Source organism: Oncorhynchus tshawytscha, linkage group LG25 (genome assembly GCF_018296145.1).
Source record: "Oncorhynchus tshawytscha isolate Ot180627B linkage group LG25, Otsh_v2.0, whole genome shotgun sequence".
Classification (NCBI taxonomy): domain Eukaryota; kingdom Metazoa; phylum Chordata; class Actinopteri; order Salmoniformes; family Salmonidae; genus Oncorhynchus; species Oncorhynchus tshawytscha.
Window position 1 is genome coordinate 8,983,355 of NC_056453.1, and position 55,539 is coordinate 9,038,893.

General features: G+C 43.9%; 1 protein-coding gene across 1 annotated transcript; it reads left to right on the forward strand.

The window, feature by feature from the left end:
- The first annotated feature begins 22,431 nt into the window (after positions 1–22,431).
- Positions 22,432–44,628, forward strand: LOC112224126 (elongation of very long chain fatty acids protein 6). Its single transcript, XM_024387447.2, has 4 exons — positions 22,432–22,803; positions 25,717–25,848; positions 38,536–38,687; positions 40,770–44,628. The coding sequence occupies exons 1-4, from the start codon at positions 22,712–22,714 to the stop codon at positions 41,195–41,197; spliced, it is 804 nt and encodes a 267-aa protein (XP_024243215.1). The 5' UTR covers positions 22,432–22,711; the 3' UTR covers positions 41,198–44,628.
- Positions 44,629–55,539: the final 10,911 nt, after the last annotated feature.

Genomic DNA, 55,539 nt, shown 5'->3' on the forward strand with positions numbered 1-55,539 from the left:
CCACAAGAGCATTAGTGAAGTCGGGCACTGATGTTGAGCGGTTAGGCCTGGCTCACAGTCGGCATTCCAATTCATCCCAAAGGTGTTCGATGGGATTGAGGTCAGGGCTCTGTGCAGGCCAGTCACGTTCGTTCACACCGATCTGGACAAATTTCTATATGGACCTTGCTTTGTGCACGGGGGCATTGTCATGTAGAAATAAGAAAGGGCCTTACCCAAACTGTTGCCACAAAGTTGGAAGCACAGAATCATCTAGAATGTCATTTTATGATGTAGTGTAAAGAGTTCCATTCACTGGAAGTAAAGGGGTCTAGCCCGAACCATGAAAAACAGCCCCAGACCTTTATTCCTCCTCCACCAACTTTACAGTTGTCCGTGTGCTCGATGTTATACACCTGTCAGCAAACGGTTGTGCTGGAATAGCCGAATCCACTCATTTGAAGGGGTGTCCACATACCTTTGGTCATGTAGTGTATCTCAAAGGGTTTGAGATACAGAACTATGCAGTCATATCGTGTTGCATCAGGAGTCACAGTTGAGAGATCTAGCTGTGAAGTCTAAAAGCATTCTCAGACACTCAGATCAGCACAGGAAGAAAGTATAGCACACTTTCAGTCTTTTTAAATATTAAAGAGCATCGCTGGTAGCTTTAAATAAAAGAGCGAACCTATCTTTTTCTATGCATTTCCATCCTGTGTGAAAACGCATATACACTTCACTCAGGATGGAAAGTCTGTTATTTGGTGTGACAATCTCTAATGTGTACCAAATGACTCAACAGCACAGAGACGATCAATTAAAATAACAACTTATTGCTCTTCTTCTATAAAAGACTGATTCTCCTGTCTGCTTGTATGCTAGGGTTCACAGTCTGGACTAAAGGCTCAGCAGACAAAGACAGACACATTAACTGTCTGGTTAGAGATAGACAGATATGGACGGACGGATGGGCAAGTAGGCAGGCAGAACTGTCTTTCTGACAGGACGAGCCACCAGCAGCAGACACTGATAACTCGAGAGCACAGAGGATTTACGAGCCCTGATAAACAATAGACGGGTGAAGAGAAGAAGCTGTAACTTTCTCTCCTCTAACAGTCTTGGCCAATCCCAAAACATGGCATTCTGTAAACACAGCCATCCTCTCAGAACAAACCTTTAGCGTGATGACACCGGGACTGCCAGTGAAAACCTTTGCCCGCAGTCAAGTGAAACTGCTGGCCACCTCTCTACCCATGACCTCCAACGGAAACTGTGGAGCTGACAGGTAATTTATACAAATGTACCCTGGCCTGTCGTCTCATCTGTAGCCCTACTCCTGTGTCACTGTCTGCAGCCATGCGTTCCCCTGCACACTGTTAAATATGGGGGATATTTGGTGGCAAAAATAATGATAGTCAACAAATTGTGTCCTCTCAGAAGACAGGAAATGGAATTTGAAAACGTATGCTTAAGCTTACTATTTATGAATAAGTAGCTTGCAGGATTTGAAGACATTTACCTCTGCTGGTTTTGCTTCCAAGATTCTCATCTTGCGTAACAGATTAGTGTCGCCTGTCTTCGCAACAGACAACAGCATATGGATAAACATGCACAATCACACGGCTTCACTCATAGCAGGGCATCCTCATAACAGACATCAGAATTTTAGAGCGACCTATTGACTATCACAACAAGCTATCTCTGCAGAATGCACCACTGAAGCCAGCTTTTACCTTTGAGCAGTGTCAGCACTGCTGAAGGCAGATGCATGCAGAGGGGTTTAAAAGCATTGAAGCTTAAGCAGCCTCGCTATAGCCCACCGTAAAAGCAAACCATAGTCACTACTAATCATGTACAGTGTTCCATTTCAAACAAATAGTGTTAAGGCCAATCAAATTATAGGATTATCTTGATTGCTTCCACCGTTGGGGCAATTTGGCTCGTTGTCCACAGTCCACTTTACAAAGACAAACAATGTCACTGCTGTTTTGGGGGAACTAAAATAATATCATAATAAGACATGTGACAAGTTAGTAGTGCCCAAACACTTTAATGTGAATGGGGCTAGTTCTTCTCTCTCACGTTCTATCTAAAAATGTTCTAGAGAAGTACTATTTGCCTAACCTTTTTATTTGATATCAATCTCTTCATTCGAAGACTCAATCATGGACACTTACTGACAGTTGTGGCTGCTTTGTGTGATGTATTGTTGTCTCTACCATCTTGGCCTTTGTGCTGTTGGCTGTGCCCAATAATATTTGTGCTGCTATCATGTTGTTTTGCTACCATGTTGTTGTGATGTTGTGTTGCTACCATGCTGTGTTGTCATGTGTTGCTGCCTTGCTTGTGTTGTTGTCTTATAGGTCTCTCTTTATGTAGTGTTGTGTGGTCTCTCTTGTTGTGATGTGTGTTTTGTTCTATATTTATATTGTATTTTTTTTTTAATCCCAGTCCCCGTCCCCGCAGGAGACCTTTTGCCTTTTGGTAGGCTGTCATTGTAAATGATCATTTGTTCTTAACTGACTTGCCTAGTTAAATAAAGGTTAAATAAATAAAAAATAACCTTGTATGATCAAAAATTTATTGAAGTAATAAAAAACAATATTTGTTATAAATGGTTTGATGGTTTATAACAAATATTGTTTTTTATTAATTCAATCCATTTTGGACATCAATGCCTTAATTGGCATTGGAAGTAGACATGTAGGGTGACATACATTTATTAAGCACGACTCTCCAAAGGACATTTTGACTACCAAATAACAGACTACGAAATATATTACTGGCAATGAAATAGCACTTAACAAACATCTCACACATGCCAAGAATGCAAGCTAAAACACTTAGACTCTCTCTCTGACTCTCTCAGGCCAAAACACAGCTCTAAACAAAGTAGCAGAGGAGGCATTTCGGCTCTAACAATAACAGAGTGCCTCTTTAACAGGTTTTATTTTCATTAATCACACAAGGAATCCAGGCTACTGCAAAGCCCTCCATCTGCAGCAAAGCCAAGACAGCTCCACAGATTGTGCTAGTTCTGTAGCAGCCCCTAATTATAGCAGCAGGAACGTGAAATGCTTGACATAATCACAAATGTAAACTGCCCTCTTTAGTGCCAACAACACCACCCCAAATCCTACAATGTGATATTGCTTGTTTGGCTTAACCATATTGTCCATGGCTTTGATTGCATTTTGATTGTATTTGTATGCATTTTGTATTTTTTATTTTACCTTTATTTAACTAGGCAAGTCAGTTAAGAACAAATTCTTATTTTCAATGACGGCCTAGGAACTGTGGGTTAACTGCCTGTTCAGGGGCAGAACGACAGATTTGTACCTTGTCAGCTCGGGGGTTTGAACTTGCAACCTTCCGGTTACTAGTCCAACGCTCTAACCACTAGGCTACCCTGCCGCCCCGTATGTAACTGTAAATTGAAGGACTGTCTGAAGATTAGCCTAAAGATAGGCTAAAACGATCCAAATCAACAACAACAACAATATTGACCTGCTCAATATCTCTTGTTTAAAATTAGCAGCACAGTCAGGAACCTCTTTATGGGATGAATTTGACTGTACAATCTATGAGCTCCTTAGCCATCCAATGATTTCAAATGGAAAAACACAAAAGCACAAAATGATGAAAAAGACAAGCATAGGGGTTAGTGAGAGGGAGTGAGAAACAGTGTGTGTGTGTGTGTGTGTGTGTGTGTGTGTGTGTGTGTGTGTGTGTGTGTGTGTGTGTGTGTGTGTGTGTGTGTGTGTGTGTGTGTGTGTGTGTGTGTGTGTGTGTGTGTGTGTGTGTGTGTGTGTGTGTGTGTGTGTGTGTGTGTGTGTGTGTGTGTGCGCGCGAGCGAGCGAGCGTGTGTATGGAAGGAAACAAAACAAAAACGTGGGAGGAAGACAAAAGAATCTCTCAAGCTTGATCAGTCACCTGAAAACAGTATGCTGTTTTCTTAGCCTGGCTAACAATGCGAGATAAAGAGGTCAGCAGACAATCACAAACACTGTTACACCAAGAATCAATTAGGTTCCTTCGGACATGGTTAGTGCTGCATACCACTTTATCCTGTCTCTGAAACATAACATGTTATCAGGGCATTATGTTGGGTTCCTGGGCATTATGTTAGATGCAATCTGTTATGGATCTTATTTCACAGCTATTATGTTGCTTGCAAATCAAAGCCCCAATACACAATAGACAAATCATTCTAAGATATACAGTGCTACCGCACAATTTAGTCGTTATCCTGGGCCTTACACTAGACATCTTTTCTAATTAATGATCAATTTGTGATCAATTACCAGATCCTATCAGACACCAGATTGTCTACAAAATGTTTTTAAGGCATTCATAATGAGGTGCAACCATCCAACTTAAGTTTTTGCAGATAGTTCTCAGTGATAACATGAGAAGATTCTTGTGCATCTGAAATCTATGAATACTTAACTGCTGTGGTGTTTCTACGGAAATGCAATGGTAAGCAGAACTGCAAAGGTGATGAAGGAGGTATCTTTGTGTGGGTGTGTGTGTGCGTGCTCTGTCAGTTCTGTATCTGTAGATATGTCTGTGTGTACAATCTTAGAAAAAAGGATTCCAAAAGGGTTCTTCAGCTGTCCACATAGGAGAACCCTTTTTGGCTCCAGGTAGAACTATTTTTGGTTGCAGGTAGAACTATTTTGGGTACCATGTTAGACCCTCTGTGTAAAGGGTCCTACTATGAGGACAGCCGAAGAACCCTTTTAGGTTCTAGATAGCAAATCATTTTCTAAGAATGTATGGGGTGGGGAGGACAGTAGCATTGGGAATACAGTGATACAATATCGCTACCTTTGTCATCCCATCACAGAGCTAATAGCCAGAGAGAGGAGCCTGGTTGAAGACTCTGGGGAAAGCAAGCACTTCATAAAGTGCAACAAATGAAGACAGACACTTTCGGCTGGCCTTAGTAATAGGGGAGAGGGTTACTATTTTCCAAGGAGGCATTTGACAGGGTGCCTGGAATGGTCATGTATCCTTCTCCCCTAAGGCAGCTGTAAAAGCGAGCAGTCTCTACAGTATAATTCATCATCATTAGCATATATATCATCATACATTATGGGAAATGTTGTATCTGTACTAGGCCTCTCCTTACAAGAAAAAAACATATGTTCAATTTTTGCTTAAATTTCATGTGAAAACCATATTTTCACATGTTTTACATTTTGAGTTCACATGTTAACACCACCTTTTCACATGTGAGGAGAATAACATGTTTTCACCTTACACGTGATTGCAGTTTCACATGTGAAAGTTGCAGTTTTACATGTTAAAAACATTCACGTGAGAATTGGACATGCAGTTTCACATGTGAAAAACTCATGTCTAAATTTCACATGTGGAATTGCAAGTTCAGATGTGAAAATCAATCCTGTTAAAAAAATGTTTTTGCAGTTTCACATGTAAGAAAACTTCACACTGTCACGACTTCCACCGAAGGTAGTTCCTCTCCCTGTTCGGGCGGCGGTCGGCGTCACCGGCCTACTGGCCATCACCAATTTATTTTGTGATGTAGCTCAGTGAGGTTGTGCCCAATATTTTTTGTTTCACGCATTTAATTAGAGTGTTATTTAGGAGCTTGTTTGTTCCTCCTTGCGTGAGTAACGGGTGTGTCTGTTGTCGAGGGCGTTTGACTTTTGGATTGTGCCATACCTGTATTTGGTGGACTTGCCTATTAAAAGTATGCATCTCAGACATTTCTGCTCTCTTTCGCCTGACTCCTTCACCTACCTCCTAACGTAACATTGTCACACACACATTACAATCTCAATTTCACATGTAAAGTTGCAAGTTCACATGTGAAAAACAATAACATGTAAAAATCTAATTTGCAGTTTCATATGTGATAATTTTTCCACATGTGAAAGTGAAAATCTAATTTGCAGTTTCACATGTAAGAAAACTAAGAAAACAAAAAACGGTGATATCATGGATGGTCAGTCCTTGATCCATAGAATAGTCGATGGATTTGAGAGTGGTTGCATTTCTCTAACGTCATCTCTTAGCGTTTTACCGAAACTATGGGAAAACACTTTGTTAAAGTTTCAATTAAGAATTCACGCTTTAAACAACTGAGTATCAGTGTTATTATATAGTGCAATCCTCTAGTGAGTAAGTGCCATTAATATCAAGCAAAACTTCTGAAGTCGAGAACAACACTCTTAGTATTGCAAACAATTTTTTTTAAAGGTGAGTGCAAATGAATTGTAAATTAATGCAAAGAAATTGTTTTCCAGGTGACACAGTTAAATAAAATATCTCCCTCTTTCCTGCAATTATCCCCTATTTTGGTTGTTACCCAGGCCTTTGCTTTCACTGCCTTTTTTCCAGTTGAAAGTTTTGGCACATTCATTCCAACAACATAGCAACCCGGTATCCCACTGCTAGTTTCCCTCTGAAGCTAAGGAGGGTCGTTCCCTGAATTGGAGACCATATATAGCATGAAGTGGTAAAAATGTATGTGTGGGGAACAAAAACTAGAACTGAACATGTGAAACTTCACACGTGTCTGTAAACCAACCACATGTTCAACAAAAATGTTTTTCTCACTTTCATTTTTCAGGTGAGTTGTCGATGTTGTTTTATTGTAAGGGTCTCTTTATGTTTAGTTATACCAAGACCTCATCTGATGTAGAACTAATTCAACATTCAATGTAGGCTATTAGTAATGGTATGTATGTTGACAATAGCAACATGACAATCTCATAAACTCACTGCCACTCACTGTGGCAATTGCTGAAAATGCAGTTAAATGTTACAGAGGTATTCCTCACTAAATTAAACAATGAAGTGTTTTTACACAGATTGAATAGAAAACACTTTCAGTAAATATATTATGCTCTAAAATAGAATAGAATTTTGAGTAGATGTAGCCTTTATTCTATTACTTTTCGTCAGTATTCAGGTGTATTTTTATTTTATTTATTTAAGGCATACAGTGCATTCGGAAAGTATTCAGACCCTTTTACGACATTTTGATACGTTACAGCCTTATTTTATAATTGATTATTATTATTATTATTTTTACCCCGTTTTCTCCACAATTTTGTGGTATCCAATTGTTTAGTAGCTACTATCTTGTCTCATCGCTACAACTCCCGTACGGGCTCGGGAGAGACGAAGGTTGAAAGTCATGCGTCCTCCGATGCACAACCCAACCAAGCCGCACTGCTTCTTAACACAGCGCGCATCCAAACCGGAACCTAGCCGCACCAATGTGTCGGAGGAATGGAACAGCGGTAACACCCACAGAGAAATGCGCCACTGTCGGGACACTGACTATTTCCCCTCCCATTCAGTCAAAGTTCACAGCAAATGCTCCATTCCACTTTCTACTGAATGAGGACATCTAGTGGAAGGTGTAGGAAGTGCTTCCAGATCCATATCTTGTTGGGAAAGGAGGGGGGCGATGACGTCAAAGTTGTCCCAACTTTCAGAATTTCACTTCTTGTTTGGAAGATTGCCTGCCCTATGTGTTCTGTTATACTCACAGACATAATTCAAACCGTTTTAGAAACGTCAGAGTGTTTTCTATCCAATAGTAATAATAATATGCATATATTAGCAATCTAGGACAGAGTTTGATGCAGTTCACTATGGGCACGCAATTCATCCAAAGTGAAAATACTGCCCCCTTATCCTCAACAAGTTTAAACCGTACTGCAAAAATTGCACCTACAGAGTGCATCAAACATGATTTAAACATGGAAAAGTGTTGATTTCTGAATTTCAATGTTTCAACTTGCTGAAAATTGTCCACGGTGTTCCAACCAGCTAGTTTAAACAGTACTGCAAAAATTGCACCTACAGAGTACATCAAACGTGATTTAAACTCCGAAAAGTGTTTAGTTCTGAATTTCAATGTTTCAACTTGCTGAAAATTGTCCACGGTGTTCCTACCAGCTAGTTTAAACAGTACTGCAAAAATTGCACCTACAGAGTACATCAAACGTGATTTAAACTTTGAAAAGTTAGTTCTGTATTTCAATGTTGCAACTTGCTGAAAATTGTCCACAGTGTTCCTATCAGCTAGAATAAACAGTTCTGGGGAAAAAAATACTTACGGAGTGCGTCAAACATGATTTAGACCTTGTTTACGGAAAAGTGTTTATTTCTGTATTTCAATGTTGCAACTTGCTGAAAATTGTCCACAGTGTTCCTATCATCTAGTTTAAACAGTTCTGCAAATTTTTTACCTACAGAGTACATCAAACGTGATTTAAACATGGAAAAGTGTTTATTTCTGTATTTCAATGTTGCAACTTGTTGAAAATTGTCCACAGTGTTCCTATCAGTTAGTTTAAGCCATTTTGCCACAACGTTGGAAGTATGCTTGGGGTCATTGTCCATTTGGAAGACCCATTTGCGACCCAGCTTTAACTTCCTGACTGATATCTTGAGATGTTGCTTCAATATATCCACATAACTTCCCTCCCTCATGACGCCATCTTTTTTGTGAAGTGCACCAGTCCCTCCTGCAGCAAAGCACACCCACAACATGATGCTGCCACCCCCATGCTTCACGGTTGGGATGGTGTTCTTCGGCTTGCAAACCTCCCCCTTTCAAGTTATGTCGATATAGGACTCGTTTTACTGTGGATATAGATACTTTTGTACCTGTTTCCTCCAGCATCTTCACAAGGTCCTTTACTGTTGTTCTGGGATTGATTTGCACATTTCACACCAAAGTACGTTCATCTCTAGGAGACAGAACGTGTCTCCTTTCTGAGCGGTATGACGGCTGCGTGGTCCCAAGGTGTTTATACTTGCGTACTATTGTTTGTACAGATGAACTTGGTACCTTCGGGAATTTGGAAATTGCTCCCAAGGATGAACCACATCCCATGATGTCAAGCAAATAGGCACTGAGTTTGAAGGTAGGCCTTGAAATACATCCACAGGCACACCTCCAATTGACTCAAATTATGTCAATTAGCCTATCAGAAGCTTCTAAAGCCATGACATCATTTTCTGGAATTTTCCAAGCTGTTTAAAGGCACAGTCAACTTAGTGTATATTAACTTCTGACCCACTGCAATTGTGATACATAGATTATTTAACTTGTCTGTAAACAATTGTTGGTGTAGTAGATGTCCTAACCGACTTACCAAAACTATAGTTTGTTAACAAGAAATGTGTGGAGTGTTTGAAAAACAAGTTTTAATGACTCCAACCTAAGTGATGTAAACTTTCTGACTTCAACTGTAAATATTCAGATCCTTGGCTATGAGACTCAAAATTGTGCTCAGGTGCATCCTGTTTCTATTGATCATACTTGAGATGTTTATACAACTTGATTGGAGTCCACCTGTGGTAAGTTCAATTGATTGGACATGATTTGGAAAGGCACACACCTGTCTATATAAGGTCCCACAGATGACAGTGCATGTCAGAGCAAAAGCCAAGCCACCAGGTTGAAGGAATTGTCAGTAGAGCTCAGAGACAGGACTGTGTTAAGGCACAGATCTGGGGAAGGGTACCAAAACATTTCTGCAGAATTGAAGGTCCCGAAGAACACAGTGGCCTCCATCATTCTTCAATGGAAGTGGTTTGGAACCACCAATAAACTTCCTAGAGCTGGACGCCCGGCCAAACTGAGTAATTGGGAGAGAAGGGAGGTCAGGGAGGTGACAGAGCTCCAGAATTCCTCTGTGGAGATGGGAGTACCTTCCTAAAGGACAACCATCTCTGCAGCACTCCACCAATCAGGACTTTATGGTAGAGTCGCCAGACGGAAGCCACCACTCAGTAAAAGATATATATGATTGCCCTCTTGGAGATTGCCAAAAGGCACCTAAAGACTCTCAGACCATGAGAAACAAGATTCTCTGGTCTGATGAAAACAAGATTGAACTCTTTGGCCTGAATGACAGAAACCTGGCACCATCCTTGCGGTGAAGCATGGTGGTAGCAGCATCATGCTGTGGGGATGTTTTTCAGTGGCAGGGACTGGAAGACTAGTCAGGATCAAGGGAAAGATTAACAGAGAAAAGTACAGAGAGATCCTTGATGAAAACCTGCTCCAGTGCGCTCTGGAATCAGACTGGGGGTGAAGGTTCCCCTTCCAACAGGATAACGACCTTAAGCACACAGCCAAGACAATGCAGGAGTGGCTTTTGTACAAGTGTCTGAATGTCCTTGAGTGGCCCAGCCAGAGCCCGGACTTGAACCCAATCGAACATCTCTGGAGAGACCTGAAAATAGCTGTGCAGTGGCGCTCCCCATCCAACCTGACAGAGCTTGAGAATATCTCCAGAGAAGAATGGGAGAAACTTCCCAAATACAGGTGTGCCAAGCTTGTAGTGTCATACCAAGAAGACTCAAGGCTGTAATCGCTGCCAAAGGTGCTTCAACAAAGTACTGAATAAAGGGTCTGAATACTTATGTAAATGTTATATTTCCGTTTTTTATTTCTAATACATTTTCAAAATCTTCTAAAAACCTGTTTTTTGCTTTGTCATTATGGGGTATTGTGTGTAAATGAATTCGCATTTAAAAAACAACATTTTTATAATAAGGCTGCAAAGTAACAAAATGTGAAGAAATTCAAGGGGCCTGAATGCTTTCCGAATGCACGATATGGTTTGTTAAACCTTGAAATCAATGGTTTTTGTTTGGCATACATTTTTAACGTGAAAAATCAGAGTCTCAGTGCTATTCCGTTTCCATGGAATTGCCCACATCCTGATAAAAATCTTAATTTACAATCTCCTCATGTAGCTCACAATCCATATGACCCAGTATTCGATCAGACACAACTTTTCCACTTACGAGCAAAACTTAATTTGCCAATGTGTACTACCAAAATATGCAATGCGGTACAAAATAATAGATACATTACAGCAACATCGACGACACTTTTAGAGGTTGTACATCCTAAAGGTACACCACGAAAACATGGTACAATGTCCTGATATTAGTCATTGATATGTCGGAGAAGAAGGCTACTTTTGCCATTTGATATCATTGAACCTATAACAAACGACATGCAGAGGAACGTGACATCCTGTTGATTAATCACATGCGAATGTTTAAAACGTGTCACTTACCGGAACATTATGTAGGTTAAACGTTGCAGAAGGACAGCAAGGTTTCGGTGAGTTGGTCTGACCGCATGTTACTATATAGCATAGCCCACGGAATAAGAGATGCGTTGTCTATTACACCGGCGTACCGCAGGCAACACGCTGTTATTGGCACTGCAGTCCGCAGCTTCGAGTTCCATCAAGTATGGAGGTCGTCAAATTGAAATAGACATTACGTGATGTAGATACACAAAGGCGACGGTAGCCTATGTAGTGCTGAAACGGACAGCTCCTTACGTTGTTTCCTATGGGTTTTTATGGGAACGAAATATGCCGGTGGAGCGTCTACTGCAACATAACAGTAGGATATTCTATCGTTCCAGACATCACAACACACTAGAGCATGCTCACACCATCTCACACCCTCCCTGCCGGTTCGAGCATGCTCAGTCACTGCAGCCCAGACTCATTAGTTTGCATGCAGGTATGACAAGTTATTCAGTTGTTGTGGGGAGGGATACGTGAGCACGGCTAGACTACAGTATGATGTCATTGGATGGCAATGCTGTTAACAAAGACTTGTCTGGCACTAAGAGACTGAGGATATTCTGGGAGTCACAGGTGTTGTCCAGACCACTGATAAGGGGAGTACAGATGACATGATTTTGCTTATAGGTGTTACTCATAATTTCTATACATTAACACAGCATAGCCTACACCTGGATGAAAATCTGAGATAAGCAAAATACAGTATATCTATGGATTTCGTGCTTAGGAAAAGTCCGGAGTTGATAATGAACACACTATGGAAAGTTCCTGGTGCGAGTGGAACCCCCTCATAGATGTAGCAGTGCAGGGAAGAGCAGGCTATGATTTATGTGAGGTGCAGTATACATAAGGGGTTTCATTGGAAAACTCAACAGAAAGGTAAGATACTGTATTCATTCCCAGGCTCCTGACACAAACACAAACATAAACACACATTTTAAATACTTTATTTTAACCCACAAATCACATTACAGTCGAGAAGGATATGGATATCTGGAAACTTATGGATATAGAAAGCACATTCTTCTCCATACAGCTATCCTGCCCGTGACCGCTGACACGGAGCAGTACCTTACGAGCTGGCTTGCCTTTGTCCTATGCAGGCCTGCAATCTCAAGGCCACGTATTGTCAGCACATGTACATGACGGCTCCCAAAATTCAGCACCACAAGTTTGCGCTGATAACCAAGCCTGTTTAGGCGTGACACAAGGGGCTGGTATGTAGGTCTTCTCCATGTCGGAGTCAAAAGAGCAACATACTTCCAAAATGAACACCTCCCTTCAGCTTTCCCCCCACAACAACAATAAATGGCTTATTTGGTATTCAAGAAAAAACATCCTCATCAATATCAAACCAGCCTCCTCTGACAAGAGAATGTTTTTCAATATGCACTGATGGTGGTACTGCCTGTCTCACCTCTCTCTCTCTCTCCCTCTCTCTCTCTCACACACACACACACACACACCTTGATACAGGTATTTTTGAAATTATAGCCATGACAGGCAACTAGAAAGCAGATAACCACTGCACAGAATGCTGCTCCACTGGATTCCCTGATGTAATGAGTGAAAATGTGTTGCACTGAACAATTGACTCTTTTATACTGCAAACTATAAAGTAAAAATAGATCTAAATTATTTCAGTGGAGTTTAAGATAAGGCATTGGTATAACATTTGTACTTATTGAAATACATTTCACTGAAAGATTGACAGTAGTATAACCACCAAGTTCAAATCAAATCAAAGTTTATTTGTCATGTGCGCCGAATACAACAGGTTTAGACCTTACAGTGAAATTCTTACTTAAAAGCCCTATGAGAACTAAGAACAGATATAGCCCTTGGCCATAACCAACAGTGCAATTTTTAAGTAAAAAATAGGTATTAGGTAAACAATAGATAACGAAATAAAAATAATAATATCAACAGTCAAATGACAGTGAAAATAACAGCTAGTGAGGCCATGCCCTTGTCTGTACATTCTGCCCTGAATCTATCCTACCCCGCCCAGAAATCTGCTCCTTTTATTCTCTGTTCCCAACGCACTAGACGACCAGTTCTTATAGCCTTTAGCCGTACATTTATCCTACTCCTCCTCTGTTCCTCTAGTGATATAGAGGTTAACCCAGCCCCTGTGTGTCCCCAGACACTCTCATTTGTTGACTTCTGTAACCGTAAAAGCCTTCGTTTCATGCATGTTAACATCAGAAGCCTCCTCCCTAAGTTTGCTTTACTCACTGCTTTAGCACACTCCGCCAACCCTGATGTCCTAGCCGGGTGTGAATCCTGTCTTAGTAAGACCACCAAAAAATCTGAAATGTCCATCCCCAACTACAATATTTTCCATCAAGATTAAACTGCTAAAGGGGGTGGATGTGCAATCTACTGCAGAGATAGCCTGCAGAGTTCTGTCAAATCAAATTTTATTTGTCACATACACATGGTTAGCAGATGTTAATGCGAGTGTAGCGAAATGCTTGTACTATCCAAACAGTTCAAGCTTCTACTTTTAACAATCCATCTCTCCAGAAATAAGTCTCTCTCTGTTGTCGCTTGTTATAGACCCCCCTCAGCTCCCAGCTGTGCCCTGGACGCCATATGTGAATTGATTGCCCCCCATCTATCGTCAGAGTTTGTACTGTTAGGTGACCTAAACTGGGATATGCTTAACACCCCGGCCGTCCTACAATCTAAACTTGATGCCCTCAATCTCACACAAATTATCAAGGAACCTACCAGGTACAATCCTGAATCCGTAAACATGGGCACCCTCATAGATATCATCCTAACTAACTTGCCCTCCAAATACACCTCTACTGTTTTCAACCAGGATCTCAGCGATCACTGCCTCATTGCCTACGCCCGTTATGGGTCCGCGGTCAAACGACCACCCCTCATCACTGTCAAACACTCCCTAAAACAATTCTGCGAGCAGGCCTTTGTAATCGACCTGGCCCGGGTATCCTGGAAGGATATTGAACTCATCCCGTCAGTAGAGGATGCCTGGTCGTACTTTAAAAGGGTTTTCCTCACCAACTTAAATAAGCATGCCCCTTTCAAAAAATGTAGAACTAAGAACAGATATAGCCCTTGGTTCACTCCAAACTTGACTGCTCTTGACCAGCACAAAAACATCTTGTGGCGTGCACTAGCATCAAATAGTCCCCGCGATATGCAACTTTTCAAGGAAGTCAGGAACCAATATACAGAGCCAGTTAGGAAAGCAAAGGCTAGCTTTTTCAAACAGAAATTTGCATCCTGCAGCACTAATTCCAAAAAGTTTTGGGACACTTTAAAGTCCATGGAGAATAAGAGCACCTCCTCCCAGCTGCCCACTGCACCGAGGCTAGGAAACACTGTCACCACCGATACATCCACGATAATCGAGAATTTCAATAAGCATTTCTCTAAGGCTGGCCATGCTTTCCACCTGGCTACCCCAACCCTGGCCAACAGCTATGCACCCCCGTCAGCAACTGGCCTAAGCTCCCCCCGCTTCTCCTTCACCCAAATCCAGACAGCTGATGTTCTGAAAGAGCTGCAAAATCTGGATCCCTACAAATCAGCTGGGCTAGACAATCTGGACCCTCTCTTCCTAAAATTATCCACCGCCATTGTTGCAACCCCTGTTAATGGTATGTTCGACCTCTCTTTCGTATCGTCTGAGATTCCTAAAGACTGGAAAGCGGTTGCGGTCATCGCCCTCTTCAAAGGGGGAGACACTCTAGACCCAAACTGTTACAGACCTATATCCATTCTGTCCTGCCTTCCTAAAGTCTTTGAAAGCCAAGTTAACAAACATATCACCGACCCTTTCAAATCCCACCATACCTTCTCCGCTATGCAATCTGGTTTCAGAGCTGGTCACGGGTGCACCTCAGCCACGCTCAAGGTCCTAAACGACATCATAACCACCATCAATAAAAGACAGTACTATGCAGCCGTCTTCATCGACCTGGCCAAGGCTTTCGACTCTTGTCAATCACAGTATTCTTATCGGCAGCATAAACAGCCTTATTTTCTCTAATGACTGCCTTGCCTGGTTCACTAACTACTTATCAGATAGAGTTCAGTGTGTCAAATCAGAGGACCTGTTATCTGGACATCTGGCAGTCTCTATGGGGGTGCCACAGGGTTCAATTCTCGGGCCGACTCTTTTCTCTGTGTATATCAATGATGTCGCTCTTGCTGCTGGTGATTCTTTGATCCACCTCTACGCAGACGACACCATTCTGTATACATCTGGCCCTTCTTTGGACACTGTGTTAACAAACCTCCAAACAAGCTTCAATGCCATACAACTCTCCTTCCGTGGCCTCCAACTGCTCTTGACTTGGAATATGTGGACAACTATAAATGCCTAGGTGTCTGGCGAGACTGTGAACTCTCCTTCCAGACTCACATTAAGCATCTCCAATCCAAAATTAAATCTAGAATCGGCTTTCTATTTCACAACAAAGCCTCCTTCACTCATGCTGCCAAACATACCCTCGTAAAACTGACTATCCTACCGATCCCTGACTTCGTCGATGCCATTTACAAAATAGCCTCCAACACACTACTCAGCAAATTGGATGCAGTCTATCCCAGTGTCATCTGTTTTGTCACCAAAGCCCCATATACTACCCACCACTGTGACCTGTATGCTCTCATTGGCTGGTCCTCGCTACATATTCGTAGCCAAACCCACTGGCTCCAGGTCATCTATAAGTCTTTGCTCGGTAAAGCTCCGCCTTATCTCAGCTCACTGGTCACAATAGCAACACCCACCCGTAGCATGTGCTCCAGCAGGTATATTTCACTGGTCATCCCTAAAGCAAACACCTCTTTGGCCGCCTTTCTTTCCAGTTATCTGCTGCCAGTGACTGGAATGAATTGCAAAAATCACTGAAGTTGGAGACTTATATCTCCTTCACTAACTTTAATCATCAGCTGTCATGGCAGCTTACCGATCACTGCAGCTGTACACAGCTCATCTGTAATTAGCCCATCCAACTACCTACCTCATCCCCATATTTGTTTTTGTTTTTCTGCTCTTTTGCACAACAGTATTTCTACTTGCACATCCTCATCTGCACATCTATCACTCCAGTGTTAATTGCTATATTGTAATTACTTCGCCACTATGGCCTATTTATTGCCTTGACCTCCGTACTTCCTTTTCACACAATGTATACAGATTTTTCTATTGCGTTATTGACTGTACGTTTGTTTGTCCCATTTGTAACTCTCTGTTGTTGTTTTTTCGCACTGCTTTGCTTTATCTTGGCCAGGTCGCATTTGTAAATTAGAACTTGTTGTCAACTGGCCTACCTGGTTAAATAAAGGTAAAATGTAAAACATATACAGGTGGTACCGGTACAGAGTCACTGTTTAGTTGGGCTAATTGAGGTAATATGTACATGAATGTATAGTTAAAGTGACTATGTATAGATGATAAACAGAGAGTAGCAGCAGCGTAAAAGAGGGGTTGGCGGGGGGATAGGTTCTTTAGTTCCTTTCAGTCTCCTGAAGGGGAATAGGTTTTGTCGTGCCCTCTTCGCGACTGTCTTGGTGTGTTTGGACCATTCTAGTTTGTTGGTGACACCAAGGTACTTTGAAGCGCTCAACCTGCTCCACTACAGCCCTGTCGATGAGAATGGGGGCGTGCTCGGTCCTCCTTTTCCTGTAGTCCACAATCATCTCCTTTGTCTTGATTACGTTGAGGGATAGGTTGTTATTCTGGCACCACCCGGCCAGGTCTCTGACCTCCTCCCATATAGGCTGTCTCGTCGTTGTCGGTGATCAGGCCAGAGGGAGGTGTTTAGTCCCAGGATCCTTAGCTTAGTGATGAGCTTTGAGGGCACTATGGTGTTGAACGCTGAGCTGTAGTTAATGAATAGCATTCTCACGTACAGTATGTGTTCCTTTTGTCCAGGTGGTAAAGGGCAGTGTTGAGTGCAATAGAGATTGCATCATCTGTGGATCTGTTTGAGCGGTATGCAAATTGGTGTGGGTCTAGGGTTTCTGGGATAATGGTGTTAATGTGGGCCGTTACCAGCCACTAAGGACGTGAGTGCTACGGGTCTGTAGTCAGGTTAGGCAGGTTACCTTAGTGCTCTTGGGCACAGGGACTATGGTGGTCAGCTTGAAGCATGTTGGTATTACAGACTCAATCAGGGATATGTTGAAAATGTCGGTGAAGACACCTGCCAATTGGTCTGCACATGCCCGGAGCACACGTCCTGGTAATCCGTCTGGACCAGCTGTCTTGTGAATGTTGAACTGTGTAAAGGTCGTACTCACATCGGCTATGGAGGGCATGCTCACACAGTCGTCCGGAACAGCTGATGCTCTCGTGCATGCCTCAGTGTTGCTTGCCTCTGTGCTAGGAACAGTGCTGTAGATTAGCATCTGCTTCGTCTGACCACTTTTTTTATAGACCAATCACTGGTTCTTCCTGCCCGCCTCTGGGTGAGCGGTTTCCTGTTTGCTTATTACCTTATACAGCTGACTCTGTGTTACTGAGGTGTTAGTGCCAGCATCCGTCTGTGTTGGTAAATAAACAGCCACAAAAATCATGGATGAAAACTCTCTTGGCAAATAGTGTGGTCTACAGCTTATCATGAGATATTCTACTTCAGGCGAGCAAAATCTAGAGACTTCTATAGATTTCATGCACCAGCTGTTGTTTTCAAATGTACACAGAACGCCCCCCCCCCCCAGATATTACAGTTTTTGATGTCCCGTTGGTAGGATTTTCGTGATCGTACCTCGTCTAATTTATTGTCCAATGATTGTACGTTAGCAAGTAATATTGATGGTGAGGGCAGATGTCCCACTCGCCGTAGGCGGATCCTTACGAGGCATCCCGCCCTTTGTCCTCTACACCTGTGTCTTTTTCTCTTGCCAATGACGGGGATTTTGGCCTTGTCGGGTGTCTGAAGTACGTGTTCTGCTTGTTGAAGATAAATTCTTTGTCTAATCCGAGGTGAGGGATCGCTGTCCTGATATCCAGAAGCTCCTTTTTGCTGTAAGATACAGTGGCAGAAACATTATGTACAAATTAATTTATAAAATACTTGAAAAAAACACATGATAGCACAATTGGTTAAGCGCCCGTAAAATGGCTGCCATTTTTTCCGGTGCCATCTTCTTATCACTGGAAACTGATGTGTTAGTGCTGGGATAGAGGAAAAATCGGCACCTTCTGGGGTGTCTGAGAAACACTGCACTGGGGGACCATCATGTCCAGGTAAACTTCTCACTCTCTCTGTCAGTACATGGCACTGCTCTCTATATTTTCTCCTGCTCTCTTCCGCCACCTATTGGCTTCAAGGGAGGATGTAAGTACACTGATGGGCAGGGAGGTTGTTAGAGAGGAGAGATCATGCTCATTCCAGCAGTCCTGGCCTCATGCCAGGGAAAGGCAGATCTATGATGCTTTGTCCTTACTTTCATAGCCTTTCACAACATTTTACTCAAACAAACAAAATTCTTTCCCATGAGAACTCTGTGGAATGTGCATCTAGGTTACTTATAGGAGTTTTTTTTTATTCATTTGGGATGACATCTGTCTGCTGTTGTTGCATTGTAAATATAAATGATTTAACAAGGTTTACCCCAAGTGCATTTATTATGCTTTGGTTTATGCTTTAAGTCTTGAGTTATTACATATCTGAAGACACAGTATCCCATACTATTACACCCTATTACGTCTTAGCTTTGTGCAGAAGATGGCATCATTCTCATACCAATAAGTTCTTAGCCAGGCTTCCTAACTCATTGGCTGGTGAATGAGACTGAGCTTAAATTCCAACAGCATTATCTGATAAACTGTTGGCCACATGTGCTGGCTACATCATTCTGGGCAAACCTGTATTATTTCAAATGTGTAGAAATGCTTGAATGCTTTTATTAAATGGTTTATTTGTCTGTGATTAGGTTTATACATAATTTTATATGCAACACAATTTCAAATGGTGCACCGGTGCAAATGAGGAACAGATGGCATGGCAACAGTCTCCACATTTGAATGTTTATTTCTCTTATATTATGCAGGGATCAAATTAATGTGAATTTCTGTTATATTATGCAATGATAAAATGACAGGCCTGAGCATATTGATTTTGTAATAATTAATTGGTAATCCCTATGCTGATTTTTGCTGCATACTAATATTTAAAAATGTCCCAGAGCCCTTTTACTTAGATTTAGCTAGGTTAAATCAGGGAGTAAGTACAGATTGGGATATGTGGGACATAGTTTGACCACACAAACCCTGCAGGTGTACAAGTGTGTAACAAGTGAGTAATAGGACAAATATAGCCAACCGCCAATGTATAAACAGTATGTCAGGTGCTGCTGATAAGACACCATTGGAATGCATTGTTTCTGTGGGCAATTAGTAGGCCTTTATCAGGAATCAACGTAAGACCTAGATGCAGACTGTCGAAGTAACAATGTTTATTATAGCAATGGGGCAGACAACGACAGGTCAATGCAGGCAGGGATTGATAAACCAGAGTATAGGGGCAAAGGTACAGGATGGCAGGTTGGCTCAGGGTCAGGACAGGCAGAGTAGTCGGGCAGGCGGGCTCGGAGACAGGAGAGGCAAGGGTCAAAACCAGGCGAGTGAGAAAAAGAGAGACCGGGTGTCACGATCGTCGTAGTGAGGAGACCAAAGCGCAGTGTGATGGGAATACATCTTTTTAATGAAAGACGAAAAACACGAAGTACACTAAACAAACAAACAACAAGACAAACGTGACCGCTATCAAAACTGAGTGCAAACATGCAACATAACATAGACAATATCCCAAGAAATACCCAAAGAAGATGGCTGCCTAAATATGGTTCCCAATCAGAGACAACAATAAACAGCTGCCTCTAATTGAGAACCAATCTAGGCAACCATAGACATACATAAACACCTAGATGGTAGACAACCCCATAAACCTACAAAAAACCCTAGACAGTTAGAAAAACACATAGATCACCCATGTCACACCCTGACCTAACCAAAATACAGTGGGGCAAAAAAGTATTTAGTCAGCCACCAATTGTGCAAGTTCTCCCACTTAAAAAGATGAGAGTTCTATAATTTTCATCATTAGGTACACCTCAACTATGACAGACAAAATGAGAAAAAAAAATCCAGAAAATCACATTGTAGGATTTTTTATAAATTTATTTGCAAATTATGGTGGAAAATAAGTAGCACTCACTTCCGTCATCATGAAGTGCTTTGAGAGACTAGTCAAGGACCATATCACCTCCATCCTACCTGACACCCTAGACCCACTGCAATTTGCTTACTGCCCCAAAAGGTCCACAGACGACCCAATCGCAATCACACTGCACACTGCCCTAACCCATCTGGACAGGAGGAATACCTATGTAAGAATGCTGTTCATCGACTACAGCTCAGCATTTAACACCATAGTACCCTCCAAACTCGTCATTAAGCTCAAGACCCAGGGTCTCGACCCCGCCCTGTGCAACTGGGTCCTGGACTTCCTGACGGGCCGCCCCCAGGTGGTGAGGGTAGGTAACAACATCTCCACCCCGCTGATCCTCAACACTGGGGCCCCACAATGGTGCGTTCTGAGCCCTCTCCTGTACTCCCTGTTCACACATGACTGCGTGGCCATGCACACCTCCAACCCAATCATCAAGTTTGCAGACGACACTACAGAAGGCTTGATTACCAACAACGACAAGACGGCCTACAGGGAGGAGGAAGGCCAAAAAGATCATCAAGGACAACAACCACCCGAGCCACTGCCCTAACACCCAGCTATCATCCAGAAGGTGAGGTCAGTACTGGTGCATCAAAGCTGGGATCGAGAGACTGAAAAACAGCTTCTATCTCAGAGCCATCAGACTGTTAAACAGCCATCACTAACATTGAGTGGCTGCTGCCAACATACTAACTCAACTCCAGCCACTTTAATAATGGAAAATAGAATGTAATAAATGTATCACTAGCCACTTTAAACAATCCCACTTTATATAATGTTTACATACCCTACATTACTCATCTCATATGTACATACTGTACTCTATACCATCTACTGCATTAGGTCTATGCCGTCCGATTAGATTACTTGTTAGATATTACTGCATGGTCGGTACTAGAAGCACATGCATTTCGCTACATTCGCATTAACATCTGCTAACCATGTGTATGTGACAATTAAGATGTGATTTGTATAGCCTTATTAATTGATATGATGTATATGTCCACTACACTACTTTGATACACATTGTGGGGATCAAGAAGTGAGTATATGCAATGCCCACTGAAAAATAACTGGGTATACAGCCTTATTTATACCTGTGTATACCCTCCACTGGGCCCAACCCATCAGTTTCTGGGACAAATCAGACGGTCTAGAATAAATTTCAATTCTAGAAATGGTCTCAGAAGGATCACATCCAGACTCATTGTGGTGAAGATACTATTTTTAATTTTAATTTTATTTATTTCACCTTTACTTAACCAGGTAAGCTAGTTGAGAACAAGTTCTCATTTGCAACTGCGACCTGGCCAAGATAAAGCATAGCAGTTCGACACACAACAACACAGAGTTACACATGGAATGAACAAAACATACAGTCAATAATACAGTAGAAAAAAGAAAACAAAGTCTATATACAGGGAGTGCAAGTTAGGTCAAAATTGGGAGTTAAGGCAATAAATAGGCCATGGTGGCGAAGTAATTACAATATGGCAATTAAACACTGGAATGGTAGATGTGCAAAAGATGGATGTGCAAGTAGAGATACTGTGGTGCAAAATAAATAAATACAGTATGGGGATGAGGTAGATAGATGGGCTGTATACAGATGGGCTATGAAGAGGTGCAGTGATCTGTGAGCTGCTCTGACAGCTGGCTCTTAAAGCTAGTGAGTGAGATGGGAATCTCTAGCTTCAGTGATTTTTGCAGTTCGTTTCAGTCAGTGGCCAATGTCCATGGGCTTGGCACAGCTTTTGGCCGGAGCTAGCCAATGACAACCAGAGGCACGCTACCTAATTTCTACAATAGATTTTTTAAACCAAATCCTAACCCTAATCTTAACTACATGCCTAACCCTAAACGCTTCATACCTAACCATAATCTTGAATTAAGACCAATAAATTCATTTTAGTTTTCATGAATTTTTACAATAAACCTATTACAATAAATGCTTACTTTGTGGCTGTGGTAACCCTAGCCTCGCCCAGTCCCCAACAACCGGATGTTCCTGTTTTCAAGGGTAATGGAAATAGAGCCTGTGACGCGGAACTCCATCTTAACTCCTCCTCCACATTTATTGATTGGTTGAACAGTGCAGAAGAGCACCTCCCCCGACAGTTTTTTTATTATCTTCAAGACCAGTATGCAGGGGATCTAGTTTCAGGCATTTCTTTTTACGCTTGATACTTTAGGAGGTTAGGCCGGAGCAAGGAGTTTGGGGTAGCCAGGCAAGAGGGGAAGTGATTGCGCTCGGCTACTGTGCGTGAGTGACAGCCGGGAAGTGCATCTCTACTCTCAACTGCATCCTTTCATTTGCTCCCAAACCTAGATAATTCAACCCAACAGACAGGGTGAAAACATAGACCAGGATTTTTACTGGAGGAAACTGAAATTACGAAAATGAACGAGACAGAACACATCCCGCTTGCAGAATACGATTTTGAGAGAAAATTTGATGAAAAGGGCGCTCTCGAATGGATGCAAGAAAACTGGTGAGTAGGCTAACGTTACAAATTCATCCCTGGATAAAAGAGTAGCCTAGCCTACGTAGTCTAAAGCCGGTGAATTCCCACCGCCAATTTTGGATGGATTGAGCTCTCATCCACACACAATCTCATGTAGGCTACATGTTGTGCTTCGTCCCGCAACGAGCCATTGCATTGTGTAAACAATGGCTCATTGCGGTAAAATCTGTATATTGACCAGATTCTTCAATGATTCCGAACATATGTCGCGTTTTTTAAAAACATTTGTATCGAAGAAGCAGACACAATGTTAGTTTTGACTATGCTACCAACTTAACTTCAGCTTTCATCTTTTATTAACGTTAATGACCTTTGATCCATCGCACGATACAGATGCCATCCGCTATGTTGCTTGTTACATTGTTACTACAATATGAAGTCAAACTCGATGTACAGCCTATCTGCTGTTCACTTCAGTTTGTGTTACATGCACGTGCAGTCACATGCAATGAACGATTACTAAATATCTAATGTGATGATTACTGTATTAAATACATAGGCGTATGTACAATATAGGATATCAATAGGCTTACATTTAATAACTTTTAATATCAACTCAACGGCTCTCCTCATCAAATGAGTATATGCTACCCAGCACACAAACCAAAATGGTCTCAAATGCTTCTCTTTGTGTACAATCAATTGTCTGAAGACCAAGACAGACCACATTTCTGCACAGACTTGCTTGGGTTCTTGTTGGCATTTTCTGACTTAAGAGACAGTCTCAGAGGCAAGAAAGCTGTCAATGTGGATTGAAAAAATCCTGGAAATGTGCAGTGTTGGCCAAATAAATTCCCCCTGTTTCACCCTGTCCATGCATTCCTCAGATCGAGCTCATTTGCGTAGGCTACAGCAAAGCATCGAAGTGGAGGATAGTCGGAATAGTCTAAAAGCACATCTAGAGAGGCACACGAAACACCAATGCTTTGCTTGCATGTGACATCCAGGCCTGCCACGCTGTGATTAATGGTCTAGACCTGCTTCAGCATGCATTCTGCTGATTAGCCAAACAAGCTAGCTAGTTGAAAAGGCAGAAATGTCTGCTTTCTGAGAACATTTGCTCCCACAGAACCCTCCACCCATCTCTCGGGTCTCAAGCCCTCATTTTCTCTCTTTCAAGGAGCAAAATAAGGCCAACACATTGTATTTGACCTCCACCTCCAAAGGATACAATGACTGCTGCTTCTCTCCATTCTCTTTCTCCTGCTCTGTAATGCCCATAACACATTCCCTGTTTCCAGTGGCTAGGTAGTTATGATAAGGCAGTCTACTCAGCATTGTTTCACAGTCAGAAATAGGGAGTGCACTACATTGAGCCACTTCAGTTTACACAAAGGGAGGGGTTCACTGGAATACTTTAGCGATCCTCACTATATGAGCCAAGTTACAATTCCCACCAATTGTGTTAACCCTAATGGCGCGATACATAGGTTGTTTGCCTTTCACAACAGTGACCCGGGTTCACTTCCCTGAGACAAAATGCATAAATAAATCAACTTAGATGTATAATAGTTTTAAATAGCTTTTGACTATCTATAGACACAGTGATGGTATTGCTCTTAATGCTTCCCTATGGAATCCTTCATCAGTTTAGTGAAAGTTTGGGACTGAGAATGACCACTAAAGCCCTACTGTATTGTGCCCTGTATATAGTCCTACCAAACTGGGTCAAGCAACAACATCTTATCTGTTTAATATGTATTCTGTCAATCTGGATTAGTCATCTGGTCCGTCATCAAAATAAACCTCCTCTGAAGTACACACATCATTGCTTTCTAGTATTCAGCCTTATTCGCCTGAGTGCCTCAACTGACCTTTTGGTTAAAACAAATGTCCAATCAGTGATATATCTAGTATTGTCATTGCATCCCGCTTCTAGCTGTTTTCACACAGCATCGCAGTTGATTTTTGACGGGAGCGACGTATACTCAATCTAATTGCCTGATTACCCACGGGCTGCATGCAGTAGTAGAAGTTCTGGTTAGTATGTCAACATCTAAGCTTGGTTAATCATTGGTTCCATGATTACGAATAGGGATGGGGTTTGGAAAATAGAGGGGGTAGAGGGGGGAACGGCTCATAATAATGGCTGGAATGGAATAAATAGAAGGGTACCAAAAACATGGTTTTCATGTGTTTGATACCATTCCTTTCACTCCATTCCATCCATTGTACTCCGTTTCAGCCATTATTATGAGCCGTCCTCCCCTCAGCAGCCTCCACTGTTAAAAGCCTTAACATCATCTGTATAATGCCAGTACGGTATCAGTCTGTGGAAATGTAGATGATCGAGTTTAGCTTAGCTCGTTGGCTTGCTGTGTGTACATTCAGAGGACTGCCACCAAGTAAAAAGGAACTAGAAATGTGAACTGCAGTGTCAATCCTAAAAGTCAGCTTATGACTGGTTCATCCATTCAGAATGATCATTCATCACATAAATGCATGGTTGTAGTCTAAAATAGATTTAAGACAGCCTCCAGTGATTTTTTTTAACAATTAATTTTTCCTGTTGAAAAGCAATATCCTAAATATAAATACAATAAAGTACACACACTAAAGGGTAAAAAAAGCAAAATAGTGTTTTCTAGACCACTGCAAACTTCAAGGAGTATGGCATTTAAGGAGTTGGTCTGTGGTGCCGCTGATGTCATCGGCCTCCCATCTTGCTTGAGGGAAATAGAGGAGCAATAGCGAACACAGGAGGTAAGCCCCCAGTTGTGCCATGTCATGAGGCGTTAAATTAGGTGAAAATGCGTCTGGAATAGGACCTTAAAGCTTTTTTGCATTTCCACCGTGCGCTCATCTAGGGCACAGGTAAGTACACTAATCACTTAAAAACAGGTTTGATAATTTGTTTTTGTGTTTATTTTTTCCTCATAGGAGCAAGTCCTTTATGTTCTGTGGACTGTATGCTGCAATCATCTTCGGGGTCCAACACTTCATGAGAGAGAGGCCCAAGCTGAACCTGCGCCGACCACTTGTCCTCTGGTCACTCAGTTTGGCTATCTTCAGGTGAGTGACACACACGGACCACTTTGTTGCAGTAATAATAGCTTTATGTGTATTCCTAAACACCATCAAACTATAATCAATTACTCAACCAATCAGTGTGAGTGAAGCTCTAACTGAACACTGTTGGTGGTTAGCCTCGTTATCCTCCCTCATCCTTGCTAACCTCAGCGGGGGAAATGTTGGCCACAAAGAGTTTTGTATATAGAGCTAGTTCTCTCTCAGAATTAACAGTGTTTAAATGGACAATCCTGATTTAGGGGCGACATTTTCCTCTTCTAAACACACACATGGAGTACGTAAAAACAGGGATTTCGAAATCTAAAAACTTCTCCTTTAAACTCCTCTTCTTCAACGACATCCATGGGCACTTTGGAGCAGGTTTTCATCAAGGATCTCTCTGTACTTTACTCCGTTCATCTTCCCTCAATCCTCAGGCTACAAAGTGTTGGTTTCATCAGACCAGAGAATCTTGTTTCTCATGGTCTGAGAGTCCTTTAGGTGCCTTTTGGCAAATTCCAAGTGGGCTGTCATGTGCCTTTTACTGAGGAGTGGTTCTCTCTGGTCAATCTACCATAAAGGCTTAATTGGTGGAGTGCTGCAGAGATGGTTGTCCTTCTGGAAGGTTCTCCCATCTACACAGAGGAACTCTGGAGCTCTGTCAGAGTGACCATCAAGTTCTTGGTCACCTCACAGACCAAGGCCCTTCTCCCCCGATTGCCCAGTTTGGCCGGGCGGCCAGCTCTAGGAAGAGTCTTGGGGGTTCCAAACTTCTTCCATTTAAGAATGATTGAGGCCATTGTTGTTCTTGGGTACCTTCAATGCTGCAGCCATTTTTTGGTACCCTTCCCCAGATCTGTTCCTCGACACAATCTTGTCTCTGAGCTCTACGGGCAGTTCCTTCGACCTCATTGCATGGTTTTTGCTCTGACATGCAAGGTCAACTGTGGGACCATATATAGACAGGTGTGTGCCTTTCCAGATCATGTACAATAAATTGAATTTACCACAGGTGGACTCCAATCAAGTTGAATAAACATCTCAAGGATGATCAATAGAAACTGGATGCACCTGAGCTCAATTTCGAGTCTCATAGCAAAGGGTCTGAATACTTAAGTAAATAAGGTATTTAAGTTTTTTATTTGCAAATATTTCTACAAGCCGGTTTTTGCTTTGTCATTATGGGGTATTGTGTGTAGATTGAGGACCCATTTTTAAAAATCCCTTTTAGAATAAGGCTGTAATGTACCAAATGGTGGAAAAGGTGAAGCGGTCTGAATACTTTCTGAATGCACTGTATTGGCTGTGAACCAGGGTTAGGGTCAAATCCATTTCATATCCAGTCTATTCAGGAAGTACACTAAAATGTAAAAATGATCTTCAATGTTGGACCCCAATGATCACTCGGCTACGCATGCCTCTCCCTAATATCAATATGCCTTGTCCATTACCGTACTGGTTAGTGATTATTGTCTTATTTCACTGTAGAGCCTCTAGCCCTTTTCAATATGCCTTAACCAACCATTTAGTTCCACCTCCCCCATATGCGGTGACATAACTTGGTTTAAACGTCTCCAGAGACAATATCTCTCTCATCATTACTCAATGCCTAGGATTACCTCCAATGTACTCACATCCTACCATACCTTTGTCTGTACATTATGCCTTGAATCTATTCTATTGCGCCCAGAAACCTGCTCCTTTTACTCTCTGTTCCGAACGTACTAGACGACCAGTTCTTATAGTCTTTAGCCGTACCCTTATCCGACTTCTCCTCTGTTCCTCTGGTGATGTAGAGGTTAATCCAGGACCTGCAGTGCCTTGCTCCACCCCTATTCCCCAGGTGCTCTCATTTGTTGACTTCTGTAACCGTAAAAGCCTTGGTTTCATGCATGTTAACATTAGAAGCCTCCTCCCTAAGTTTGTTTTATTCACTACTTTAGCACACTCTGCCAACCCGGATGTCTTAGCAGTGTCTGAATCCTGGCTTATGAAGACCACCAAAAACCCTAAAAGTTCCATCCCTTAACTATAACATCTTCTGCCAAGATAGAACTGCCAAAGGGGGCGGTGTTAGCCTGCAGAGTTCTGTCTTACTATCCAGGTCTGTACCCAAACAATTCGAGCTTCTACTTTTTTCCACCTTTCCAGAAACAAGTCTCTCACCATTGCCACTTGCTATAGACCACCCTCTGCCGCCAGCTGTGCCCTGGACACCATATGTGAATTGATTGCCCCCCATCTATCGTCAGAGCTTGTTCTGCTTGGTGACCTAAACTGGGACATGCTACAATCTAAGCTTGATGCCCTGAATCTCACACCAATTATCAATGAACCTACCAGGTACAACCCCAAATCCGTAAACACAGGCACCCTCATAGATATCATCCTAACCAACTCGCCCTCCAAATACACCTCTGCTGTTTTCAACCAAGATCTCAGCGATCACTGCCTCATTGCCTGCATCCGTATTGGGTCTGCTGTTAAACGACCACTCCTCATCACTGTTAAACGCTCCCTAAAACACTTCAGCGAGCAGGCCTTTCTAATCGACCTGGCCGAGGTATCGTGGAATGATATTGACCTCATTCCGTCAGTAGAGGATGCCTGGTTATTCTTTAAAACTGCCTTCCTCACCATCTTAAATAAGCATGCTCCATTCAAAACATTTAGAACCAGGAACAGATATAGCCCTTGGTTCACCCCAGACCTGTCTGCCCTTGACCAGCACAAAAACATCCTGTGGTGTACTGCATTAGCATCGGATAGCCCCTGTGATATGCAACTTTTCAGGGAAGTTAGGAACCAATATACACAGGCAGTTAGGAAAGCAAAGGCTAGCTTTTTCAAACAGAAATTTGAATCTTGTAGCACAAACTCAAAAAGGTTCTGGGACACTGTAAAGTCCATGGAGAATAGGAGCACCTCCTCCCAGCTGCCCACTGCACTGAAGCTAGGAAACACTGTCACCACTGATAAATCCACTATAATTCAGAATTTCAATAAGCATTTTTCTATGGCTGGCCAAGCTTTCCAACTGGCTAACCCTATCCCGGTCAACTGCTAGGCACCCACCACAGCAACTCACCCAAGCTTCCACCATTTCTCCTTCACCCAAATCCAGATAACTGATGTTCTGAAAGAGCTGCAAAATCTGGACCCTACAAATCAGCCAGGCTAGACAATCTGGACCCTCTCTTTCGAAAATTATCTGCTGAAATTGTTGCAACCCCTATTTATAGCCTGTTCAACCTCTCTTTCGTATCGTCTGTGATTCCCAAAGATTGTAAAGCTGCCGCGATCATCCCCCTCTTCAAAGGGCCCAAACTGCTACAGATCTATTTCTGTCCTACCCTGCCTTTCTAAGGTCTTCAAAAGCCAAGTTAACAAACAGATTACCGACCATTTTGAATCCCACCGTACCTTCTCCGCTATGCAATCTGGTTTCAGAGCTGGTCATGGGTGCACCTCAGCCAAGCTCAAGGTCTTAAACAATATTATAACCGCCATCGATAAGAGACATTACTGTGCAGCCGTATATTCATCGACCTGGCCAAGGCGTTCAACTCTGTCAATCACCACATTCTTATCGGCAGACTTGGTTTCTCAAATGACTGCCTCTCCTGGCTCACCAACTACTTCTCTGATAGAGTTCAGTGTGTCAAATCGGAGGGCCTGTTGTCCGGACCTCTGCAGTCTCTATGGGGGTGCCACAGGGTTAAATTCTCGGGCCGACTCTCTTCTCTTTATACATCAATGATATCGCTCTTGCTGCTGGTGATTTTCTGATCCACCTCTACACAGACGAGACCATTCTGTATACTTCTGGCCCTTCTTTGGACACTGTGTTAACAAACCTCCAGACAAGCTTCAATGCCATACAACTCTCCTTCCGTGGCCTCCACCTGCTCTTAAATGCAATTAAAACTAAATGCATGCTTTTCAACCGGTCGCTGCCCGCCCATCCAGCATCACTACTCTGGACGGTTCTGACTTAGAATATGTGGACAACAAATACCTAGGTGTCTGGTTAGACTGTAAACTCTCCTTCCAGACTCATATTAAACATCTCCAATCCAAAATTAAATCTAGAATCGGCTTCCTATTTCGCAACAAAGCATCCTTCACTCATGCTGCCAAACATTCCCTCGTAAAACTGACCCTCCTACCGATCCTCGACTTCGGCGATGTCATTTCCAAAATGGCCTCCAACACTCAACAAATTGGATGCAGTCTATCACAAAAGCACCACTGCGACCTGTACGCATTCGTTGGCTGGCCCTCGCTTCATACTCGTAGCCAAACCCACTGGCTCCAGGTTATCTACAAGTCTTTGCTAGGTAAAGCCCCGCCTTATCTCAGCTCACTGGTCACCATAGCAGCCCCCACCCGTAGCACACGCTCCAGCAGGTATATCTCACTAGTCACCCCCACAGCCAATTCCTCCTTTGGCCACTTTTCCTTTCAGTTCTCTGCTGCCAATGACTGGAACAAACTGCAAAAATCACTGAAGCTGGAGACTAATTTCTCCCTCACTAGCTTTAAGCACCGGCTGTCAGAGCAGCTCACAGATTACTGGACCTGTACATAGCCCATCTGTAAATATCCCATCCAACTACCTCATCCCCATACTGTATTTATTTATTTATCTTGCTCCTTTGCACCCCAGTATCTCTACTTGCACATCATCTTCTGCACATCAATCACTCCAGTGTCTAATTGGTATAATGTAATTACTTCGCCACCATGGCCTATTTATTGCCTTACCTCCCTTATTTTACCTCATTTGCACACACTGTATATATATTTTCTTCAACTGTATTATTGACTGTATGTTTTGTTTTGTGTAACTCTGTGTTGTTGTGTGTGTCGCACTGCTTTGCTTTAATCTTGGCCAGGTCGCAGTTGTAAATGAGAACTTGTTCTCAACTAGCCTACCTGGTTAAATGAAGGTGAAATAAAAAATCAAATAAAAATGCCATGTTAATGTTGAATTGGAATTTGGTAAACTTTCAGAATTGACTGGAACTGAAATGGAATTGACCCCAAACCTTCTGGGAACTCAGATATATACACAACAACCATATGCAATCCAGGATTCACTATACAATGTACTATATAACTGTGGAAAAGGGCTATAGAAATCCAATCTGTTATCCTTATTATTAAGGAGGAGTCAAGGAGTACACAGAACCTCATTTTACAGCTCACAATAGGGAGAGCTGTTTTGATGTGCCACAGAGGTACATCATCATCGTCTGTGCCCATGCCCCCTGCTGTGCCAACCTTAATCCTAATCCCGGAGCTGTGGGCATAACCTGCCCACTCAATCCCCTTGGTGCTAGCTGGACAGGATAGCGTGTCCTTGGCATATGAAACACTCTTATAATCCATATGTTCATTACTGCACAATCACTGCAACATTTTACCATATAGGTTTTTTAAGAATAGACTACTAATCCTTTGTAATAGAAAGTTAGTTACCAATGATGAGGTTGGTGTTAGGTGGTACCATATATAACATATAGATGGCTAGTTACTATTGATAATGTGGAGAAGGTAGGTAGTAACTATAATGTTTTTACAGATGGTTAATGTTGATAATGGTGTTATTGGTTACCATAGATAACATAGATAGTTAGTTAACATTTGATAACGTAATGTTAATTGCCCATGACTGTGCAGTTTTCAGAGCAGCTTCATTATTTCCCTGAAAATGACAACTGTGTCTCAATGCTCTCTTCTTGTGTTATTCCCACTGCTGTTTGACTTGTTTAGTTACATGGGTTTGGGGATGGCTTCCTGGAATATCACTGGATAATTTTTACATTTCAGGTTCCTTGACTCCTATAAGGATCCGAAGGATCAGATTACAGTGGGTCTGCTCTACAGCAACCTCTCTCCCTTACAGAGGGGGAGAGGGGTGAAGCTGTCCATTTTATGACAGTCGTAAATGCCTTACAGAAACTCTCTCTTCCTTGTCTTGCAATATTAAGGGAACGAAACCTCTGTGGAACAAAGAGAGTCCTCCCACCAAAACATCAACAGGTGGGGGAATGAAACAATATTTATCTTCGTTCAAACAGTTGGAGTGGTCTGTGGGCACTTAAAGAACAATTATGTCAGATCAGTTGTGTTTTGGGATCCCATAACGGACAGTATAACAACATAACTTTATCTCTGAATGTGTATTTCACAGTGATCAGGGTCACACCCAAATGTTGGGGAACTGATATGATTAAATATGAAACTATTTGTGAGAAGATGTGATGTTAGCCTTCTAACATAACCAAGTCGGTGGCCACGCCCACGTGAGCACAGACATTACTGTCACGCACTGGTCTTAGTATTTTGTGTTTTCTATAATTATTTGGTCAGGCCAGGGTGTGACATGTGTTTATTTTGTGTTGTGTTTATGTATGGGTTTTTTTTCGTAGGTTTTGGGATTGTGGCTAGTAGGGGTGTCTAGCATAGTCTATGGCTGCCTGAGGCGGTTCTCAATCAGAGTCAGGTGATTCTCGTTGTCTCTGATTGGGAACCATATTTAGGTAGCCTGGGTTTCACTGTGTGTTTGTGGGTGATTGTTCCTGTCTCTGTGTTATTTGTCACCAGACAGGCTGTATAGGTTTTCGCATTCCGTTTGTTGTTTTTGTATTGTTCGTTTTCATCGTTATTTAAGATGTCTCGATTTAACCACGCTGCATTTTGGTCCGACTCTCCTTCGACGGAAGAAAGCCGTAACAGAATCACCCACCTCAACTGGACCAAACAGCGTGGTGACAGGCAGCGACAGCAGAAGCAACAAAGAGAGAAATGGACATGGGAGGATGAATTGTTCGGAGAAGGACCCTGGGATCAGCCTGGAGAATATCGCCGCCCCAAAGAAGAACTGGAGGCGGCGAGAGCTGAGAGGCGCTGGTATGAGGAGAAGCAACAGCGGCAGCAGGAGCAACAATATCGGGACTACACTACTTGGGAGGAAATAGACAGGTGGGCTGTCGACCCAGAGAAAGTGCCAGAGCCCGCCTGGGATTCGCTGGAGCAGTGCGAAGCAGGTTATCGGAGAATGGAGTTGGCGAAGCAAGCATGGCGGCGCGGACGGAAGACCGAGAGTCAGCCCCAAAAATTTATTGGGGGTGGGGTCTCAGTGAGAGAGTGGCAGAGTCAGGAGTCAGACCTGAGCCAACTCTCCCTGTTTATAGTGAGGAGCCAAGGAGGAGACCAGAACCAGAGCCGGTGTTAGAGGTGAGCGAAGCAGAGACTGTGAAGGAGTTAATGGGGAAATTGGAGGAGAGAGTAATGAGGGAGTTGCTAGTATGGTGCTTTAGGTACGATATTCGTCCGACGGAGCGAGTCTGGGATTTGATGGCACCTGGGTCAGCGCTCCATACTCGGCCTGAGGTGCGTGTTAGTCGGCTGGTGAAGAGTGTGCCAGCCTCACGCACTAGGCCTCCTGTGTACCTACCTAGCCTTGCACGTCCTGTGCCAGTCCTGCTCTCAGGCTCTCCAGTACACCTTCACGGTCCGGTCCATCCTGTGCCACCTTCACACACCAGTCCTCCGGTAGCAGCTCCCCGCACCAGGCTTCCTGTGCATGTCCTCTACCCAGTGCCAGCACCACGCACCAGGCTTTCAGTGCACCTCGCCTGTTCAGCGCAGCCAGAGCTTTCCTCCTCTCCTGCGCTGCCGGAGTCTCCTGCCTGTTCAGCGCAGCCAGAGCTTTCCTCCTCTACAGCGCTGCTGGAGTCTCCTGCCTGTTCAGCGCAGCCAGAGCTGCCAGCCTGCATGGAGCAGCCAGAGCTGCCAGCCTGCATGGAGCAGCCAGAGCTGCCAGCCTGCATGGAGCAGCCAGAGCTGTCAGTCTGCATGGAGCAGCCAGAGCTGTCAGTCTGCATGGAGCAGCCTGAGCTGTCAGCCTGCATGGAGCTGCCAGTCTGCATGGAGCAGCCAGAGCTGCCAGTCTGCATGGAGCAGCCAGAGCTGCCAGTCTGCATGGAGCAGCCAGAGCTGTCAGTCTGCATGGAGCAGCCAGAGCTGTCAGTCTGCATGGAGCAGCCTGAGCTGTCAGCCTGCATGGAGCTGCCAGTCTGCATGGAGCAGCCAGAGCTGCCAGTCTGCATGGAGCAGCCAGAGCTGCCAGTCTGCATGGAGCAGCCAGAGCTGCCAGTCTGCATGGAGCAGCCAGAGCTGCCAGTCTGCATAGAGTTGCCAGTCTGCATGGAGCAGCCAGAGCTGCCAGTCTGCATGGAGCAGCCAGAGCTGCCAGTCTGCATGGAGCAGCCAGAGCTGCCAGTCGGCATGGAGCAGCCAGAGCTGCCAGTCTGTATGGAGCAGCCAGATCCGCCAGTCAGCCAGGATCCACCAGTCAGCCAGGATCTTCCAGATCCGCCAGTCAGCCAGGATCCGCCAGTCAGCCAGGATCTGCCAGAACCACCAGCTAGCCAGGATCCGCCAGTCAGCCATGATCTTCCAGATCCGCCAGTCAGCCAGGATCTGCCAGAACCACCAGCTAGCCAGGATCTGCCAGAGCCTACTACCTGCCTGAGCTTCCTCTCAGTACTGGGCTTCCTCTCAGTACTGGGCTTCCTCTCGGTACTGGGCTTCCTCTCGGTACTAGGCATCCTCTCAGTGCTGAGCTTCCCCTCAGTGCTGAGCTTCCCCTCAGTGCTGAGCTTCCCCTCAGTCCCGAGCTTCCCCTCAGTCCCGAGCTTCCCCTCAGTCCCGAGCTACCCCTCAGTCCCGAGCTTCCACCTCAGTCCCGAGCTGCCCCTCAGTCCAGTGGGGTCCTTGGTGAGGGTTATTAGGCCAAGGTCGGCGGCGAGGGTCGCCAATCAAAGGACGCGTTACAGGGGGACTAAGACTTGGTTGGAGTGGGGTCCACGTCCCGTACCGGAGCCGCCACCATGGACAGACGCCCACCCGGACCCTCCCCTATGGGTTTTAGTGTGCGGCCGGGAGTCCGCACCTTGGGGGGGGGGGGTTCTGTCACGCCCTGGTCTTAGTATTTTGTGTTTTCTATAATTATTTGGTCAGGCCAGGGTGTGACATGTGTTTATTTTGTGTTGTGTTTATGTATGGGGGTTTTTTCGTAGGTTTTGGGATTGTGGCTAGTAGGGGTGTCTAGCATAGTCTATGGCTGCCTGAGGCGGTTCTCAATCAGAGTCAGGTGATTCTCGTTGTCTCTGATTGGGAACCATATTTAGGTAGCCTGGGTTTCACTGTGTGTTTGTGGGTGATTGTTCCTGTCTCTGTGTTATTTGTCACCAGACAGGCTGTATAGGTTTTCGCATTCCGTTTGTTGTTTTTGTATTGTTCATTTTCATCGTTATTTAAGATGTCTCGATTTAACCACGCTGCATTTTGGTCCGACTCTCCTTCGACGGAAGAAAGCCGTAACAATTACAAAAAAAGGAGAGAACGCCCCTTTTTCCCTGAGTGCTTAAATAGGGAGTGCTTAAATAGCACTTGTGCCAAAATGTACATTTAGTTAAGAAATGGCTACTACTATATAGACCAGAGAGCATGGAGCTGGTTAAGAAAACTACAAGACGACACATTCACAGTCTGAGGCTGTATGTAAAATAGTCTATTAAACTCGACCGAAGACGAGAACACTTCCCTATCAAACGACTGAATGATAATCAGAAAGATCCATTCTGGAGAACATTTCCCTATCCAAACGACCATTGTCTGATGTATCCATTATAACAGTGCTACAACTATGAAAGACGGTGGACAAACCAGAGACTTTCTGTCGACTGACTCTCCAGCAGACGGACCTGCGATTTCAACAGAGACAACAAATTATATTAGGTGTAAATATATAAATTGCAATTCCTTTCGAATGAGCGGCTGTTGATGTGCAAAGTATTAGCATTTCAATGAGCCTAGTTATCAGCTGTGTGTATGATAGTGAAGTCCTTTGTCTTTTCTCCCACTCTTTCTTACCTGTCCCTCCCTTTTCATTTGTTTTAACAAGCCGTCATATAAAATCACATTTTATTGGTCACATACACATGGTTGGTTAGCAGATGTTAATGCGAGTGTAGCAAGATGCTTGTGCTTCTAGTTCCGACAGTGCAGTAATATCTAACAAGTAATCTAACAGTTCCCCAACAACTACCTAATACACACAAATCTAAAGGGGTGAATGAGAATATGTACATATAAGTATATGGATGAGCGATGGCCAAGCGGCATAGGCAAGGTGCAGTAGATGGTATAAAATACAGTATATACATATGATATGAGTAATGTAAGATATATAAACATGATTAAAGTGCCATTATTTAAAGTGGCATTGTTTAAAGTGACTAGTGATCCATTTATTAAAGTGTCCAGTGATTGGGTCTCAATGTAGGCAGCAGCCTCTGAGTTAGTGATGGCTATTTAGCAGTATGATGGCCTTGAGATAGAAGCTGTTTTTCAATCTCTCGGTGTGAACAGGCAGTGGCTCGGGTGGTTGTTGTCCTTGATGATCTTTTTGGCCTTTCTGTGACATCGGGTTCTGTAGGTGTCATGGAGAGCAGGTAGTGTGCCCCCGGTGATGCATTGTGCAGACTGCACCACCTTCTGGAGAGCCTTGCGGTTGAGGGCGGTGCAGTTGCCGTACCAGTCTGTGATACAGCCGACAGGATGCTCTCGATTGTGCATCTGTTGTAACGGCTCTCGTTGGTGGTGGAAAGAGTAGACCAAGCGTGGAAAGTGTTCCTGATTTTATTTTAAAAAACACTCAAACAAAATAACAAAATCGAAAATGAAAACGCACAGTTCTGTCAGGCAACAGTAACTAAACAGAAAACAAGGTCCCACAAACTCAGGTGGAAAACAGGCTGCCAAAGTATGATTCCCAATCAGAGACAACAATCGACAGCTGCCTCTGATTGGGAACCACACTCGGCCAAAAACAAAGAAACAGAAAACATAGAATTTCCCACCCGAGTCACACCCTGACCTAACCAAACATAGAGAATAATAAGGATCTCTAAGGTCAGGGCGTGACATCTGTAATTGTTTGCCAGGGTTTTGGGGGACAAGCCAAATTTCTTCAGCCTCCTGAGGTTGAAGAGGCACTGTTGCGCCTTCTTCAACATGCTGTCTGTGTGGGTGGACCATTTCAGTTTGTCTGTGATGTGTCCGCCCAGGAACTTAAAACTTTCCACCTTCTCCACTGCTGTCCCTTTGATGTGGATAGGGGGGTGCTCCCTCTGCTGTTTCCTGAAGTCCACGATCATCTCCTATGCTTTGTTGAGTGAGAGGTTGTTTTCCTGACACCACACTCCGAGTGACTTCACCTCCTCTCGTAGTTGTTGGTGATCAAGCCCACTATTGTTGTGTCATCTGCAAGCTTGATGATTGTGTTGGAGGTGTGCATGGCCACACAGTCGTGGGTGAACAGGGAGTACAGGAGAGGGCTGAGCACAAACCCTTGAGGGTCAGTGAAGTTGAGGGTCAGCGGAGTGGAGATGTTGTTTCCTACCTTCACCACCTGGGGGCAGCTCGTCAAAGTCCAGTATCCAGTTGCACATGGCGGGGTTGAGGCACAGGGCCTCCAGCTTGATAATGAGTTTGGAGTTTGGAGGGTCTATGGTGTTGAGGGTACTATGGTTACTATGGTTAAGGGTACTATGGTTAAGTCCAATCAGGATTTTTTTTCATTGTATCATGTTAGGAACCAATGCATAATCTATCCTGTGTGTGTTTATGTACTTCTGTGTGATTACTTAGTTAGTTTGTAAATAAATAATTAACCTAATTGGTATATCGCTGATTAATCATTTATGCTAGGGTTTGTGCAGATATCCAAGAGTTTGCGACATTCAGAATATGACTGATGAGGTAATAATGCATTAATAAGTGACTGTAATCGATCAAATATGAAAATATCTGAAGAGTTAAATTTGGGAAATAGTAACTCTAAACAACATTTTCCCGTGGTGCTCCGACTTCCTAGTTAATGTTTACATGATTAGATAAATCACATAATAATTACACAGAGGATTGATTTGATAATATAAAAGTCTTCACATTAATGATAGTACAAGACAGGCCTTGTGATTTACAATTGAGAGTTGACATATTTTCATAGTGTGTCCAAATTGAAATGACCTCACTCTGTAAGTAGCCACAGTGTGTTACAGATGAGAAGGAAAGCTACAAATCGAAACAGTGTTTACTAAGCATACGCATCCTGTTTACAAAGTAAGACCATGTGTGTCTAAGTCTTTATTGAGCTTAATGGAGGTCTAAAATGGTTGGAGACAGGGGAAGGACAGCCAATTGGAGATGTGACCCCAGTGGGTATATATCTTATCTCTTACTTTGTTTCAGGTTTAGAGCGTTATGGCAACTGCAACAGTGACAGTTAATATAGTTGAGAGGTATATCACATTTCGTCATGGCACCGCAAAGCTGACAGTATATAATATAGTTGAGAGATGTATATCGCATTACATTATGACAACTACAAAGCTCATAGTTCAGGTATATAAAAATATGAGTTGAATTCAGACGTGTACAAACCTACTTACAGTCCACTCTGATCGACCATGGGCATTATACTTGTGTTAAAAATGTTTTGTATACCAATGACTTGTGTGTAATTGTGAATTCCCTATAGTTAGACAGAGCAGATTCACATAACACTATACATTATTGCAGTATCTCATCTATATGTGTTTCATTCCACAGTATCATCGGAGCTGTCAGGACCGGATGTTACATGTTCCATGTCCTCAACAAAAGTGGCTTTAAGCAGTCGGTGTGTGACACCAGCTTCTACAGCGCTCCTGTCAGCAAGTTCTGGGCCTACGCATTTGTCCTGAGCAAGGCCCCTGAGCTGGGTAAGTAATGTCCCAAATAGGGTCCAGTTCTGAATGCTTCAGATAGAAATACACTGCGTGTGCAAAACATTAGGAACACCTCATTCCATGACATAGACTGACCAGGTGAATTCAAGTGAACGCTAGGCTCTCATTGATGTCATCTGTTAAATCCACTTCAATCAGTGTAGATGAATCAGAGGAGACGGGTTACAGAAGGATTTTTAAGCCTTGAGACAATTGAGACATGGATTGTGGGTGTGCCCTTCGGAGGGTTAATGGGCAAGACAAAATATTTAAGTGCCTTTGAATAGGGTGTGTTAGTAGGTGCCAGGCGCAGCGGTTTGTGTTTGTCAAGAACTGTAACGCTGCAGGGTTTTTCACATTCAACAGTTTCTTGTGTGTATCAAGAATGCTACACCACCCAAAAGACATCTAGCCAACTTGACACAACTGTGGGAAGCATTGTAAGTCAACATGGGCCAGCATCTCTGTGAAACACTTTCGACACCTTGTAGAGTCCATGCCCTGACGAATTGAGGCTTTTCTGAGGGCAAAATGGGGTGCAACTCAATATTAGTAAGGTGTTCCTTGTGTTTTGTACACTCGGTGTATGTAATGTAGTACAGACATGCATGTACCTCTCTGTCATGCAGTGCAAGATAGTCAGCTCACCTTGAGCTGATGTATACAAGTCATTTCTGGCCCTGGCCAATGAGTGGGAGCGATGGAGTGGGTTGTAATTGGTAAATTAGGTCAGAGGGCCAATCAAAGAGAAGGAGGCTGGTGCAGGACAAAAAACAACCTTGAAACAATTTGTCTATTTATGTCATTCCGGAAGCATTTGAAGTTTCTAGTGCACTTCTATTGATCAGCAGAGGCCTATTACATTAAGACCTGTGTGTCTGCATTTTGATGCTGTCCCCTCTCTCAGAGCAGTAATCTAGTCACTTCTGCCCATCTGTCAGTCAGACAGGGAAGTAATAGCGTTGATAAATGGACAGAGATGCTGAGGTGGCAAAAAAAAATCCATTAGGGAATAATTTACGTATGTCTCCTCCTGATCAAGAGACAGGAAGGGCATGCTTCTAGAATGGGACAATATACAGTATTAGACCAGTTTAGTTTGTACTGTACACAGAGACGGCAGAAGTAGGGTTTTGGCAGCAGCGGCCCCCATCCCCTGGTCTGCGCACCTTCGAAGCTCAACTGGGTTAAATGGAATGAAGTCTGGGCACTGACTATAGGCCTATATGTAGGCTTCACATGTAGCTTAATATAATATGAACTCCTACAGAATTAAAATGATACATTAAATGGTAATTTTGTCTCTGCAATAATATCATTTCTTTCTTTCAGCATCTTGAGAGAATGTGAATGTGCGATTAAGGAATGTGTAAACGTCTTCGTCAGAGACATAAAAGCTGACAGTTTATCAACCACACAAAATCTGAATCCAGAAATCTTATTATAAACATGCAGGGCATTGTTTTAGAGTTGGGCTATTGTCTCCCTGGTCCCTAAACGTCCTCACTCCGGCGAGAGGAGCAGAAGTGAAAATTAACTTTACAGGTGTCAACTCGATTATTATTGATGCCTTCATTCTATCGATTAGTGACATTCTTGTGGGCAAGGCTTAATTTAGTCTTCTAAGGCAACATGTCATGACAGATGATAAGATGCATGTATCTAATTACAGACAAGTACACTAACAAATGGCCTACCAAATGTCAGAAATTATAAGCCGAAAAATATAAACAAAAACAATGTTTGCCCCCCCTGTCAAAAAATTGTTCCGCCGTCCCTGACTGTAGAGTATGTTCAGTTTAAGAGTGTGTTAGTATGTTGTAGTATGCTTCCTAATATGGTGTGTGTGTGTGTGTGTGTGTGTGTGTGTGTGTGTGTTTGTGTTTAGTGCTTTACTGTACTTTTGAGGACCACAACATCCCATCTTTCCAATTATTTTTTTGCAAGTGCGGTCCAAAAAGCCAGTCCTCACAACTTCATACTTCTACTATGTGTGTTCACTATTGTTTGAGAGAGAGTGAAAGTGATCAAACATCAGAGTATAACTAAGTGATTTCCCCCTCCCTCCCTTTTCAGGCGACACGGTGTTTATCGTGCTCCGTAAGCAGCGCCTCATCTTCCTGCACTGGTACCATCACATTACCGTGCTGGTCTACTCCTGGTACTCCTACAAGGACCAGGTGGCCGGTGGTGGCTGGTTCATGACCATGAACTACCTGGTCCACTCCTTCATGTACACCTACTATGCTGCCCGGGCGGCGGGTTACCGGGTGCCCCGACCCTGCGCCATGGTCATCACGGCCACCCAGATCATGCAGATGGTGATGGGGCTTGCTGTCTTAGGCTTGGTCTACCACTGGATGCACGAAGTGCGCTGCCCGTCTTACGTGCCCAACATCGCCTGGGGCTCACTCATGTACCTCAGCTACCTGCTCCTGTTCGCCTCCTTTTTCTACAAGTCCTACCTCAAGGTTGCCGCTGACAAGGAGTCCAAGGCCAAGTAGGGGCTGGATTCGTCAGAGGCAAGTTGTATACTGGGCAAGTCATATTTAAGAGTGTGCCTAGTTGAGAAGAATATTGCGTTGTGCCATAATGTGTGAGTCACAACTGGTTTTTGCTGGTTGCTGGGTCCACGTCAATTGTGGCAAGCCAATTTCTTCCCACCCCAACTTTGTATTGCTGTGGCTCATCTAACTCACTAGAACCCTGGATAACACGATAATGGAACGGTTGTTGAGAGTGGACAGGGGAACCAGTGCATGATCAGGACACATTAATATAATATCCCATTAAATTTAAAAAAGGCGATAGAGAGTGCAGCTCAGTTTGAATAAAAGTACTACTCACTGCATTTTGATTTCGTGGCATTGTTAATCAATCTTTTTAACCAGCTGCTTCAGTCAGAATCTAGTGAAAAACACAGCCATATGAGTCCTGAGGTTTCTCCAAGGGCAGTTTACAACCGCGTTTGCAGTCTGCACGTTCAATGAATTCGACAGTCACTTACAGGACATTATTCATGCCAAAAGGCTCTAACTTGTAGTGAAATCTGGTGCTTTTTAGACCAGCGCTGAGAATTGTCTCACTGTATTAGACCTCACAACCCTATAGTATAACGAAGTGACGATCAAAAGGAACCAATGCACTGATTAATGAGGATAGTTTTTTTCTGTTTTAGTTGTAGGTAATGGGCTGGGAATAGGTGGGAGGAGAGAAGCGCATGGAAAGGAGTGACACTTGGAACAATGTGTCCATTGTAAATAATATATCTTAAGAATGTATTTATTTTCTTAAAATCTAAAGTCTATGGTGGTCCTTGGAGTGTACCAGGAAATAGTGGGACTCAGTACGTTTCTGCCTGTCTTAAATTGTGCAGTATGAGTTGTGCACTTTTGTATTTGAAATGTTTTTCTTTACGTCACAACAATGCACTATATTGTTTTTTTTAAGTATTACATCTCTGTGTGTTCATTAAAGAATCAGAGATTATTTTTATTTGTCAAACAGCAGCTGATCGATCATCATGTCTCCAGAATAAGACCCTCAATATTTATTGGAAAGGAGCAACAAGCTCATCACCGTGCATTTTTACCACCCTGTGAAGTTCATCATAACTTCCCACTGGGCACAGACCTCAATTCAATATCTGATCCATGGTGGTTCAACATAATTTCATTGAAATGACATGGAAACAACATTGATTCAACCAGGGTGTGCCCTGTGGGTTATTTAATTTGTAGCCTAATAAACTGAATGCTTTCCCGAGTCATAGTGGGAGAACCACACACCATATCATGGTGTGAATTCGAGTTTACTTCGATATGACAGTTATTATATCAATATTTGTGAATACCGCCATTTCTCCCATAATACATTTTACAGACAAAAACATCCCACCTAGCGTAACAAATTAGCTGTTTCCATCAGGCCTGTCGTGACATTTTCTATCCGACATTTACTTTACTCGCATAAAAATGTTGGATGGAAACCTGGTTACTGTAAAGCCCTAGTTATTTTGTTGCTTTGACAAAGTAATTTCTGATGATGATGATTTTTTTCATGTGATTAATCTAATCCAGGGATGGGCAACTGCCGGTCCGCAGCCCTCTGTTGTAGGCCTACAGGTCAATTGACCCCCCCCCTGGGATGTGGGTACACAGACCCGCGAGCCACTGCGGCCCCTCATGATGTATTCAAAGTTGACCATACCTGATCTAATCACATGAAATTTATGTCAACCCTGTTACGTTTAAGGTCAACTCTGTAACGTGAACTGAACTCTCATTTTAAAAGGGTGAAACTATAACTAATTTTTTCAAAAGGAACATGGAATATCTAATAGTCAAATCATAGTGTAAAAGCAGGTGAGCTGGTTCTACTCTTTTTGGCCATTTCCTGTTGTTTTGTGGTGGGAAACGTAGTGGGTCGAGCATAACATGTCAACCCTGTTACCCATAGATAGACAGGCTTGAAATGTTTTAACAATAAAACATTTTTGGGGGAAGCTTGCATTTAATTTCCCTCACCTGTTTAACACAACAAGCTTCCATTCCCCCTGTCACAAGGGGATTAATGGCTGATTTAAGATGAAATCGTCAACCATGTTATCGCAAACCATGTTACTATATTTGGCATTTAATAGGCATTTACTATAGTAATTTTTTTTTGAGATGGGAAAGTGTTTTTTATTAAGTTAAACATTTGTTCTTTGACATAATATTAAAATGAGGTTAAATAAAACATGTTATAATACCCAGAAAGGTACTCAATTGGTGGAATGACCCAGATACTGTTACACAAAGACGCATATTCCTTTTTGTTTCCTCCTATTTTAAATACGACCACCAGTGTTGATTGGTTACATTGTGTAAGTAGAGGCTTAGGTCAAGGCAGTGACATAGTTTTGTTGTCTAGAATCAAGTAGGTACAGAAAGTAGTGTCTTGTAAGCACACCTAACCTCTAGTGAGTTTTAACCCTTGGCAGCTTATGTGTGTCTTCCTTTATGTTTGTAATAGAGCTGCACTGTACTATCTCCTTCCTACCCATCCTTCCAAAGTCACACTGGTGTGAGCACATTTACTGTAATGTATGTATCAGCTGGGAGTAGTTATGGCTTAAAGTATACAGACTATTTTGATGCTGTGTGTGTGACATTTGCCTTCATAAGCACTACTAGACATTTTTTTTTAAACCTTTCAGTCATGTTTTATAACCCCCCCGTGACGCCAAGTGTGTCATGGAGCTCGTACTCTTAAGTTTATTAGCTTCCAACACAAAGTGAGACAGTCTAGCCTGTACATGGCTGGTAGTCGCCAAATGTCTTAAGTAGTGCTTATAATCTTATTATAATGTTGTGTTTATGAAGTAGCTACACTGCCCTAATGTAATATCCTTCATATTACTCAAATGTAACACCTGATGCTGCAGCAGGCACATTAATGTATTACCATTGTTATAGAATAGTACAATAAGCTTAGCAGTGTTAAGAAGTGTGAATCATTTTTAAGACCACACCAGAAGAGTGAATCTGCAAGAAATATTTATTTCACTTGGCTGGTGTTGTGTCAATAATGATGATATTATGATCATGATGTGACATTATACATGTTGTCCACCCTCTACCTTGAAACCAACGGTTGCATTTTAGTTGTAAAATATCATAACGATAATACGCAGGGAATATACTCAGTTTATAATACATTCATTTGTGTGCCAAATGATGCTTCTGCAGTTTTCTACTCTGTTAGGTAAATGTGAACACAGTTAGTGTTTGTATATTATCTTTGCTGATGTAGAGTGTAAGAAGACATGCTTATGCATCCCTGTGAGTCCGCTATCTACTACGTTACTGATAAGAAAGGGAAAAAACTGTCAAGAGCTTTGATGTTTAAATGTTTGGATTTAAAATGTTGAAACAATAAATTCATATCTGTTTTAAAATACTTTTGCATTGTTTCGTTCTTGCTGAAATCTGAGGGGGTATACTAAAAAGTAGGATCGAGGAGTTAGCCAAGCTAACTTGCCTAAATATTCTAAAATAACTTCTAAATATTTTGGAAGATAAGCGCGAATTTGGCATGGTCTAATTGTCTCAACAACCAAAAACAGATATTTGACTTTCTTATTGAATCAGATAATCAACAGTTAATTTGTTGAAGTTAGCTGATACTGCTTTGTAGTATACCCCTCTGAAATACATCTGTGCCTCGTTAGATGCACATGTACATACCAATATACATATATTAAGAAATATCACATAGCGTTTAGATCTATTCTCCTACTGTACATGAAAAGCTACAGTCAAACATCCTCTCCTTTAATATATATTCTCTCATTAAATCACTGAACAAAACCCTCTAATTCTCTAATGTGTCAGCTCATCATTGAAGGGTACTGGGATCCTAAAAATGTGTAAAAGAACATCTCTTGTGGATTCTCCGCTCCATCAGAGGGCTGTATCAGGTGACACCTCACCCCCACTCACCAACTTAACGTCCCATCGGACAGGACAAGATGACCGTAAATATCTGTGTGAGCTATGGGCAGCAGTTTGACACAGGGCCGTAGGCCTAATCAGATTGAATTAATACATTAGCACTGCCAGCTCAGGCTCAGCAGCACATTAAAGGCCATGATACAATTTTGCTGGCAACATGAGACACTGGAGCAATGAGCAACATGGACATGAATAATAGTTTTACATTTTAGTCATTTATCAGATGCTCTCATCCAGAGCAATTTACACATTAATTGCATTCATCTTAAAATAGCTAGGTGGAACAACAACATATCACAGTCACAGTAAGTTTATTTTTCCTCAGTAAAGTAGCTATCAGTGAGGTCAGAGTTATTAAGGGGTGAGGAGGTGGTGCTGTTGCATACTCTTCGAAGAGGTAGGGTTTCAGATGTTTTCAGAAGATGAGCATATGAAGCATATATCAACTTAAACTAAATTTTCCCATTTATTTACTCATCTCCTATAGCTTGCTGTTGCCTGTTGGCTGCCACATCTGTAGGCTATTGGAATTTATCAGCTAACAAACAAGAAACAATGCCCTGGGCATTCGTTCAACCTACTGCCAGTCAAGTCAATGGCAATGCAGACATAAGGATAACTAGATTTAGGTCATTTTTTTACTTCACAATTCTAAGCTAAGAAGTGTAAATGCTAACCAGCTAGTTAAGCGTACAAAAAACTTAAACAAAAAATTAAATATGTCTACATGGCTAGTCCACCTCCACGGAGAAGCGCAACTGAAAGCCCTGTCACCCATAGTTTTTAGTCTGCTGCAGGGCTGCTGAAGGGAGACGGACCTGGAGGAGTGAAGTGTGTGTGGACAGGAGGGTAAGAATGAGGTGAGACAGGTACTTGGGTCCAGAGTTGTGGATAGCTAGGTAGGTGTGAACCAGGATTTGGTAGTATATGAGGAGCCAGTGGAGGTTGAACAGTACTGGAGTGATGTGCTCGTGGGGGGAGGACACATGCAGCACAGTTCTGGACATATGACAAACTGAACACAGTATGTATGTATGTATTAACGTATCATGATGAAATATTGTAGTGAAGCAATATATGAGATGTGATTGTCCAACATTTTCTCTGGCTTCAGCTCAAAAACGGTAGCCATATTTTCCTAAATATTTTGACCAATAGTTGCTCTCTGATTGGAGGATTTCTAGAAATTGCCAACTAGGTGGGGTTGACATGAGGGGAAACAGAGGGTTAAATACACAACAGGTAATGAATGGGATTGACAACAGGTGTGTGGGAAGACAAGACAAAACCAATGGAAAATGAAAAAAGGATCAATGATGGCTAGAAGACCGGTGACGTCGAACGCCGAGCACCGCCCGAACAAGGAGAGGCAACGACTTCGGCAGAAGTCGTGACAGTACCCCCTGACGCGCGGCTCCAGCTGCGCGTCGACACCAGCCTCGGGGACGACCCGGAAGGCGAGGTGCAGGGCGATCCGGATGGAGACGGTGGAATTCTGATAACATGGAAGGATCTAACACGTCCTCCACCGGAACCCAGCATCTCTCCTCCGGCCCGTACCCCTCCCAGTCCACAAGGTACTGAAGGCCCCTCGCCCGACGTCTCGAATCCAAAATGGATCGAACAGAGTACGCCGGGACCCCCTCGATGTCTAGAGGAGGCGGAGGAACATTACGCACTTCAGCCTCCTGGAGCGGGCCAGCCACCATCGGCCTGAGAAGAGACACATGGAACGAGGGGTTAATACGGTAATGAGTGGGTAGTTGTAACCTATAACATACCTCGTTCACTCTCCTCAGGACTTTAAACGGCCCCACAAACCGCGGACCCAGCTTCCGGCAGAGCAGGCGGAGGGGCAGGTTTCGGGTCGAGAGCCAGACCCTGTCCCCTGGTGCGAACACTGGGGCCTCACTGCGGCGACGGTCTGCGCCAATTTTCTGGCGCCTTAATGGCACGCTGAAGGTGGACGTGGGCTGCCTCCCAGGTCTCCTCAGCGTGCCGAAACCAATTGTCCACCGCAGGGGCCTCAGTCTGGCTCTGATGCCAAGGAGCCAGAACCGGCTGACACCCTAATACACATTGAAAGGGAGTGAGGTTAGTGGAGGAGTGACGTAGCGAGTTCTGAGCCATCTCTGCCCAGGGCACGAACTTCGCCCACTCCCCCGGCCGATCCTGGCAATAAGACCGCAGAAACCTACCCACATCCTGGTTAACTCTCTCCACCTGCCCATTACTCTCGGGGTGAAAACCTGAGGTAAGACTAACCGAGATCCCCAGACGCTCCATGAACGCCTTCCAGACCCTTGATGTGAACTGGGGACCCCGATCAGACACTATATCCTCAGGCACCCCATAGTGCCGGAAAACGTGTGTAAACAGGGCCTCTGCAGTTTGTAAGGCCGTAGGGAGACCGGGCAAAGGGAGGAGACGACAGGACTTAGAAAACCGATCCACAACGACCAGGATCGTGGTGTAACCCTGTGAAGGTGGAAGATCAGTCAAGAAATCCACCGACAGGGCCATTGAGGAACGGGTAGAGGTTGTAGCTTACCTCTGGGCAGGTGTCTAGGAGCCTTCCACTGGGCGCACACCGAGCAGGAAGAAACATAAATCCTCACGTCCTTAGCTAAAGTGGGCCACCAGTATCTCCCCTCAAGACAGCGCATCGTCCGACCTATTCCAGGATGACCAGAGGAGGGTGACGTGTGAGCCCAATATATCAATCGGTCGCGGACAGCAGACGGAACGTACAGACGACCAGCTGGACACTCAGGGGGAGAGGGCTCTGCACGTGACGCCCGCTCAATGTCCGCATCCAGCTCCCACACTACTGGCGCCACCAGACACGAAGCTGGGAGTATGGGAGTGGGATCCATGGACTCTGTGTCATACAGCCGAGACAATGCGTCTGCCTTAACGTTCTTTGAGCCTGGTCTGTAAGAAAGAGTAAACACAAAACGAGTGAAAAACATGGCCCACCTTGCCTAGCGAGGGTTCAATCTCTTCGCCTGCCGGATGTACTCCAGATTGCGGTGGTCAGTCCAGATGAGAAAAGGGTGTTTAGCCCCCTCAAGCCAATGCCTCCACACCTTCAAGGCTTCTACGACAGCTAACAGCTCTCGGTTCCCCACATCATAGTTTCGCTCCGCCGGGCTGAGCTTCTTAGAAAAGAAAGCACAGGGACGAAGCTTCAGTGGCGTACCCGAACGCTGAGAGAGCACTGCTCCTATCCCAGCTTCGGATGCGTCCACCTCCACTATGAATGGCAAAGAGGGATCCGGATGAGCCAGCACAGGCACCGAGGTAAACAGAGTCTTCAGGTGCTCAAAAGCCCTGTTCGCCTCAGCCGACCACTGCAAGCGCACCGGGCCCCCCTTTAGCAGTGAGGTAAATGGGAGCTGCCACCTGACCAAAACCCCGGATAAACCTCCGGTAGTAATTGGAAAACCCCAAAAAACGCTGCAACTCCTTTACCGTGGTTGGAGTCGGCCAATTACGCACGGCTGTGATGCGGTCGCTCTCCATCTCCACTCCTGAAGTGGAAATCCGATGCCCTAGGAAGGAGATGGATTGTTGGAAAAACAAGCATTTGTCAGACTTGACATATAGATCATGCTCCAACAGGCGAGCACCCTGCGCACCAGGGACACATGCTCGGCGCGTGTAGCAGAGTATATCAGAATATCATCGATATACACCACTACACCCTGCCCGTGCAGGTCCCTGAAGATCTCATCTACAAATGATTGGAAAACTGATGGAGCATTCATCAACCCATATGGCATGACCAGGTACTCATAATGACCTGAGGTGGTGCTAAATGCCGTCTTCCACTCATCACCCCTTATCGCACCAGATTGTACGCACTCCTGAGATCCAATTTAGTGAAAAAACGTGCCCCGTGCATTAACTCAATAATCATATTGATCAGAGGTAGCGGGTAACTATATTTCACTGTGATTTTATTAAGACCTCGATAATCAACGCACGGGCATAAACCGCCATCCTTTTTTTTCACAAAAAAGAAACTCGAAGAGACGGGTGAAATGGATGGCTGAATGAACCCCTGATGCAGGGATTCAGAGACATATGTCTCCATAGCCTCCGTCTCCGCTTGCGACAGGGGATACACGTGACTCTTGGGATATGCAGCGTCTACCAGGAGATCTATCGCACAATCCCCCCGTCGATGGGGTGGTAATTGAGTCGCCTTCTTTTTACAAATCGGCATATTCGGGGGGAATGCGCACGGTGGAGACCTGGTCTGGACTTTCCACCGTAGTAGCACCAACGGAAACCCCTAAACACCTACCTGAGCATTCTCGCGACCACCCCGTGAGAGCCCACTGTGGCCAAGAAACAGTGGGGTTATGACCAACTAACCAGGGTAGGCCTAGCACCACAGAATACGCAGGAGAATCAATAAGGAAAAGACTAATCTTCTCCTTGTGACCCTCCTGCGTTATCATACACAAAGGTGCGGTTACCTCCCTGATAAACCCTGACCCTAATGGTCGACTATCTAAGGCATGAATAGGGAAAGGCATATCCACAGGAACAATAGGGATCCCTAAACTATGAGCTAGACTTTTATTAATGAAATTCCCAGCCGCACCCAAATCTACTAGCGCCTTACACTGGGAATGCGGTGAAAAATCAGGAAAAGAGATAGAGACAAACATTAGTGCAGCAGAGGGCTCTGGATGAGAATGGTGCCTACTCACCTGGGGTGACGCCAGAATGCCCTGCCTGCCCTCTCTATTCCCAGAGGAACCAATCCGGCACCGACCAGCAGTGTGCTCTCCGCGACCTTGAATGGTGCTCGAGCGGGAACCCCCTCCGGTCTCCCTGCGCACCATCCCTCCCAATTCCATAGGTTCGGGAGAGAGGGTGCGGGAGGATGGAACAACCAGACCCCGATCTAGACGTCCACGAGTAGCCAGCATGTTGTCCAGCTTGATGGACATGTCCACCAGCTGGTCGAAGGTGAGGGTGGTGTCTCTACAGGCCAGCTCCCGACGGACGTCCTCGCGTAGACTACAACGGTAATGGTCGATCAGAGCCAGGTCGCTCCATCCAGCGCCGGCAGCCAAGGTCCTAAACTCCAAAGCAAAATCCTGTGCACTCCTCGTCTCCTGCCTCAGATGATAGAGAAGCTCACCCTCTGCTTTGCCTTCAGGTGGGTGATCGAATACTATCCGGAATTGGCGGGTGAACTCCTCAAAATGGTCCAGCGCCGCATCCTCCCTACTACACACAGCGCTGGCCCATTCCAGGGCTTTCCCGGTGAGGCATGAGACGAGGGCGTAACTCTTCTCACGGTCAGATGGTACTGGGGAGGCCGTGGCTAGATACAAGTTCAGTTTAAGGAGGAAACCCTGGCAGCCGGCAGTATCTCCGTTGTATCCCGTAGGTAGGGATAAATGTTTCCTCGATTCCGGAGAGGGAAAAACGTTCACGGGAGATTCCGGTTGTGGTGGTGGTGGCGCTGGAGAAACTCCCTGTCTCTCCCAGCGATCCATTTTCATGACAATGTGATCCAATACGGAGCTGATAACGTCAAGCTCCCTCGCTTGTTCCTGAACGCGTTCCTCCAGCTCCATGGGCATAGTGTCCTCTCCTGCTGACTTAATATATTGGTCAGAGATTCTGTCATGCATAGGTGTAATAGGTGGCAGGGAAGTCAGGCGCAGGAGAGTCAAATGGAGTGTAAAATGGAGTCTTTTAATAAAGTCCACGGAGTATGCTCCACAACACTCTATGTACATAAACACAAAACATGGGTACGAGGACCCGACGCGCACCTATACAAACAATCACACTACACTGACAATAACAATCTCTGACAAAGACATGAGGGGAAACAGAGGGTTAAAATACACAACAGGTAATGAATGGGATTGACAACAGGTGTGTGGGAAGACAAGACAAAACCAATGGAAAATGAAAAAAGGATCAATGATGGCTAGAAGACCGGTGACGTTGAACGCCGAGCACCGCCCGAACAAGGAGAGGCAACGACTTCGGCGGAAGTCGTGACAATAGCGTTTCAATCGGTGACGTCACTTGCTCTGAGACCTTGAAGTAGTAGTTCCCCTTGCTCTGCAAGGGCCGTTGCTTTTGTGGAGCGATGGGTAACGATGCTTCGTGGGTGACTGTTGTTGATGTGTGCAGAGGGTCCCTGGTTCGCGCCCAGGTATGGGCTAGGGGACGGTCTAAAGTTATACGGTTACACTAGTTCCATCCTACAATACAAAAAAAGACTTGTCTGTCCATTTCTCTTGGAATTTTCTGTGTCCTTCTTGAATTGACAGTATCCTTCTCTTACGCTTCGATCACACCGACAGCGTAATTGCACTTTGGTACACCAGAATTACATTAATTTCCAATGAAATGCTGCATTTGCCTTGCAGGATTGCGTTGCAGAGGCAGTTGCAGTGCTTTTGGTGTTGGTGCATGCATTGTATTTATTGAAAGTATGGTTCAAACATATATAGACGGCTTGACAGAAATGGTAGCAGAAGGTGAATGTTGAACTTTTGTTGCATACATATCCAGATGATGTTGCATACCATTTTGCGCAATGACGCTGTCGGTGTGTTCAAAGCATTAGCCACTGGAGCCACATTAGCCACGTTAGCAACGTTAGCTAGCTGCGTTTCCCCGCCGCCATCTTCCTGATTTTGCTGGTTATCCGGTGGTTGTTCGTTCATTGCTGTCACGTTGTTCTCCAGTTCTTCCCCCTCATTTTCATTGAATTGAAATGGCATCATTGTTATGTATTATGAATGGAAAATAGGAAAATCCCCGCAAGCCACAAATGAAGGACTCGCGGGCCACATGCATAAATGAGTACCACTGGTAGAGAACATCCATCTCACTGATGGTTGATAAGTAAGTAAAGTATGTACAAGGGTCATGTTACGCTCACTTACCTGGATCGAGAGAGCGTGACGTGTCCAGAACCACAGATGGTGTGGACATAACATTGAGTATGTACTACCTCATGAAAGTTATGGGTGTTGTCCAACTTGCAGCAGCACAGAGAGTCCAGGGAGGCCCTCTAAATGAAGTGGCCATGAACCTGGTGGAGTGTGCTACCACGCCGTCTGGAGTTGGTCTACCTGCTGCAGTGAATAATTTTGACAATGAATTGGTATTCCAAATCACAGAACTTGAGAACTGAACAATGTCCATGTTTTGGAGAATGTGTAAGCGTCAGTGGAGAAGCCAACTACGACCCAGTCCGTTTTGCTTCATGTTTGTGACCTCGTGAAAGACATTAAAGCCACATTACCATAACTCTGTTCATACAGGTGTCTCCGTTATGAAGTTTGTCTAATTATTGTATCAAATGAATGAGTAAAGATGAAACTATTTGTGAAAGGATGGAATGGAATGTTAAACTTCTAATGTGAGATTTGTATTCCCTTTAAGTCATTGGCCTGCCCCCATGAATCCAAGATGGCGTAGCAGTCAGACGTCTTTGTCTTGTCTAGTCCATGTGTGTGTATATATTTTTCTTCGCGTTCTTTTTAATATTTTTCCTAAACCTCAACTTCAAAATACTCTCCTGCAACCCGCCTCACCCAATGTGGTGTAGATCTGTTTTTTTTTTCCCTGAAGTATTGCTATTTACCGCCGAACTGGAATACCTCAACTGAAGCTAGCTAACTAGCTATCAGTCAACTAACCACTGCTAGCGGTCATCAGCTAACCTTTAGCTCGGAAAGCTCTCGCCAGTTCGTACAACGCGTTTCAAACCAGAGCATACCGGACCTATTTTTCTCTCCATATCCCCGAATTCCTCTCTGACACAAACTCTCTGAAACTTTTCATCTGGATCATCACAGCTAGCTAACCGCAACCCGGGTTGACTACTCCTGGCTGATGTTTCCGTCCTGGAGCTAGCACCAACTAGCCTGGGGCTAGCCCATCCTAGACCCATCTCCAGGCTCACTCCTGGGCTACAATATCCGGACCCTTTCTTCTGCCGGTACGGGGCAAGGAACCCCACCGATCCTCTATGACTGGAATACCGACATAATCTGCCCGAGGATTCCAACAGGCCCCTCAGGCGCGACGCCCACTGAAGGCCCATTCTGCTAACCTGCTAGCTACCTAGAGCTACTTGGAACCCTACTAACTCCACGACTGGTCTAGTGACTCACCGCACGAAGAGGCAAAAACAGACTTACACCAATCGCTACGTCCCCCAAAGGCTAACTTGCTAGCCCCGGTCTCCTAACTGCTAGCTTGCCTGCCCTGGTCTGCTAACTGCTAGCTTGCCAGCCCCAGTATGCTAACTGCTAGCTTGTTTAGCCCCGGCCTACTACCTGTTAGTGTGTTAGCATCGGCCTGCTAACTGTCTGAATCGCCGTGTCCCCAGTCAGCCTATAACCACTCACAGGACCCATATGTTCACTTGGCTACGCATGCCTCTCTCTAATATCAATATCCCTCGTCCATTACTGTCCTGGTTAGTGATTACTGACTTATTTCACAGGGCCTCTAGCCCTGCTCAATATGCCTTAACCAACTACACTGCGAGGACATCACCTGGTTTAAACATCTCTGGAGACTATATCTCACTCATCATTACTCAATGCCTAGGTTTACCTCTAATGTACAGCCTACCTTACATTTGTCTGTACACTATGCCTTGAATCTATACTATCGTGCCCAGAAACCTGCTCCTTTTACTCTCTGTTCCCGAATGTGCTAGATGGCCAGTTCTTATAGCATTTAGCCGTACCCTTATCCTACTTCTCCTCTGTTCATCTGGTGATATATAGATTAATCCAGGTCCTGCAGACTTCTGTAACCGTAAAAGCCTTGGTTTCTTGCATGTTAAAAGCCGTGTTTGTTTAATTCACTGCCTTATTAGCACACTCTGCTAACCCGGATGTCTTAGCCATGTCTGAATCCTGGCTTAGGAAAACCACCAAAAACCCTGAAATCTCCATCGCTAACCATAAACATTTTCCGCCAAGATAGAACTGCCTGCCAAAAGAGGCGGTGTTGCAATCTACTGCAAAGATGTTCTGTACTACTTTCTAAGTCTGTAAACAAACATTTCGAGCTTCTACTTCTAAAAATGCACCTTTCCAGAAACAAGTCTTTCACGGTTGCCACTTGCAATAGACCTCCTTCTGTGCCAGCTGTGCCCTCGATACCATATGTGAATTGATTGCCCCTCTGAGCTCGTGCTACTAGGTGACCTAAACTGGGACATGCTTAACACCCCAGCCATCCTACCATCCAAGCTTGATGCCCTCAATCTCACACCAATTATCAACGAACCTACCAGGTACAACTCCAAATCCGTAAACACGGGCACCATCATAGATGTCATCCTAACTAACTCGCCCTCCAAAACACACCTCTGCTGTTTTCAACCAAGATCTCAGCGATCACTGCCTCATTGCCTGCATCCGTATTGGGTCTGCGACCAATAGACCACCCCTCATCACTGTCAAACGCTCCCTAAAACACTTCAGCGAGCAGACCTTTCTAATCGACCTGGCCCTATTATCCTGGAATGACATTGACCTCATCCCGTCAGTAGATGATGCCTGGCTATTCTTTAAAACTGCCTTCCTCACCATCTTAAATAAGCATGCCCCGTTCAGAAAATGTAGAACTAGGAATAGATATAGTCCTTGGTTGACTCCAGACCTGTTTGCCCTTGACCAGCACAAAAACATCCTGTGGCGTTCTGCATTAGCATCGAACAGCCCCGTGATATTCAACTTTTCAGGGAACCAATATCCACAGGCAGTTAGGAAAGCTAAGGCTAGCTTTTTCAAACAGACATTTTCACCCTGTAGTATTAACGCTAAAAAGTTCTGGGACACTGTCCATGAAGAATCAGAGCACCTCCTCTCAAGCTGCCCACTGCTCTGAGGCTAGGAAACACTATCACCACTGATAAATTCCCAAAGACTGGAAAGCTGCTGTGGTCATCCCCCTCTTCAAAGGGTGAGACACTCTAGACCCAAACTACTACAGACCTACAAAAAAGTATTTAGTCAGCCACCAATTGTGCAAGTTCTCCCACTTAAAAAGATGAGAGGCCTGTCATTTTCATCATACCACTTCAACTATGACAGACAAAATGAGGAAAAAAATCCAGAAAATCAACTAACTCTCAAAAATAGATTTTTATAGCATTATCCGCTGTATTATCAAATCTACTATCTCAAACTACACAAGTTCTGGACAAAATGTTACTTTGCTTAATTGCATTCACACATGTTTTAAGACCTTGTGTAAGGAAAAGGGGTTATAACTGTATTTTATGGTTGAAACTTGCTGAAATTTGTTGACAGTGTTCCTACCATCCCAAC

Excerpts from the sequence above, each read along its gene's own strand:
- LOC112224126 (XM_024387447.2), top strand. The coding sequence starts at position 22,712 with ATGAACGAGACAGAACACATCCCGCTTGCAGAATACGATTTTGAGAGA. Across the intron at positions 22,804-25,716 it reads GAATGGATGCAAGAAAACTG|GAGCAAGTCCTTTATGTTCT; the intron begins GTGAGTAGGCTA and ends TTTTCCTCATAG. Across the intron at positions 38,688-40,769 it reads GAGCAAGGCCCCTGAGCTGG|GCGACACGGTGTTTATCGTG; the intron begins GTAAGTAATGTC and ends CTCCCTTTTCAG.